Below are 72,089 nucleotides of genomic sequence, written 5' to 3'. Positions count from 1 at the left end.
ATGACACAAAAAACATTTCCCAATAAGAAGTTTCTGTGACTGTCGAATCTATTTACCTGTTGATTGTAGTTTCTATTGATATTCATCTTTGGAGAAAATTGAGTATGATTTGCCTGAGTTTGGTTGTGGCTTCTATTGATGTTCATCCTTGGAGCAAATTGAGTATTTACTTGGTGATCAGCTTTATGCCTTTGCTAGCGATTGTCATACCATTCACTGGTCTTTGCTGCATCAACGTAGCTTTTGGTGGAATTTGACGACTTCTGTGATTGAGATGCTTCTTCAGTATATCCAAGACCTATCTTTATCAGAGGAGAATGCTAAAATTTGATAATTTCATTTAAAGTTTCTGATCCTTTAGCAAATCTAAGATTTTGATTTCTCAAGATCTTTTCTTAGACCCACAATTTCACATTCTAGTTTTTCATTATATTTTTCTTTTTCAACAAGTTGGTATGTCAAGGTATCTATGATCATATTCTTTTCTTCTAAATAGATTTTGAGTTTAGAGATTTCTTCATGAAATTTTTCCTCTTCTAAAGCATCCCAAAAATCATCATTGTCATAAGCCATGAGAATTCTATAATCATCATTATTAGATAAACCATCATTTTCCCAAAAATCATCGCTATCATAAGCCATGAGAAGTCTGCAATCTTGTCTAGTTTCATCTTCATGAGTATAGTAACTCCTTCTATTCACAACTTGTTTCTTATTCCATTCCTTTCCTTTTTCATATTTATCTTTATGAGGACATCTGGAAGCATAATGACTGACTCTACCACAAGCAAAGCATTTGAAAGTTAGCTTACCTCTGAACCTTCCAAAACCCCGTTGAAGCTTTTGGAAAAAATTTACCTCATCTTCTTCTTCTTAAATGTGTCCTAATTCATTGTGTTCTTCCTTTTATTTTCCTTTTGCTGAAGCTTTAAATGTGGCTTCTCTCATATCTGATGGACCTCCTTTTGTCATCTCAAAAGTAGTTAGGATTCCTTGAAGCTGTGTCATAGTGATATTCTGTAGATCCTGTTTTTCTGCCATATTTTCTTCTATGGCAGACACTTTTGATTCAAATTTAGGAGACAAGGATCTCAAAATTTTCTCAACTAAGGTAACTTCCTTTATTTCTTCACCCAGATTCTTCATACAATTAACAACCTCATCTATACGTAAGAAGTAACTAGCTATACTCTCATCACTGTGCATCTTAAGAGTTTCATACATAATTCTGAGAGTTTGAAGCTTAGCATGTTTTACCTGAGAGTCTCCTTCGTAGCTCTGAACAATTTTGTCCCATATCTCTTTGGCTGATTTGAGCTACATGAATTTGAAAAAATTTGATTGTGAAAAACTTCTGAATAGAGTATTGACAGCTTTGGCATTGGTTTCATATTGCTTTTTAGTTGTCGTGTCTGTAGGAATTGCTGTTGGAAAATTATATCCTCCTTCCACAATTTCCCAGACATTTGTTCTAAGAGATTTTAGATAGGTTGTGGTTCTTATTTTCTAATAAACAAAGTTGCTCCCATAGAAGATTGGCAGTCTGATGGATCCCATGCTTTTGTGATCATTCATCTTGATGGATCTTCCTTCAAGCGATCAAGCTTCTTCTGAAGGACCTGGCTCTGATTCCAATTGTTGGAAATAATACTGAGGGGGGGGTGAATCAGTATTATCAAATCTATAACTTTTTCATTTCCATAGTCAGATTTATATACGCTATTTCATTGAAGGTAACTCACATGTACACACAACTATATTTAAGGCAACTAGCGTATATCTAGTAGACTTATGATTCAGTTAATTCATCATATGTTTATCTTTAATCAATGCATGAGTACTTCATTAACCATATAAACAGTAACTATGTGCAGTAATAACAAAAGTAAACCATAACACATAAGAAACACACATGAACACCGAGATTTAAGGTGGAAACCCAATGTGGGTGAAACCCACCTGCTGCTGTAGTCTTTGTCTTCTTTTAATAATAAGAAAATGTGTTTACAATCTTGTACTAGTGCAGACTCATACCAGTACATAGGCTTCTACCTGCAATAGGTTACAACCTTCTCTCGTTCTCTAGCTTCTACAGGAAGGGAGCTAGAACCCCCTAGCTCTTGTACTAGCCAATATGTTTAATAGTACGTAGGTGCCAGCATATAGAAAAGTCCACTCTTTCACCAGGGACTATGTTTCATGAATTTTCAGACTGGACGCTCCTGGCACATATCAAAACATATGAAGACCTTGAATCATTAATAACCCATCATAAATTTAGAAACTCAAACTTCATCAATCAACATGAAATTAATCTGAAACAATTAGATCACTGTCATCATAACACTGTGCTGAACCCAGAAACTTGCACCAACTTTCAGAACCAACTGAAAAACCTCAAAAATTCATGTGTTAGACTATATACGCTACTTCAATGATGAAAACCTACATGTATACGTAACTTCCTTTAGCCCAACCTGCGTATACCTTTAAAGATTCTGAATCATAAAATCTCTGAATCACAAACCGTACCAACCAACAGCATACTGAACATCTATTGTCAGATTACAGAAATTTACACAGGCAGGCAACAGAAAACACTTCTTCTCACTTATACAATAAATCGAATATCAACGTCCTTATGCATTCAGATTTATATTCAGATCTAAGAAGATTTCATTTACAGACAAAAATAAAACAACATCAGCAATAAATCGGTAATATTAATCTGATAGACCAATCATCTATGAACATCAATACTTTCTTTTGTATATGCTACTTGAAAGAGCAGAACCTGTGTGTATATGTGCTTTGGCCAAGATGAATCTATGTACAGATCTGCAAATATTGACTCAGAACTTTTCTGCAATTCTAGACTTCAGAAAAACTAGATCATGATAGATAATGAATAAAATAGACACAAAACATCAAATCTAGTGTCAACCAATATCAGATCATTCAAGAATAATTCATTTCAGGTCTCATGATCTTGATATAATATTGAACTTTAGAATGCACATAAATATTTCAGATCTAGTCCCAAACATAACCTTGAAACATAAAATATACTTCAGATAGAAGTACTCTTTAGAATCTTATTCACTTGCACTTCTTGGCCTAATGATCTTCTCCTCCTTATATAGTTTTAGGCCTTTCTCAATAGCTTGGACCAAAACCATTTAGGATCAATACCTTGGACCAAATACGTAGGGTCAATACCTTAGACCAAATACCTTGGATCAATACCTTGGACCAAAATACCTTGTTTTTCAACATGCACGTGCTTTTTCTTCTCTAAAAATGCATGTATATGTATACACGCTTTTTGTTCTATGGACTAGCGTGTATACATTGTTTTGACTAAGTGAACCTGTGTATACTTCTTAAACTTCTTTACATCAACCTTTTCCTTTACCTTCTTTATTTTGATCAGTTGACCTTAGTTCCATCTTCCTATTCTTCTATACTAGTGCCCTGTTACCTCTGAATAGACCTATTACACTCTAATTTTCTATATTACTTCTGAAATGATTCCTTTGAACTACCCTGCATTTTGTCACATCTGTAAACACAACTGTCATGCATCCTATTACATCTTGATATCTCTCCTGTAGATTCATTTAGTTGCCATATACAAGTGATTTGTTCTGCTACAAGTGGGTTGCCATCAAGTACAGCACATACATCATAATGCCAACAACATGGTGCATTTTTGTTAGATGAGGTGACGTGGCACCTCCTAGGACTACCACAAGGCATGTCCAAATGGTGGTTTGAAGTTGGTAAATGATTAAAATGGGTGATACATGGAACCCCTCATGGGATGCCATGTGACATGATCACATCATGTTGACATTATCATGCGGATGACGTTGGATCCCCAGGATAAAGTCACATGGTTTTGTCGTATTTTCTAAAGGATTGAGAGCTAAAGTCGTAAGGCATGATCATATTGAGTTTGATCACATCATTGATGTTAAAACCCTAGGTTTCACAAGAAACATTGAATGGAGTTTTCACTATTAATTGGTTTTCCTCGAGGTTAGCTCTCAAAGCCTCAAGTCCACATTTATGTATATAAATATATTTTCTTGTGATACCTATAAGATATGTAATTTAACAACATTATCTCAATGAATAATTTGTGGTGAGATCTATGGAATGATGGTTTCAAATGGTTGTGGTTGATGACCAATCCTAAGGGTGAGTTTTCACAGTGGCATAATTATTTTGTTATGATATTATTAGTCCAAGGGTGAGTTGTATTAGTGGCATACTTGTTTTGTTATGATTAGCTCAAGGGCGATCTCTGTCACAGTGCCATGTTTTTCTCATTGTTGGTTCGAGCCTTCATACATCGGCTTTTGTGATCAATCCTAAGGGCGAGCTCTATAGGAGTGGCATGTGTTGTTTCATTGTTGGTTGGTGATCAATCCAAAGGGTGATCTATGTAGCAGACACATGTTTGTTTCATTGTGTTATGATCAATGATGGTTTGGGTCTTTGGACAATGTGTTTCATGATCAAGCTTGAATACAAGATCTATAGCAATGACATGTTTGTATACTGAGAGGGGTTGAAACCCATTTTTGTTTCGGTTCTAGGATTTTGATTATGTAGATATGCATCCCTCATAGGTCACGACACATTGATTTGATTAGCTAGTTCTATGGTATAATTTGTTTAGAGATAGTCGTAGGTTCAAGTCCAGTCAAACTTGGTCAAATGTTTTTGTATAATGGTTATTGACATGCCTGATCTATCCATTTTTTTAGATAGTTAAGCCTTTTTGTAGCGCCTGTATAGTGTTGTATTGTAGAATTCCCCCTAAAAATGTCATTCTATAGAATGGTTAATTTTTGTATAAGCTTTATAAATTTCTATATGGTTTTCGGAGGTTTTTGGGCTTACTTTTATGCCAAATTGGATTTCAGAAGAAGCATGGTGATTAGGATTCAATGATGAATAGTTATAAAGATATGAAATTCCTTGATAATTATTAGAAACTTCTGAAAGAAAATGATATCTAAGTATTAGCTTGTGCAATGTTTTAGGTGGAAACTCCACCCATCATGAGGGACTAGAAAGCTTGATGATGATTAGCAAGTGTTGGGAAGCCTTAAAAATATAAGGACACAAAGTAGTCATTACTAGATAATTAATGGGTCAATGGTCAACAAAGAGAAATTTTAAATAAAAAAATTTAGAAGGTATAAAGGTAGACGTTAGAGGGAATCTAATGGGTCAAAGTTCAAGAAAGGAATTGAAACTCATTGATGATTTTTTATTATATTGAAATTATAGAAAATGAATACCAAAATGATAACATATTAGAAACCATGAATGAGAAAATATTAGGTCAAGATAGAAGTAAAATATTAAAAATTAAAAATAAATATGAAACTAAGGGTATATATATATAGATATATATATATATATATATATATATATATATATATATATATATATATATATATATATATATATATATATATATATATATATAGTATTTGTGAGGAATGAAATATGAAAAGAAAATAAATTGAAAAAGACGAAACAGAAAGGTTGAGGGGGAGGCTAAAAGCAAATGAAGAATAATGACCTAATTATGGGGGCAGAATTTAAATAATGATTTATAAAAACATTAAAAAAGAAGATAAAAAATAATTTGGATTAAGGAGTTAGACTTGAGATCAAGAAAAGATAAAAGGAAGAGGAAGGGCGGAGAACCAAGGAGAAGAGCAACGGATAGCATAAAGGAATAAGGAGGGAAGAGGGGGTACAAACTTAATGTGTGATTTCTTGGATGACATGTTTCCAGAATTGGCTTAGCCTATAGCCATCTAAAGTTTTTGGGGCACTTCTCAATTTTGAGAGCTTCTTAGATGATCCTAGAATTATAGAGAGAAACAAAATATAATATTTTTATTGGTCAAAATAGATGAGATATTTGAATTCATAAGAGTTCTCAGCTAAGGCATATTTTGACAACTGATGTTGGTTAATATCATCAATGTGCTCTTTAAGACATGTTTTGAAGGCTTGACATGTCTTACCAAGGTAGTACTTCCCTCATGAATAAGGAATTTGATAGACCCCCACACCTAACATACAATCAAATTTGTCCTTAGCTTACCAGAATAATTGCTTTAGATTTTTGAGAGGTTTGAAAACAGTTTCATTATTCCTTTCAAATATAATATTAGAAATGAGATCAATGATCCCTCTTATATAAGGGAGAGAAACCATCCTAATGGGATGAGATGATTCAGGATGGTCAGAATAGACCTATTGGCAGATTGAAATGCTTTATTAATTTGAGAGGTATAGTAACCATTGGATTTAAAGGCTTGGAGTAGATGGGAATTTTCATTGGAAAGGAATTGATCCTATGTTAGGTGTGGGGGTCTATCAAATTATTTATTCATGCAAGAAATATTAAATTGGTCAAAGAGCTTGACCCTTCAAAACCTATCTTAAGAGCACATTGCTGATACTAACCACCATCAATTGTCAAAATATACCTTAGATTAGAAATCTTACAAATCCAAACATCTCATCTATTTTTAACAAGTGAAAATATTAAGTTATGTTACTCTCTATAACTCTTAGATCATTTGCGAAACTCTCAAAATCGATAAGCACCACAACAACTTCAACTGGGAAGATGACTATAGGCTAAGCCAATCCTAGCAACCTATCATCCATTAACTCAATCATTATGTTTGTTCCCCCTCTTCCTTCATTTCTCCTTTTACTACCACCTGTTCTTGTCCTTGGTTCTTTTCCCTTCCTCTTTGTTTTATCCTTTCCTGACCTCAGGACTACCCCCTTAATCTAAATTATTTTTAACATCTTTTTTTATTTACTTATCCAATATTTACTCCCATAATTAGGTAAGTATTATTCACTTGGTTCCCACAAAATCGGTATATCGCTCCCCCCCCCCCCCCCCCCCGCCCCTTCCACCTTCATGTTTCTCAATTTACCTTCTTTTAATATTTCATTCCTAGTGTGTCTGTATACACACACTGATGCAGGAGCATCTAGGCCTAGCTAGCAATTTGATGGTGTGGTCACATGTTGTGGCTAACGAGAGTTTGGAGGAAGAATTGGTTATTTAATTTTATTTAATTTCAAATTATGTAAGTAGTTATATTGTTGCAAATACTAGGGAAAAGAGAGAATAAATCGCAAGTGATCCTTCCTGCATGGAGATCAAGCGTGGTAGTTTAGTTTGTTTAGATTAGGATAGGATTTGATTTCTAAATGTATAGTCTATCCCTTCAATTGTGAAGGAGATGGTTAGATATAGCATATATGTATTTTCCCTTCTTTTTTGACAAAAGGAGAGGATTCGAGAGAATTCAAGATGGGATTGTAAGCTTATGGGCAGATTAGGAAATAGAGGCTCCAATTAGAAGAATCAGGCCAGAGAGGAATGGAGAGCCTCAAGATGTAATTATGTGTTTATATGCTTATATACAAAGAGTTGATTCTGAGTGTGGAACTATGGATGTATGCATTTTTTAGTTGTGTTGTATATAGGCTTGATTGTTTAAATCCTGTTTGAAGGTATGTTTATTGACCATCGATCACTTAAGGATCGATGGTGATCCATTGATAATAAAAATATTGTTATATGTAGAGTTATATGTGCTTAAAAAAAGTATTACAGGAACCCTGGATGAGGCGTAAAACCATCAAATGAAAATGAAACCAAGTTAATTAGGAATTGATTGGAGTATGCATAGGAGCCATTAGATCTCATAGACCTATGGTCAGCATTGGTGATCTATGGTGTAGGCGCAAGGAGTAAGAGTTGTTTGATCTGGACAATCAATGGACCAGATCAAATCATGGAGTAAATAGATGTTTATCGTGCGATCAATAGATCGAAGATCATAGCGAGAATGAGATGCACAGGAATTAAGTAACGAAGGCAATTTTCAATGGTGGTAAACAGATTATTGGGTGGCCTCAAAAGTCGTAAGAAAATTCCAGAAAACGGACTCGATGATGTTATGAGCTGGGATTTAATCTAGTTGAAATATGGAGGTGATCGGACAGTCTGTTAAAATACAGAACGGACAGATATCGGGTGAGAACATGCATGAAGGTTAGTTTGAATTTTGGACCCGATGGGGTTTTATATAGCTAGATGAAGTCTATTTGAGATCTGGCGATCTTGGTCATTCATCACGGGATCGATCAAAAGATGACCGTGCAGAGAAGTGCGTGTTGGTTAATGGCCCGAGTAGAACCGATGGAGTTTTGAATGTGGGTGTATAAGTTTTGAAGTCTGGCTAAGCGTAGCAGAGCGGGGTTTCCCATGTATATCCATGGTGTCATGCATTTTCAATATAATGTTGTGGTCCCAGGTATTAATGGAAAAACACCAAAGCACGCTTCCGATAGCATTATTGACCTCAAGGATTACGATGTGCGATAAGGGATGCCTCGAGAATCGTGTAAAGGCTAAAGGAAAGCGTGGAAGAGGTAAGATTTCCTATGTTGTAGAGTAGTTCTATTATAAAAAGTTTATAATAGAGAAAGCACCGATGTATGGAATTGTGGGTTAAGTTTGGGTATAGCCCAAAGTAATAAAATTTTATGAGGATTAAAATTCCCAATAAGGTATTTTGATTGTGGTAGCCATATGGTTGCATCATTTTGGTATCAGAGCAAGGATGCCTTGCTTGTGAAGATTATTACTAAAAAGGTACAAAACTTTGCAGCATGTTGAATGAATGCAATGCTTGGCACAGGACTACAACAGTAAGACTGTAGGAAGAACTCTTGGAAGTTCTTAGAGATTGTAACAGAACCTCATTCCAGCTGAGGCTTGGAATAGATAGGGATAGAGGAGTCCTTAAGAGAAGTGAGTGGAGCAACCAGAGAGAGAGAGCAAGATTGCTCAGTGCAATTTCTATAGAAAGAGGACTTGGAGACCAGGTCTAGGAGAAGCTTGGTGAGAAGATCAACTTAGAAGGAAGTTGATTGGTTGCAGGTGTAGAGCTCACATAGACGAGAAGATGGCTATGGAAAGTCATATGGAAGGTTCAGAAGAAGGCTACAAGATGAAGGAGAAGGTTTCTCAAAAAATTCGTAGGGAATGAATGAGTCAAGCAGAGCTTGACAAGGAAATAGTTGAGATAAGGGAAGAACACGATGCGTTAGTAATGCTGCTAGAGGAGAACCAAAGACAAGGTTGGGTCATGAAGAAGAAGCTAGTAAAGTGGCCTAAGTTGCAGAGAAGGCTGCAACAAGAACAGGTAAAGTGGTTTATGGAAAACCTCAGAGAAGAAGCAGCACAAATGGAAGTTTCCATTTGTAGACTAAAACAGGGAGAAATTTTGGGTGAAGAGGATAATGAGAGGTCATCTGAAGATCTCATGAACTATTGGAATAGTTCAGAACAATTAGAAGATATGTTGACAAGGGAAGCAAATGAGGCAATGAAGCCTTGTGATTTTAATTCTCATAGTTTGTGTATGTTTGTAGGATATGCAGAGGATGATGGACAGCCTGGTGAAACTGTCACAAACAAGAATGAAACTCTTGAGGTGAAGTATGATGGAGAATGCCTTTTATAGGAAAAATGTGCTAATTTATTGCAGTAGAAAGAGTTCATGGATGAATTTTTGTTTGGTGTAAGACAGTAAGATGAAGTTGATATGGACCAGAAGTCTAATGAAATTTCCATAATGGTATTCCAAGAAGGTAAGAAAATGAATTTGTCTAATGAAATTGATGGAAGAACTCTGCAATATGATAGTGCAGAAAACAGGATAACTCAGAAGGATTTCCAGAAAAATAATGAAACTGAGAGTCGAAGTTGTGATGAAATGATGGAAAGGTTTCACATGGAAGTAGAATTCTTGGAAAGATTGCTCAAGGAACCTGAAAGAGAAACAAAGTTTTCAGAACCTGATAAAGAAGAGATTGTGGTTACCATGCATGATAAGGATGAAATGTCTCAAACATTTATAGAGTTAAGTAAATGTTTAGACTCTTCAGTTAATGATGTGACTGTAGGTATGGAAGACAACATTAATAAATATGATGTTGAAATTAGAGAAATTGAGCAAACATTATTTGAAGGTGAAATGAAAGATCAGGAACAACAAGGAAGTTATGTCCTTGGAGACATGAAGGAGATAGAAGTATTAATCCAGTAGGATAAAGATGGAAGGAACCAACAATTTAAAAGAGATGATTAGCGACATGAGAATGAATTTGAGGAAGGCATTCAATTGTAGAAGTATAGAAACTAGCAATAGAATCAAGAATAAGAGATTAGTCTGGAACTACAAAGAAAAGAAGACCGAAGACACACATGGAGAATGAAGAAACATGTCAAGTGGAAGCTATTGCAACAGAGGTGGTGTTATCATTGAAAATTCTGTTTCCAAAAATTTGCTCAGATTAGCTTAAAGACAAAGTGTTTTTGCAGCGCATGAATTCTTTAGCAATTTCGCAGCGCAACCTGTTTTAGTGATTTCGTAGCGTGCTACGAAATGGGGGATTTGTTCGAATCCATAGTAGCTGTCATGCAAAATAGTTCTGGGGCGGATACATTTTACAGGTGGCATGTTCTCAAGAAGTCATCATTAATGCTTGTCATTAAGTTTGGTCAGTGTGAGTTTCTTAGAAAGGGTGCAATAATTGGTTCATTGATGGATGCATGACCAATGCCTATCATACAGCCATTTAGGCAGCAATCTTTGTTCAATAGATATGTGGACAGCTATTACAATGATGCTAATGGATCTGTTGGTTATTCATATCATACAAAGACACTTAAATTCACCCCAGCATGCAGAGGCATAATTTTGTACCTATGGAACCATCATGGACAAAGAATATTAATCTCGATGTACTTATTTTCTGTGTCTTGGTTTATAATGATGCGCATACATGATACAAATCATCTGTGTGAAGTTGAATAATGCTTCTTATTCTATGGAGCAGTGACGGAAGTACATTAGCAAACGGCCAGAAGTTATTGTAATGGCTATGGAAAATATTTCTGGCGTCACTACTAAAGAGTTAAAGTTAGAAAGATCCAGAAAAGACCAAAAAGTTCTTGGGAGCTTTGATGATAGTGTGCCAAAAAATTACATCTTTGCAAGGTGTGAAAAAATCATCAATGGAAGCATCAACAACTTCTAAACAAAATTCTAATAGTCAACAAATAATCGATCATTTATCTCCGTCAGTGCCTTCTATAACATTGTCTGACACATCAAAAGTTTCAAATGCGAAATCTGCTGTTGGAGTTTCTCAGGTTCCCACTGAAACATTGAATGTAGACTTGTCAGTTATATCTCCAACTAAGAAGCGTGGCAAAGGGAAACAACATGAGACTCTGAAGTTGATTGAAATGCGTGGGAATATGGAAAATAGGTTTAAAACAGAGAAGGAAAAGGTAATCTGGGAATAGATTTCAGCATCTTTGTTCGAGTATGGAATTGATCGTGGTCCAGACCAGTGTAAATCTCTATGGGCATCACTGGTTACAAAGTATGAGAGTCTTCTCCGAGGAGAAAAAAACATCATCAGATCTTTGTATTGAGGAGCGGATGAAAATAGCCCATGATGGCATTATAATTGCAAGTATGGATCTATGCCCACATGATGAAGATTGAACTTGATCAAAACATTATCCCCAATCTTGTGATTATGTATGCCATGTGCAGTAGCATGGAGAATGCACGTAAACTGTTTGACAACATTAGCATTAGAATTTTCTCTTACGGAATGCAACGATTAAATGCCATGTGTCAAATGGTCTTTATGAGGACCCCCCTTGCCATATTACCAAATGTATGGAATGAGTGAAGAGGCCAAATGATGGTAAGGATTTGATTGCCACAAGGCCGCCGTTATTAGTGACACCGGGATAGAGATGTGGCACTTCTGATGGCCACCTGCGTTAGTGAAATCACCAGAATCACAACACCAGAGGCTCCTTACAATGATGATGTGTTGAGCGATGTCTTTCATTTGATTGTTACAGCTTTCCGCGGTTTAGATAATATAAATAGTCTCCTTGCAAACTGCTTACCATGCGACTATTTATGATATATATCAGTGTCCACCCCGGATGCTGCAGGGTGTTATTCCAAATATGACACATGAGCTCCTGACAGATCAATTAGATGTGAGGTTTAAGTCAGTGAAGTTACTTGGTCTCCTTTTTGTGATACCTGGGCACCCTCTGCCAGAAGTGTTTCGGCCGCTTTTCTTGGAATTCCTAAAGAGACTTACAGATAAGGATGTTGAAGTTCGACTATCAGTTGGCGAACATGCAAAAGAATGTCTTTTATCAAATCCATTTAGGCATGAGGCAGCTGACATCATTTCTGCAATGAGCGATAGATTGTTAGACTATGATGAAAATGTGCATAAGCAAGTTGTGGCAGAAATTTGTGATATTGCCAGTTATGCCCTGAAATCTATACCGATGGAGATAATTAAGTTTGTAGCTGATCGCCTTCGTGACAAAATGGTTTTTGTTCGTATGTATACTCTGGAAAGGCTGGCAGATATATACATAAAGTTTATTGTTTGAAGTGTTCAGATGGTTCATTTATTGATTATGAGTTTGAATGGATCCCACGCAAAATCATAATGTGTTGTTATGACAAAGATTTCAGACCTCAAGCAATTGAAATAGTATTCTCTGAATCACTCTTCCCATCAGATCTTTCAGTTGTGGAAAGGGTGAAGCATTGGACTATGATGTATTCTGAACTTGGAAAATTTGAAATCAAGACTTTTGAAATAGTACTGGCTCAGAAGCAAAGGTTACAGCAAGAAATGCAGAGCTATTTGTTATTACGGCAGAAATTGAAAGATGACAATGAACTTTGTTTTGGCCTCTTATGTCAAGCAGCTATTCAATTTTGTGAGGAGTTTAGAGGAAGACTGTGTTTTTTAAATCACACAGCAGTTTCGTAGCGCGCTACGAAACTACTGTAGGTGATGTTTTCAATGCAGAATAAACAGTTTGATCGGGAATGTTAGAAGAGAGACACCTGTACATCAATACAGCCTACAGCTCATCTGGAGACATGGTGTTAGGTAGCAACGTTCCATACTTTGAGCTATTAAAGATTTTGGAACATGCTGCTACATTTTCGGAGGATGGTAGGAGACAGGGACCTTAAAAATAGGTGTTTTGATCCTGATGATAAATGATCCATCAGCGCTTACAGGTATCCAAAGTCAGCGTTCCTTGCATCTGTAGCTCAATCATCTTGAGCCTAACCAACAAAAGACAGCTGTCAAAGATCAAGAAAGGAATCAGGCAGACGAGGAGATGAAGTTAGAGTTTTAGTGTGATTAGGACTCTTTGTAATTACAGCTCAATACTTTATGTATTTAATGAGTTTGTTTAAAAATAGATAAGGGTAGTTAATGATAGGTCATCGAGCTCCCCTCATGCTTGAGGAGGAGACTCGAAGTAGTTAAGTATGTTTTCCTATATATAGCGAAAACTCTGATGTAATTGGGGTTGGAGATTTATAAAAGAAACAGAGTTTTTATATTGGCTAATGTAAAAGACTTTTGACAGTAATAGAAAGATTACTTTTTCTTCCCAAGATTCATCTTGTGTTCAAAGGCTCAGAATATATGTGGTTTTGTCTTTAGCCTTTCTGTTTTACAGCTCAATAGACATGCAATCACTCTGAATTCACCTAGTGCTCAGACTTCCTGTGTATGTTTATGAGTTGAGGTTCTTTTTGAGAAATGTTCTGAGTGTTTAAACATTATATGCCTTGGCTTCCATGATTGAGTAGTTAATAGTTTACTGCAGAGGTGTTTGACTCCATGAGCCCAATGGAAGAAGTGTTATTTTGTTGTTCCAACCAGCTTATTTTCATGTACTGTTTGAAGAGTTAGCCATCTTTTCTTGTTATTAATCCATATCAAAAATCTGTGAGAGAGCCCTCTCTGACTAAGGAGGCTAAGCCTTAGTCTAAAGCCTGGTTTGAAATAGTTGCATGAGATCTTGCTAAGTAGCAGCCCTTAGTACACGATTTTGTGATAACATTTTGGTGCGTCTGCCGGGAGCCTGATGATTACTCATTCCCGAAGTTTTAAGATTAAATTTCTGAAGGTAGCAGGAGTTCAAAGTGGTTTTCGAGGCTGCAAACCTACCTTGGCGACTCCATTGTTGAAGAATTCAAAGTTCATACATTCATGGTGATTCCACTGGAGTTATGAAGGACCCAGAAGCTGCCTTTCTTAGTTCAAGGTATGCATGCATAGATTTCTCAGGAATTCATGGTTTCCCAAATCATTTTCCCAAGGATGCATATTTTCTAAGGAATGGTCCCAAATTTAATGGAGAAGATTTGAGTTTAACCTTGAAGCATATAACAGATTTTTGTCATTTTACTGAGCTTCTTAGAGTTAAACATGAAGATGTTTGCATTATGTTATTTTATGATTCACTTCAAGGGAAATGCAAACAATGGATTGAAAGTTTTCCTATCAAATCCGTTAAGTCATTTCAAGACTTATGGCTTATGTTTTTTGAGGAATGGATAGATAGGTTAGAGGTGGTGGCAGACTCTCCCTCAGTTGAAGGTTTTAAACAATGGAATAATGATCATAGTAGAGAAGAAACAAATGAATCTTTTTCTTTGTCCTTGTCCTCATATATAAAATCCCTTGACTGCAAGGCAGAGGATAGGATGAGATTTTTGGTCGAATTTGCTGAGGATCTTGGAAAAGAAATTGAAGGTTTAGAAGGACAAATTCAGGCATATAATTTTCATGATCATGATCATTATTTTTAGCAGCTTTCTATGGCAGAACATAAGGAGAGAGTATTGTTTCCTTTCTCTTTTACACTTGAGGAAATGCACACTGCTGTTGAAGGTCAGCTTGCACAGCCGGAAAGTTACAAGAGAAATCAAGCTGATCATGTATTCTGGGATCCTGTAGCTGATTACATGGAAGAGTTTTACTCTCAAGTTTTTCAGTTTTCCTATAAAGATCAGAGGCAAATTCAGTGGCAGCGGTCATCAGACTATCATATTGGCTCTGAACTCCGATGCAGTCAAAGAAAACAAATATCAGATAAAACAGAGGATTGGCTACATTGGAAATTTCATATTGATTGAGCAGAAAAAAAGTTGAAATTGTTAGGGTAGGTAGGTAGAGGTAAATGCAAAATAAGCTCAAGGTCAACTGAGCATCTTTCAGTAGAAATAGCTTTCTTCCTCCTACAGTCATGCTGGTCAAGCAAATTTCTGTTTGTCAAATAAATGTTATAAGGCACTGGAACTGCAGGTTCTTAGTGAACCACAAGGGCACACTATCCCAAGTGGAGCCACTGTTATCATTGAAAATTCTGTTTCCAAACATTTGCTCAGATTAGCTTAAAGACAAAGTGTTTTTGCAGCGCATGAATTCTTTAGCAGTTTCGCAGCGCAACCTGTTTTAGTGATTTCGTAGCATGCTACGAAATGGGGGATTTGTTCGAATCCATAGTAGCTGTCATGCAAAATAGTTCTGGGGCGGATACATTTTACAGGTGGCATGTTCTCAAGAAGTCATCATTAATGCTTGTCATTAAGTTTGGTCAGTGTGAGTTTCTTAGAAAGGGTGCAATAATTGGTTCATTGATGGATGCATGACCAATGCCTATCATACAGCCATTTGGGCAGCAATCTTTGTTCAATAGATATGTGGATAGCTATTACAATGATGCTAATGGATCTGTTGGTTATTCATATCATACAAAGACACTTAAATTCACCCCAGCATGCAGAGGCATAATTTTGTACCTATGGAACCATCATGGACAAAGAATATTAATCTCGATGTACTTATTTTCTGTGTCTTGGTTTATAATGATGCGCATACATGATACAAATCATCTGTGTGAAGTTGAATAATGCTTCTTATTCTATGGAGCAGTGACGGAAGTACATTAGCAAACGGCCAGAAGTTATTGTAATGGCTATGGAAAATATTTCTGGCGTCACTACTAAAGAGTTAAAGTTAGAAAGATCCAGAAAAGACCACAAAGTTCTTGGGAGCTTTGATGATAGTGTGCCAAAAAATTACATCTTTGCAAGGTGTGAAAAAATCATCAATGGAAGCATCAACAACTTCTAAACAAAATTCTAATAGTCAACAAATAATCGATCATTTATCTCCGTCAGTGCCTTCTATAACATTGTCTGGCACATCAAAAGTTTCAAATGCGAAATCTGCTGTTGGAGTTTCTCAGGTTCCCACTGAAACATTGAATGTAGACTTGTCAGTTATATCTCCAACTAAGAAGCGTGGCAAAGGGAAACAACATGAGACTCTGAAGTTGATTGAAATGCGTGGGAATATGGAAAATAGGTTTAAAATAGAGAAGGAAAAAGTAATCTGGGAAGAGATTTCGGCATCTTTGTTCGAGTATGGAATTGATCGTGGTCCAGACCAGTGTAAATCTCTATGGGCATCACTGGTTACAAAGTATGAGAGTCTTCTCCGAGGAGAGAAAAACATCATCAGATCTTTGTATTAAGGAGCGGATGAAAATAGCCCATGATGGCATTATAATTGCAAGTATGGATCTATGCCCACATGATGAAGATTGAACTTGATCAAAACATTATCCCCAATCTTGTGATTATGTATGCCATGTACAGTAGCATGGGGAATGCACGTAAACTGTTTGACGACATTAGCATTATAATTTTCTCTTACGGAATGCAATGATTAAATGCCATGTGTCAAATGGTCTTTATGAGGACCCCCCTTGCCATATTACCAAATGTATGGAATGAGTGAAGAGGCCAAATGATGGTAAGGATTTGATTGCCACAAGGCCGCCGTTATTAGTGACACCGGGATAGAGATGTGGCACTTCTGATGGCCACCTGCGTTAGTGAAATCACCAGAATCACAACACCAGAGGCTCCTTACAATGATGATGTGTTGAGCGATGTCTTTCATTTGATTGTTACAGCTTTCCGCGGTTTGGATAATATAAATAGTCTCCTTGCAAACTGCTTACCATGTGACTATTTATGATATATATCAGTGTGCACCCCGGATGCTGCAGGGTGTTATTCCAAATATGACACATGAGCTCCTGACAGATCAATTAGATGTGAGGTTGAAGTCAGTGAAGTTACTTGGTCTCCTTTTTGTGATACCTGGGCACCCTCTGCCAGAAGTGTTTCGGCCGCTTTTCTTGGAATTCCTAAAGAGACTTATAGATAAGGATGTTGAAGTTCGACTATCAGTTGGCGAACATGCAAAAGAATGTCTTTTATCAAATCCATTTAGGCATGAGGCAGTTGACATCATTTCTGCAATGAGCGATAGATTGTTAGACTATGATGAAAATGTGCATAAGCAAGTTGTGGTAGAAATTTGTGATATTGCCAGTTATGCCCTAAAATCTATACCGATGGAGATAATTAAGTTTGTAGCTGATCGCCTTCGTGACAAAATGGTTTCTGTTCGTATGTATACTCTGGAAAGGCTGGCAGATATATACATAAAGTTTATTGTTTGAAGTGTTCAGATGGTTCATTTATTGATTATGAGTTTGAATGGATCCCACGCAAAATCATAATGTGTTGTTATGACAAAGATTTCAGACCTCAAGCAATTGAAATAGTATTCTCTGAATCACTCTTCCCATCAGATCTTTCAGTTGTGGAAAGGGTGAAGCATTGGACTATGATGTATTCTGAACTTGGAAAATTTGAAATCAAGACTTTTGAAATAGTACTGGCTCAGAAGCAAAGGTTACAGCAAGAAATGCAGAGCTATTTGTTATTACGGCAGAAATTGAAAGATGACAATGAACTTTGTTTTGGCCTCTTATGTCAAGCAGCTATTCAATTTTGTGAGGAGTTTAGAGGAAGACTGTGTTTTTTAAATCACACAGCAGTTTCGTAGCGTGCTACGAAACTGCTGTAGGTGATGTTTTCAATGCAGAATAAACAGTTTGATCGGGAATGTTAGAAGAGAGACACCTGTACATCAATACAGCCTACAGCTCATCTGGAGACATGGTGTTAGGTAGCAGCGTTCCATACTTTGAGCTATTAAAGATTTGGGAACATGCTGCTACATTTTCGGAGGATGGTAGGAGACAGGGACATTAAAAATAGGTGTTTTGATCCTGATGATAAATGATCCATCAGCGCTTACAGGTATCCAAAGTCAGCGTTCCTTGCATCTGTAGCTCAATCATCTTGAGCCTAACCAACAAAAGACAGTTGTCAAAGATCAAGAAAGGAATCAGGCATACGAGGAGATGAAGTTAGAGTTTTAGTGTGATTAGGACTCTTTGTAATTACAGCTCAATACTTTATGTATTTAATGAGTTTGTTTAAAAATAGATAAGGGTAGTTAATGATAGGTCATCGAGCTCCCCTCATGCTTGAGGAGGAGACTCGAAGTAGTTAAGTATGTTTTCCTATATATAGCGAAAACTCTGATGTAATTGGGGTTGGAGATTTATAAAAAAAACAGAGTTTTTATATTGGCTAATGTAAAAGACTTTTGACAGTAATAGAAAGATTACTTTTTCTTCCCAAGATTCATCTTGTGTTCAAAGGCTCAGAATATATGTGGTTTTGTCTTTATCCTTTCTGTTTTACAGCTCAATAGACATGCAATCACTCTGAATTCACCTAGTGCTCAGACTTCCTGTGTATGTTTATGAGTTGAGGTTCTTTTTGAGAAATGTTCTGAGTGTTTAAACATTATATGCCTTGGCTTCCATGATTGAGTAGTTAATAGTTTACTGCAGAGGTGTTTGACTCCATGAGCCCAATGGAAGAAGTGTTATCTTGTTGTTCCAACCAGCTTATTTTCATGTACTGTTTGAAGAGTTAGCCATCTTTTCTTGTTATTAATCCATATCAAAAATCTGTGAGAGAGCCCTCTCTGACTAAGGAGGCTAAGCCTTAGTCTAAAGCCTGGTTTGAAATAGTTGCATGAGATCTTGCTAAGTAGCAGCCCTTAGTACACGATTTTGTGATAACATTTTGGTGCGTCTGCCGGGAGCCTGATGATTACTCATTCCCGAAGTTTTAAGATTGAATTTCTGAAGGTAGCAGGAGTTCAAAGTGGTTTTCGAGGCTGCAAACCTACATTGGCGACTCCATTGTTGAAGAATTCAAAGTTCATACATTCATGGTGATTCCACTGGAGTTATGAAGGACCCAGAAGCTGCATTTCTTAGTTCAAGGTATGCATGCATAGATTTCTCAGGAATTCATGGTTTCCCAAATCATTTTCCCAAGGATGCATATTTTCTAAGGAATGGTCCCAAATTTAATGGAGAAGATTTGAGTTTAACCTTGAAGCATATAACAGATTTTTTTCATTTTGCTGAGCTTCTTAGAGTTAAACATGAAGATGTTTGCATTATGTTATTTTATGATTCACTTCAAGGGAAATGCAAACAATGGATTGAAAGTTTTCCTATCAAATCCGTTAAGTCATTTCAAGACTTATGGCTTATGTTTTTTGAGGAATGGATAGATAGGTCAGAGGTGGTGGCAGACTCTCCCTCAGTTGAAGGTTTTAAACAATGGAATAATGATCATAGTAGAGAAGAAACAAATGAATCTTTTTCTTTGTCCTTGTCCTCATATATAAAATCCCTTGACTGCAAGGCAGAGGATAGGATGAGATTTTTGGTCGAATTTGTTGAGGATCTTGAAAAAGAAATTGAAGGTTTAGAAGGACAAATTCAGGCATATAATTTTCATGATCATGATCATTATTTTCAGCAGCTTTCTATGGCAGAACATAAGGAGAGAGTATTGCTTCCTTTCTCTTTTACACTTGAGGAAATGCACACTGTTGTTGAAGGTCAGCTTGCACAGCCGGAAAGTTACAAGAGAAATCAAGCTGATCATGTATTCTGGGATCCTGTAGCTGATTACATGGAAGAGTTTTACTCTCAAGTTTTTCAGTTTTCCTATAAAGATCAGAGGCAAATTCAGTGGCAGCGGTCATCAGACTATCATATTGGCTCTGAACTCCGATGCAGTCAAAGAAAACAAATATCAGATAAAACAGAGGATTGGCTACATTGGAAATTTCATATTGATTGAGCAGAAAAAAAGTTGAAATTGTTAGGGTAGGTAGGTAGAGGTAAATGCAAAATAAGCTCAAGGTCAACTGAGCATCTTTCAGTAGAAATAGCTTTCTTTCTCCTACAGTCATGCTGGTCAAGCAAATTTCTGTTTGTCAAATAAATGTTATAAGGCACTGGAACTGCAGGTTCTTAGTGCACCACAAGGGCACACTATCCCAAGTGGAGCCACTGTTATCATTGAAAATTCTGTTTCCAAAAATTTGCTCAGATTAGCTTAAAGACAAAGTGTTTTTGCAGCGCATGAATTCTTTAGCAGTTTCGCAGCGCAACCTGTTTTAGTGATTTCGTAGCGTGCTACGAAATGGGGGATTTGTTCGAATCCATAGTAGCTGTCATGCAAAATAGTTCTGGGGCGGATACATTTTACAGGTGGCATGTTCTCAAGAAGTCATCATTAATGCTTTTCATTAAGTTTGGTCAGTGTGAGTTTCTTAGAAAGGGTGCAATAATTGGTTCATTGATGGATGCATGACCAATGCCTATCATACAGCCATTTGGGCAGCAATCTTTGTTCAATAGATATGTGGACAGCTATTACAATGATGCTAATGGATCTGTTGGTTATTCATATCATACAAAGACACTTAAATTCACCCCAGCATGCAGAGGCATAATTTTGTACCTATGGAACCATCATGGACAAAGAATATTAATCTCGATGTACTTATTTTCTGTGTCTTGGTTTATAATGATGCGCATACATGATACAAATCATCTGTGTGAAGTTGAATAATGCTTCTTATTCTATGGAGCAGTGACGGAAGTACATTAGCAAACGGCCAGAAGTTATTGTAATGGCTATGGAAAATATTTCTGGCGTCACTACTAAAGAGTTAAAGTTAGAAAGATCCAGAAAAGACCACAAAGTTCTTCGGAGCTTTGATGATAGTGTGCCAAAAAATTACATCTTTGCAAGGTGTGAAAAAATCATCAATGGAAGCATCAACAACTTCTAAACAAAATTCTAATAGTCAACAAATAATCGATCATTTATCTCCGTCAGTGCCTTCTATAACATTGTCTGACACATCAAAAGTTTCAAATGCGAAATCTGCTGTTGGAGTTTCTCAGGTTCCCACTGAAACATTGAATGTAGACTTGTCAGTTATATCTCCAACTAAGAAGCGTGGCAAAGGGAAACAACATGAGACTCTGAAGTTGATTGAAATGCGTGGGAATATGGAAAATAGGTTTAAAACAGAGAAGGAAAAGGTAATCTGGGAAGAGATTTCGGCATCTTTGTTCGAGCATGGAATTGATCGTGGTCCAGACCAGTGTAAATCTCTATGGGCATCACTGGTTACAAAGTATGAGAGTCTTCTCCGAGGAGAGAAAAACATCATCAGATCTTTGTATTGAGGAGCGGATGAAAATAGCCCATGATGGCATTATAATTGCAAGTATGGATCTATGCCCACATGATGAAGATTGAACTTGATCAAAACATTATCCCCAATCTTGTGATTATGTATGCCATGTGCAGTAGCATGGGGAATGCACGTAAACTGTTTGACGACATTAGCATTAGAATTTTCTCTTACGGAATGCAATGATTAAATGCCATGTGTCAAATGGTCTTTATGAGGACCCCCCTTGCCATATTACCAAATGTATGGAATGAGTGAAGAGGCCAAATGATGGTAAGGATTTGATTGCCACAAGGCCGCCGTTATTAGTGACACCGGGATAGAGATGTGGCACTTCTGATGGCCACCTGCATTAGTGAAATCACCAGAATCACAACACCAGAGGCTCCTTACAATGATGATGTGTTGAGCGATGTCTTTCATTTGATTGTTACAGCTTTCCGCGGTTTAGATAATATAAATAGTCTCCTTGCAAACTGCTTACCATGCGACTATTTATGATATATATCAGTGTGCACCCCGGATGCTGCAGGGTGTTATTCCAAATATGACACATGAGCTCCTGACAGATCAATTAGATGTGAGGTTGAAGTCAGTGAAGTTACTTGGTCTCCTTTTTGTGATACCTGGGCACCCTCTGCCAGAAGTGTTTCGGCCGCTTTTCTTGGAATTCCTAAAGAGACTTACAGATAAGGATGTTGAAGTTCGACTATCAGTTGGCGAACATGCAAAAGAATGTCTTTTATCAAATCCATTTAGGCATGAGGCAGCTGACATCATTTCTGCAATGAGCGATAGATTGTTAGACTATGATGAAAATGTGCATAAGCAAGTTGTGGCAGAAATTTGTGATATTGCCAGTTATGCCCTGAAATCTATACCGATGGAGATAATTAAGTTTGTAGCTAATCGCCTTCGTGACAAAATGGTTTCTGTTCGTATGTATACTCTGGAAAGGCTGGCAGATATATACATAAAGTTTATTGTTTGAAGTGTTCAGATGGTTCATTTATTGATTATGAGTTTGAATGGATCCCACGCAAAATCATAATGTGTTGTTATGACAAAGATTTCAGACCTCGAGCAATTGAAATAGTATTCTCTGAATCACTCTTCCCATCAGATCTTTCAGTTGTGGAAAGGGTGAAGCATTGGACTATGATGTATTCTGAACTTGGAAAATTTGAAATCAAGACTTTTGAAATAGTACTGGCTCAGAAGCAAAGGTTACAGCAAGAAATGCAGAGCTATTTGTTATTACGGCAGAAATTGAAAGATGACAATGAACTTTGTTTTGGCCTCTTATGTCAAGCAGCTATTCAATTTTGTGAGGAGTTTAGAGGAAGACTGTGTTTTTTAAATCACACAGCAGTTTCGTAGCTCGCTACGAAACTGCTGTAGGTGATGTTTTCAATGCAGAATAAACAGTTTGATCGGGAATGTTAGAAGAGAGACACCTGTACATCAATACAACCTACAGCTCATCTGGAGACATGGTGTTAGGTAGCAGCGTTCCATACTTTGAGCTATTAAAGATTTGGGAACATGCTGCTACATTTTCGGAGGATGGTAGGAGACAGGGACCTTAAAAATAGGTGTTTTGATCCTGATGATAAATGATCCATCAGCGCTTACAGGTATCCAAAGTCAGCGTTCCTTGCATCTGTAGCTCAATCATCTTGAGCCTAACCAACAAAAGACGGCTGTCAAAGATCAAGAAAGGAATCAGGCATACGAGGAGATGAAGTTAGAGTTTTAGTGTGATTGGACTCTTTGTAATTACAGCTCAATACTTTATGTATTTAATGAGTTTGTTTAAAAATAGATAAGGGTAGTTAATGATAGGTCATCGAGCTCCCCTCATGCTTGAGGAGGAGACTCGAAGTAGTTAAGTATGTTTTCCTATATATAGCGAAAACTCTGATGTAATTGGGGTTGGAGATTTATAAAAGAAACAGAGTTTTTATATTGGCTAATGTAAAAGACTTTTGACAGTAATAGAAAGATTACTTTTTCTTCCCAAGATTCATCTTGTGTTCAAAGGCTCAGAATATATGTGGTTTTGTCTTTAGCCTTTCTGTTTTACAGCTCAATAGACATGCAATCAATCTGAATTCACCTAGTGCTCAGACTTCCTGTGTATGTTTATGAGTTGAGGTTCTTTTTGAGAAATGTTCTGAGTGTTTAAACATTATATGCCTTGGCTTCCATGATTGAGTAGTTAATAGTTTACTGCAGAGGTGTTTGACTCCATGAGCCCAATGGAAGAAGTGTTATTTTGTTGTTCCAACCAGCTTATTTTCATGTACTGTTTGAAGAGTTAGCCATCTTTTCTTGTTATTAATCCATATCAAAAATCTGTGAGAGAGCCCTCTCTGACTAAGGAGGCTAAGCCTTAGTCTAAAGCCTGGTTTGAAATAGTTGCATGAGATCTTGCTAAGTAGCAGCCCTTAGTACACGATTTTGTGATAACAGGTGGAATGGAAAGCTGATAAGAGAGTCCAAGGAACTTGAACAAATTTATATTGATTTGTTAGAGAAGGAGAGAATTAAAGAAATGGAGTCACTGCAAGAAGGATCTGCTGAAATCCGAAAGATCTATGATGGAAGATTGGTGCTTGAAGAATCAAAAGAGGATGAAAGGTATTGTATTTTTAAAACTGATGATTGTTGTGTGCTTGCAGGTCATGTCAGCATAGGGGAAAAAAGCATTTATTGGAAATTGTCATACCAACAGGTGAAAATATGACTACCCATAGTCATATGAAGAATAAAGAGAAAAGTTACAGTCAAGTGCAGGAATATATCCAATCAGATGACATACAAATGATAAGCCAAAAGGAGGATGGCAAAGGAATTATTGATATCAAAGAAATGTTTGGAAAGGAAGAGATCCATTCATATGAATATGGAACAAAGAGTTTTCTCAAGAAAACTGATGAAGATAATACAAACCAAATGGATAATTTTATGGTGTATTTAGAAAGTAGGAGTCAACTGGAAGAATTGATGATGAAATTATTTAAGGAGACATTGGTGTCTCATAGTTTTGAAACTAATATTTTGTGTGTAAATGTAGGATACATTGAAGAAAGGCAACTGTTTAATGATTTCATAAGGGAAAGGAAAAGTAATGATAAGATTTTTCAGAAGTTAGAAGAAGGAAATTCACATAATCTTGTGATGCAAAGGAAAGAGCAGTTGTTAAACATAGCTGTAGTGAATTATGAAGATATTAGACAACTATTGAGGACTTAAGCCAAAGGAAAATAGCTACTAAAGATTGATACAAAAGACTTGGTAGATGTTAAATAGTTATTGAAGATTATTGACCTTGAAGAAAGCCAGAGTAGAGAAGGACTAAAGACAAATGTTGCAAGCAATGAAGTTAGTCAATATCGTGCAGAGCTCTAGGGAGAAATTCCAATTGAGATGACATATTTGTTGCATAAGTCAAGTATTTTGGAGAAGAGGCAAGAAAACCAAAGAATAAGTCGTCAAACTACACAACCAGAACTGAATAAGAATGAAGAAGTTGTCAGAAATGTTGGCATAATGAGGAAACAAGGTAAAGCATTTGTGTTTAATGGATTGAATAATTCTGGTGAAGATTTATATGCAGAAACAAGGCAATGTGAAGTCAATTCGAAACAAGGAATTGATTCTAAAGATCAGATTGAAGTAAGGAAGGGTGAGATTAGAATGTCTCAGAAAGATGGAATGATGTTGAATCTACAGTATGGAACTGTTGAAATAGAGATGAGTTCAAGAGAAAATAATAACAGGATTACTATTGTACTACATGGAGCTATTGATGAAGAAGAGGCTGAAAATGAAATTTCAGAAGAAGAAAAATATGATGCCATAATCCTTAAGGGTGTAGAAATTAAGTTACTAGAAGAAGATGTATTCAAAGTACCTAAGCAAGCAGGAATAATTCTTAGTTTTCAAGAAATTTGTGGAATTGTAGGCACACTAGGAATTGAAGTAAGAAGTGATGAAGCCATGAATGAGAAACTAGAAGAAGGAACTGGAAATATTGCAGGGGATAAATGGAGAAAGAATTTGTACATTTTAGAAATATATATGGGAAAATATTGGCACATGGATTATGATGTTCATATGCAAGAACACATCCAGTTGCATAAGAATAGTATTCATCATCTGAGTAGTGAAGTGGACAAAGAAATTGATGAATTGTGGAGATTCATACAAAAACATTTCAAGAGAATATATAAAGGACAAAAGAAGAAAGGAAGATTGGCTGGAAAGAATGGTACATGTGAAGGTAATTGTAAATTGCAAATTAAGGTGTGGAAGTCTGCCATAAATTGTGATGATGACCAAAAAGCAGTAAGTTATATTAAAAAGACAGCAGCAGACAGTGAGAGCATAGCTAATGGGACAATGCAACATAAAGTATTGAGACCTGAAGGACAACCAACAACAGTAGTAACCAAGGACAGACTACTGAACAAAGTATGGGATCCAGGAGGACACAGATCAAAAGCACATGATCAGGAGATTATGATTATTTTTAACCTTGGGACTCTGATGCAGGAGCATCTAGGCCTAGCCAGCAATGTGATGGTGTGGTCACATCTTGTGGCCAACGAGATTTTGGAGGAAGAATTGGTTATTTAATTTTATTTAATTTCAAATTATGTAAGTATTATATTGTTGCAGATACTAAGGAAAAGAGAGAATAAATGGCAAGTGATCCTCCCTGCATGGAGATCAAGCCAAGTAGTTTAGTTTGTTCAGATTAGAAGAGGATTTGATTTCTAAGTTTATAGTCTATCCCTTCAATTTTGAAGGAGATGGTTAGATAGAGAATATATGTATTTTCCCTTGTTTTCTGACAAAAATAGAGGATTCGAGAGAATTCAAGATGGGGATGTAAGCCTACGGGAAGATTAGGAAACAGAGGCTCCAATTAGAAGAATCAGGCCAGAGAGGAATGGAGAGCCTCAAGATGTAATTATGTGTTTATATGTTTATATACAAAGAGTTGATTCTGAGTGTGGAACTGTGTATGTATGCATTTTTGAGTTGTGTTGTATATATATGCTTGATTGTTTAAATCCTCTTTGTAGGCATGTTGATTGACCATCAATCACTTAAGGATCAATGGTGATCCATTGATAATCGAAATATTATTATATGTAGAGTTTTGTGTGCTTAAACAAGGTATGGCAGGAACCTTGGATAAGGCGTAAAACCATCAAATGCAAATGAAACCAAGTTAATGAGGAATTGATCGGAGTATGCACAGGAGTCGTTAGATCTCATAGACTGACAATTAGCATTGGTGATCTGTGGTGTAGGCACAAGGAGTAAGAGCCACTGGATATGGACAATCAACGCAGCAGATCAAATCGTGGAGTAAATAGATGTCGATTGTCGGATCGATAGATCAACGAATCGACGATCATTGCGGGAGTGAGATGCATAGGCATTAAGTAGTGAAGGTGGTTTTCAACAGTGGTAAACAAATTATCGGGTGGCGTCAAAAGCCGTAAGTGGATTCTAGAAAATGGACCCAATGAAATTATGAGCCGGGATTTAATCTAGTTGAAATCTGGAGGTGATCAGATCATCCGTTAAAATACAGATCGGATGGATATCGGGTGTGAACATGCGTGAAGTTTAGTTTGGATTTCGGACCTGATGGGGTTTTATACAGCGGGGTGAAGTCTATTTGAGATCCAATGATCTTGGTCGTTCGTCACGAGATCAATCAAACGGTGATCACGCAGAGAAATGTGTATTGGTTAATGGCCCGAGCAGAACTAATGGAGTTCTAAATGTAGGTGTATAAGTTTTAAGTCTGGCTAAGCGTAGCAGAGGGAGGTTTCCCATTTATATCCATGGTTTCATGCATTTCAATATAATGTTGTGGTCTTGGGTTTTAATGAAAAAACACCAAAGCACACTTCCGATAGCATTATTGACCTCAAGGATTGTGATTTGCGATAAGGGATGCCTTGAGAACCGTGTAAAGGCTAAAGGAAAGTGCGGAAGAGGTAATATTTCCTATGTTGTAGAGTAGTTCTATTATAAAAAGTTTATAATAAAAAAAGCATCAATATATGGAATTGTGGGTTAAGTCTGGGTATAGCCCACAGTAATAAAAGTTTATGAGGGTTAAGAGTCCCGATAAGGTATTTTGACTGTAGCAGCCATATGGTTGCATCACACACACACACACACACACACCCTTATTTTCATATTTATTTTTAATATTTTACTTTTAGTTTAACAACTAATATTTGCTCATTTGTGGTTTCTAATCCATTAACATTTTTAAATTCATTTTCTATAATTTCAATGTAATAAAAAATTATTAATGAGTTTCAAGTCCTTTTTTGAACTTTGTCCCATTAGATTCCCTCTAACATCTACCTTTGTACCTTTTAAAAAAATTATTTAAAATTTTCGGTTTGATGACCATTACCGATTAATTATCTTGTAATGGAAATTTTTGTCCTTATCTATTTAAGGCTTCTCAACACTCACTAATCATAATCAATATTATATTTCTTGATGATGGATGTATTGTCCACCTAAAATGTTGGACAAGCTAATCTTCAGACACAATTTTCTTCCAAAAGTTTCTAATAATATGAGTCGCTGTGAAAGCCTACATTCTCTTAGCCTTGATAATGTTTTCTTTGTATACAAAATTAGTGGTATTTATTTTGGGAGAATATGAGGAGGTTGCAGTTGATGTTGGTTATATGTCAAGAATAGGTTTCGACTTGAGTTTTATTTGACAAGATTAATGAACATGTTGTAACAAAGTATGGACAGGGCATGACAGGGCGTTGACAGTAGTATGACAACAATAGTTTGTTAAGTTTGAAGATTATATTGATTGAAGAGTAGGTGCTTTTAGTTTGAAATATTTTGAAAAGTTGTTGAGAATAAGTTGAATAAGGAGGTGAGTGCCTCTAGTGGGGTTGGTTCTTCAACTAGGTTTTAGCCTATTGTAAGTAGTTTCTTGCATATCTTGAGGGTAGGAGCCTCTAGTAGGCCATTCCTGTAAATCTATTTAATGAATTGAAGAATAAGAAGAAGAATTTGTGGTTTTATCCCATTTGGGTTTCCATGTAAAAACTTTTGTCCTCTTGTGTTGATGTATTGTTGATGTGATGATGGATTGGTCTATTTATTGATATGATGTAAATAGTTATGATACATTGCTATTGTTCATAGATAAAGAGTTTTGAAATGATAAAATTATTTCCACGCTGATTCAACACCCGCTCCCCCCACCTCTCAGTATGATCTTTGGTTTAACAAGTGGTATCAAAGCAGGTCCCCTTCATGAACAACTGAATACTAGAAGCTTGATTTCAAGGAAATATGGCCTCGATCAGAGTGAAAAATAATATTCCTATGTTTGATGGATCTAACTATTTTTTTGGAAGACAAGGATGGAGACTTATATCATCTCCTTCAGAGCCGATATTTGTGAAATTGTAGAGACTGGTTATAAACTCCCCAATTCTATATCGATAGATGTAGTTTATAAGGCAATATATACATCTAATGCACAAGCTAAGTGTGTTCTTCTAAGTGGTTATCAAATTCATAATTTTCCAAAGTAATCCATTTTAAGTCAACTCATGAGGTACGGAATAAGATCAAAACTTATTATGACTGGGTAAATGAAGGTAAAATAAGACATGCTACAATCTATCAAGGTCCAATTCAAAATTTTAAATATGGAAGAAGATGAGGATATTGCTTCATACTTTATTTGAGTGAAAAATATTGTCAACTCCATTATAGGTCTCAGTGAAGAATTCAAGGATGGAATTTTTGTTTGAAAGGTTTGAGATCTCTTCCATAAAGATTCAATCCCAAAGTATCAACCCCTTAAGAAATGTCAGATGTACAAAAAATGATTGTGGATGTACTAGATGGAACAATATCAGCATATAAACTAAGAATAAAGGAGGATGAATCGATAATTAAAGAAGGATCATTCCAAGCAAGAGAAGAAGAGAAAAAGCATGAAAATCAAATAGAATCTAATTCTATTGAAGAAGAAGCCAAGTTTGTCTGGAAGATGAAAAGAGGAACTGACAAGTTTAAAGGTTATGCTTGTGTGTTGATTTTCGTAACCTAAATTGGACATCCGATAAGGATAATTACCTAGTTTCGTCTATTGAACAAATAATCCAAACAATATCTGGGTCAAATATGTTCTCGCTACTAGATGGGTTCTCCAGATATAATCAAGTGCTAGTAGCGAAATTGGATCGTCTTAAGACCACTTTCAGGACAAAGTGGAAAACTTTTTCATTTAAGCACATGCCATTCAGACTTATTAATGTCGGTGCCCCTTTTTAGAGGGCTATGGACATCATTTTCGTAGGCTTAATTGGACAAAGTGTAGTAATCAATCTGGATGATGTAACTATATTTTCAAAGAAAAGATCAGACCATGTGCATAATCTGAAGAAGATATTCAAGCGATGTCATAAGTATGGTATTTATTTGAATCTGAAAAAGACCATCTTTTAGTGTGTCATACGGTACTCTCTTAGGACACATCATTGCAAAAAGTGGAATCAAGGTTGATTCAAAAAGGGCCAAAACTATAACTTAGATCTCTTGCCGTATAAACAATAAAGCTATGAATTGTTTCCTGGGAAAGATTATTTTCCTGTGTAAGTTCATCTTTGATTATGCTCAGATTGTTAAGCGACTGCAATAGATGATTAAGAAATATGCAATTTAGAAATGGGATAAAAGGAAGAAGGATGTTTTTGCCCATATTAAGAAAGCTATCATCGATGCTCCTACAATTTGTATTCTGAATTATGGTAAATATTTATTTTTATATACTTTCACTTCTTATGCAACTGTTGTAGCCATATTAACACAAAAGGATAATGAAGGAATTTAATGGCCTATATCTTTTGTGAGTGCTAGTTTACAGGGGTCAGATTTGAACTACCCTGTTACTGATAAATATGCCTATGTAGTATATAAAGAATTCAAGCATTTTAGGCCCTATCTCCTCAAAGCTCGCATGATTATTTATGCGCCTCATCAAGCGATTAGAATTCTCTTTGTAAAACAAGAGTTGGATGAGAAGAGAGTGAACTAGATGATCTATTTAAGTAAGTTCCTCCAACAAGCTCAACCACGCCCTGGTGTTCAAACATATGAAAATATATAGATAAAGGCACCTTTCCCACACATTTATCAAATAAGAAGAAAAGGGAAATACACCTTAAAGCTATATCTTATCAACTCATACATGGAGTGCTTTTCTAAAAGCACCATAATGGTGTCCTACTGAGGTGCCTATATCCTCAAGATATAGAAAGGGTTTTAAAATTTCTACATGATGGACCAACAGGTGGACACTTTGCAGGTGATGCAACTGCGCATAAAGTAATGACGGTTAGTTATTCGTGGTACACTTTATTTAAGGATGCCCATGCTTATTCCCATAAGTTCCCAACATGTTAGAGATGTGTTGGTCAAGGTCAGAAATCAACCATCCCACTGCTACCAATAACAGTTGAGGAACCTTTCCAACAATGGGGACTAGATTTTATTGATGGGTGTTAGGTCGCTATAATACTAGTGATTCCCCCATTACTATTGTTGTTGTATCCCTTATTATTATTGTTGTGCCCCTATTGTCCCCATATTGTCATTATTGTGCCCCATAGAATCCCTATATTGTTATTTTGTGCCTTTATATTATTATTGTTAGGTCGGCTTGGTTATATTGTGACCCCTTAGACTCCTATACATAGATAGGAGGTTTTGTCATTTGAATCATCCTAGAATTGTTCATTTGTGTAATTTAAAGGAGGTTTCCCCCTCAAAGAGGCTTAATTCTAAGGCGTTCATCTATCTTTTCTATCTTTTTGTGAGTTGGTTTCATAAGATTTGGTATCAGAGATTTGGATTCTAGGGTTTCGTTGCTCCAAACAGGTCATTGTAGAATTTTCGCTATAACTTTTTCTCTGCGACGTTTTAGAAGCTAAAAAAAAACCCCATTTGAGAAACAATTGTTTTGAATCTTGAATCCAAATTTCAAATCCTATCTCTCTATATTTTCAGAGATATAATCTGAGGAAGTTAGGGTTTTTGCAGACCCTTGAATTACATTCCAAACAGGTCAGCTTGGAAAACTTGTCATAAATTTCGCTTTCAACATCAGATTGAATTTTCATAAGAAGTTACAGAAATAGGACGGATTTTATATTTTTTTTGGTATAATTTTTAGAACCTAAGGTTGAAATAATGACCCACGACACATCGTACAAATTCGCTCTACTGAACCAGTCTATACTCAGGTCATCGTGGGAGATTTGGAATAACTCTTCATTGGAGAATCCAATGTTGATCAGACTTGCGGGGTTCGAAATATTGCTTAGGGGATTAACAAAAGAAGAAATTTTAGATTTGGGAGATCCAAAATTACAGAGATACATCAGATTCAATATCGAGCTCCTAGAAAGTGAAAAAAGGTGTGTAGTTTTTTTTAAATTTTTGCATAAGATTGGTTTGAAAAATTATTTTTAAGGAATTCAAAGGGAATAGTGAAGCATTATTATTAGTAATTGATTCCCTAAAGAAAGAAAATGGAAACACCTAGTAAGCAACCTGAAAGCTCTAGCATGACTCATGAAGAAGAGTAAGAAATGCAACATGATATATCAAAATTACGAGACCAAGTGCAACAAATTTAACTCGCACAAAAACTAACAGAAAATAAGATGGATGGTTTAAAGAAAGACGTAGAAGCTAAGATGGATGGTTTGAAGAAAGGCATAGAATCTAATATGGATGGTTTAAAGAAAGGCGTAGAAGCTAAGATGCATGACGTGGAAGCTAAGATGGACGACATGGAAGCTAAGATGGACAACATGGAAGCTAAGATGGACGGCATGGAAGCTAAGATGGATGGCATGGAAGCTAATATGGATGGCGTTGAAGCTAAGATGGATGATTTAAAGAAAGGAATGGAATATTTGCAGAGAAATTTGAAGACAGATTTGACAAAGTTTCTACAAAAAATGCTTACTAATGGCGAAAGGGTTGTAAAGGAAACTCATGATGAGAACAAAATAAATGTTAATTATGATTTCATAGACTCTAACGTTGGATCAAAGAACCACCATTTTCCGAATATTGATATGAGGAAGTTTGATGGCAAGGATCCCAAAACATGGATACTACAAATGGAGCAATTTTTCGATCTCCATAATGTGCAAAACACACAAAAGGTACGCATTGCAACTTTATATTTGGAAAAAATCAGTTTGTATGGTAACAATGGATTTTCTCTCATAAAAAAATTGTTACTTGGGCTATTTTTATGGATGAAATGATAGCACATTATGAGGATACAAAAAGCAACACTTTTTTTAGCCAATTGATAAATCTCAAACAAAAGGGTTCAATGATAGAGCACATTGAGGACTTCCAAAAATTGAATATAAGGGTAAAAGATATTCCAGAGGAGCATAGGATTGATGTTTTCATAGGGACTTTAAAAGATAACATCCAACATGAGGTTCGCCTTTGGGAACCAGATTCACTGGAGAGGGCATTTAGGTTGGCAAGAAAAATGGAAAGAAAAATTATGGCAACAAGGAAGCTTACCACTCACAATCATAAATATGGAAGTGTTACGACCCCTAGCCATCCACAACCTACAAGGTTGACACCACAACAATTGGCAGGAAAAAGAGAAAAAGGGCTTTGTTACAGTTGTGATAGAAAATACACTAAAGGTCATGAGTGTGCAGAGAAGAAATTATTTTACATAAATTGTGATGAGGAGGAAGAAAAGGATCAAAAAACGTCAAAAGAAGAATATATACACCAGGAAAAAACTCTAGAAAAAGAAGGAATGAATCCAACCATATCTTGTAATGCATTGGCTAGAATTACCACTCCTCAAACTATCAAGATAGAAGGGAATATCAAGAAGAAAAAGGTAATAGTGTTGATTGATTCGGGAAGTACCCATAATTTTATTCATTGTAATATAGCCAAGGAATTGAATTGCTTCCTATATCCAAAACCAGAGTGTCAAGTGATGGTTGCAAGTGGAGGAACCATAAATTGCTCAGGAAAGTGCCATAATATCAAGCTATCCATGGGAGAATATGTATTGAATAGCCCAATGCTTTCCATTCCAATGGGTGGTGTTGATGTTGTACTAGGAGTCCAATGGCTACAATCCTTGGGTACAACAACTTTTAATTTTCAAGAACTTTTCATGAAATTATCTTCAGAAGGAAAGGAAGTTGAATTAAGGGGTATCACAGGGAAAGCGATAAATATAATCAGCTCTAACAGAATTACAAAGCTTCTAAAGAAAGAACAATGAGGCATAATTGCACAATTATGTTCACTAGAAGTTCCCACATCGAAATAATCCATTTCTCCAGATCTCCAAAAAGTCTTGGACAATCATTCCAAGGTATTTGAGACTCCCAAAGGTCTCCCACCTATTTGTGATCATGATCATGCTATTAATTTGATTCCAGGAAGTTTTCCTCCAAACATCAGGCCTTACATATATCCCTATGTCCAAAAGAGTGAAATTGAACGTATCATTGCAGAAATGCTAAAGGCTCGTATAATTAAACCTAGTCAAAGTTCCTTCTCTGCTCTAGTAGTATTGGTTCACAAGAAGGATGAATCATGGTGCATGTGTCTAGATTATAGGAAGCTCAACAAGCTCACTATTAAAGATAAATTTCCCATTCATGTCATTGATGAGTTATTGGATGAATTGCATGGATCAATTTACTTCACCAAGTTGGATCTTCATTCAGGATATCGTCAAATCAGAATGAAGAGTTAAGACATTCCAAAAACAACATTTAGAACTCATGAGGGTCATTATGAATTTTTGGTCATGCCTTTTGGCCTTACTAATGCACCTTCTACATTTCAAGGTTTGATGAATTCCATTTTCAAAAGCTTCCTTAGAAAATTTGTGCTAGTATTTTTCGATGTTATACTAATCTACAACAAGTCTTGGAAGGATCATGTCCAACATCTTGAGATGGTGCTCAAACTATTGGAGGAGAAACAATATTGCAAAAATCTCCAAATGTTTCTTTGGAGTACAAGAGGTGGAATATCTGGGTCATATTTTATCTCATGAAGGTGTTAAGGTACACCCTAGCAAAATTAAAACCATTAAGGAATGGAAAATCCCCACATCCATAAAGCATCTACGATGATTTCTTGGGTTGACAGGGTATTAATGAAAGTTTCTTAAGAATTATGGGAGAATAGCAGCACCTCTAACAACATTATTGAAGAAAGATGCATTTTCATGGACTCCAGAAGCAACGAAGGCCATTGAACATCTTAAAGAGGCAATGTGTCAAGCATCAGTCTTAGCTACACCAGACGTCACAAATACCTTTATAGTGGAATGTGATGCCTCAGGAAATGGAATTGGTGCCATTTTAATGCAAGAAGAAAGATCCATTGCTTTTGAAAGTCGTCCAATCAAAGGAAATTATTTACACAAAGCTATTTATGAGAAGGAAATGTTGGAAATACTACATGCACTTAAGAAATGGTGACCCTACCTAATGGGAAGACACTTCAAGGTAAAAACAGATCATGATAGTCTTAAATAATTTTTAGAATAAAGATTATTTTCAGAAGAGTAGCAAAAATGGGTCACAAAGATGTGGGGTTATGACTTTGAAATCATCTACAAAAAATGGAAGCAAAATGTTGTGGTAGATGCACTCTCAATAAAGGATGAGGATGTGGAAGCATTTATTTCCGCCATTTCTATTATCCAACCATATTGGATAAACGAAGCAAGGGATGAATGGAAAAATGATGAGGAAGTGTGGGCACTCATTCAAAATATACAACAAGATCCTAGTACATTTGATACATTTAGCTGCAAAAATGATTCGTCATGGTACAAGGATCAGTTATACCTATGTAAGAATTCCCAACTCAAACAAAAGATTCTTAGGGAATTGCACACCTCTCCCTTAGGAGGGCACTCAAGATTTCTAAGAACCTACCACGGGGTTAAGAAGGATTTTTTTTGGGATGGCCTTAAATCGGACATTCAAAATTTTTTGGAGGAATGTTTGGTTTGCCAACAAAATAAAGTTGAAACAATTAACACCCCAGGACTATTAGAACCTTTATCGATTCCAAGCCAACGTTGGAAGGAGATTTCAATGGATTTTATCACAGGTTTACCCAAGCCCAAAGGAAAGAGTGTTATCATGGTGGTAGTTGACAAACTTACCAAGTATGCACACTTTTGTGCATTATCACATCCATTTAAAGCCAGTACAGTTTCTACTGCATTTATGGAAACAATTCAAAAGCTACATGGAAACCCAAAGATTATTGTAACTGAGAGAGATCCCATTTTCACTGGAAATTTTTGGACAAAATTATTTCCTTATCTTGGTACTCAGTTAGCTCATAGCTCATCTTATCATCCTCAATATGATGAGCAAACTGAGATAGTAAACAAATGTTTGGAAGGATATTTTCGTTGCTTTGTATCTGATAAATAGGAAAAATGGTTCAAATGGTTGCCACTGGCTGAATGGTAGTATAACACTTCCTTCCATACTGCAACAAAAATGACACCATTTATGGAACTTTATGGATATCATCCACCATCCATCACATCATATTTAAGAGAAAATTCTAAGCTTCAAGCAGTGGAAGATCACATCGAGCATCAACAACAAGTTCTCCAACTCTTAAAGGATGACCTCACCTTGGCGCAGAATATAATGAAACAGTAGGCAGATCAACATTGCAGTGAAAGAAGTTTTGATGTAGGTGATTGGGTATTCCTACGACTACAACCATATAAAAAAATTTCCCTCAAGCAAGCTAAGAAGGATAATAAATTATCACCAAATTATTATGGTTCGTACAAGGTGTTGCAAAAGATAGGTACTATGGCATACAAATTGGAGCTTCCTACAGCTTCCCGAGTGCACCCTATTTTCCATGTTTCATGCTTAAAGAAGGTTATAGGTGACAAGCTTCCAGTTCAAACAATATTGCCAGAACTTGTTGAGGAATGAAAAATCATATTGGGTCTTGAAGCAGTCAAAGAAACAAGAACTCGATAGCTACGAAACCAATCAATTTTAGAGTATCTCATTAAGTGGAAGAACTTACCCATTGAAGGTTCCACATGGGAGGATGAGAATTTTATACATAAGCATCCATAACTACTCAAGTGTTGAGGACAACACTTTTTTGAAGGAGAGGGGCATGTTATGTCCCTATAATACTAGTGATTCTCCCATTACTATTGTCGTTGTATCCCTTATTATTATTGTTGTGCCCCTATTGTCCCCATATTGTCATTATTGTGCCCCATAGAATCCCTCTATTGTTATTCTTGCACCTTTATATTATTATTATTAGGTCAGTTTGATTATATTGTGACCCCTTAGACTCCTATATATAGATAGGAGGTTTTGTCATTTGAATCATCCAAAAATTGTTCATTTGTGTAATGTAAAGGAGGTTGCCCCTCAAACAGGCTTATTTCTAAGGCGTTCATCTATCTTTTCTATCTTTTTGTGAGCTAGTTTCATAACAGTGGGATCTTCCCACATTCATTTAATCAACAATAGTATATTTTAAAAACAAAATATTATTTCACTTGGTGGGTTGAAGCGATTCCTTTAAGAAAATTCAATGACAAGGAAGCCATCCAATTTCTGAAATAGAACATCATAACCAAGTTCAGTGTTCCAACGTTTCTTATATTTGATAATGTAACTTACTTGTCCTCATTAAATTTTATGAGTTTGCGTTAGAAAATGGTATTCTTTTGAATGGTTTACCATAGTCAACCAATAAAAAAAACTTATTCACATAAACAAGAAAATTGTTTTCTCTTAACAAAGGAAATGGCACAATGCTTTAATGAATGCACTATGGTTTGATCGTGTAACTCTGAAACCCTCTCTCAAAACCTCTCCATTCTTCCTCGTATATGGTAAAGAAGTTATATTGCCACCCAATATGTATCTCCTAGCCTTGTAACTATCCCAAGAGTCCCAAGGAAAACCATGTCTCCTTGTTCAACGTAGGATAAATACCTTGCTTAAACTTGAGGAATAAAGGCTCAAATCTAAAGAAATATTTATCATGCACCAAAACTGCATCAAGCATTGGTTCGACAAGAAATCCACAGGGACAAAGAATTTTGAGGTGGGTGACTTAGTATTCAAGTTCGATAAATCCCAGAAAGAGAAAGGAAAACACATGAAGTTCCAATATTTATGGTTTGGCCCCTTTACCATGGAACAAAATCATGTTCATAATGCTTTCAATTTCAAATATTTGGATGGGAGGACTGACCCTCTTCCTGTTAATGCTCAAGACCTCAAACACTACTTTTAGTAGTAGAACAAGCTGCATAACTTGTACATTTTGTTGTTTGTTCTCTGTTGTTTTGTTCGTAGTATCACATTATGTCCTAGATTATTTCCTTTTGTTTGGTCATTATACATAAATAAGACCTTGTGTGAAATTAGTGTGTATGGATTTGAAGGAATATGTGGCTAAATAAATAAGGTATGTGAAAATGGCAACGCTTGGCTACCTGTTAGTTCTCCTTCTTTTTTTAGGAAAATGCCTTAGGTTGTTGGGTTTTGTTATATTCTTTCCAGGACTAGCCCACGTTGTTAATCGGGGGGTTAGAGGGGGGGTGGAGCACCCCCTTCATTGCGCTGATTGTGTAGCGAGGGGGGGTCATAGGGGGTTTGAGGTGTACCCGTAACCCCACTTTATGGGGTCCGGGGCAGCGCCCTGGAAAATTTTGGTTTTGGAACCTATGTTAGATTGGGTAGACCCACCTATTGTTTTGTGCATGATTTTCGCACATGTTTTTTGGACGCGATGGTTTTCGGTCCATGGTATTGGATGCTTCAGATGTATAAATATGTATTATAACATTGAAAGGAACATAATGAAAAATCAAGCTGGTAGTCGCGGTTTTGGGATCCAGGAGAAAATCTCTGTGTATATGTGTTTTATGTTGAAAATGCAACAAGATGATGGAGCTTAGTGGAAAGGAGTCGCCTTCACTAAGTGGGCCCGCAATCTATTTTTGGCACAAAGTCTATTTTTAGACAATGTCTATTTTTAGACATATGGATCATGGTCTATGAGTTGTAGGATGCTATTTGTGGATGATTGGTCATGTTGGTAAAAATAGATGGACTTCTATTTTTAGACATATGGGTGGAGTCTATTTTTAGACTGCCAGGCTAAAAATAGAATAGTCGAATATTATTAGCTCATAATAATATTTCGACTATAAACATTATCTTATCCTCTTGGAGGACTTCAGTTCGAGCTACGGATGTGGCACATGAAACTGTCAGAAGGAAATATGTTTTTCTTATGAGTCAGTTGAGCTATTGCATGATGGACTTCAGTTAGAACTCAAGTGATTGAGTTTGGTGGAGTTGATTGAGGAGTTGATGGAGTTGTGTTCAGTTTGACTTGGTTGAACTAGTTGTATTTAGTCTAATTGTAGAATACACTAGTGATGACTGATGTGAATTAATTATTAATTAATTCACTAATTATTAACTCATAAAGCAACTAAAGAATACATCAGTTAACTCAATGCATGGACAGTTCAGTGGAGACAGGTGTTAGAGGTGAGTGAAAGGGCAAGACAGTTGTAAGTTGTGACTATAGTTGTGCATGAGATTTGCACAATCAATGGATTGAGTATTGCCAATGAGGATTGCATGGTTCAGCCAAGGGAAATACGAGTTTGGATTAGCCATTCTCATTTATTCTCATGCAGGATTGCGTAGTGGAGGCAGGCAAGCAGCGGAGGAGATTTGAACCTGTGATAGATTCAGATCTGAGCTAGTTTGTGTGTAGCAGGTGGAGATAGTACTCAGTACTTGTGAGGAGAATTGTACTATGTATTGTTACATGTTCTCAATCAATATATTATACAGATAGTTGGGGGTTTTCAGCTGTATTCTTTCCCCATGATATACTGTGTTGATATGTGTGATTGATGCTTCAATGTGCGCATGCGATTATTTCTGAATACTGCAAATTAATGATCAATAGTAGAGAAGGTTATGTATTATGCATGCATTCCGCAAAGAGTGTATAATCAGGATAATCTCTGTGAATAAGTGTCATATTATTCAAAATTTCTACATGGTATTAGAGCAGAGTTGATCATCAGATCTATTATTTAGAAAGTGGTTACATTTTTTTTCTTTAGGCAGAGTCTGTAATCGAGCCAAGTAGCCTCTGGATTCATCCTTCCTTTGGAAGGTGAGATATCCAGTAAAAGCCCATACAGTCAATCTCTGTACGAGAAATACTTTGTTCTCAGGAATTTTAGATCAGAAGTGGTTGAGTTTTGAGCTGGTGGAATTCGAATTTGCAGTAGTGTTTTCTTGGTGTCAAAGTTGAAATGTCTTTCAATGGATTGCGATTGGAGTATGCTCTTGAGGGCAGCCTGAATTATATTGCATGGAAAGATAGGATGGAGGTAGTGTTAGATGACAATGGGCTGAAGGAGTTCATAGAGGCTGAGGTCCCAAAGCCTATTGATACTGCTCAAGTTGAGGCTTAGCAAAAGAAGACAGCAAAGCGTCGAAGGATTCTGTTGGAGGGCGTGAAGGATCACGTTGTATCCAGCCTGCATGGAAAGGCTTCTCCATACTTGATGTGGAAAGCATTGATAGATCTATTCCAAAGAAAGAGTGACCAGAGGAAGTTGGCGCTCAAGGATAAACTCATAAACATTAAGTGTGAGAATGGAGATAGTATGTCCAGGTATCTCATGAAGTTCACCCAGTGTCGGGATGAGCTGGGAAGTGTGGGGGTGACTGTTGATGATGAGGACTTGGTGAGCTTGGCTCTCCTTGGTCTTCTGAAGAGTTGGCATTCCTATCAGGACTCTTTCAATGGTCAGGAGAAATTGCCAGGATGGGAGAGACTTTGGTCAGATCTTGTGCAAGAGGAGATCAGGCGGAATACCAGGGACGGATCTTCTGTTGGAAATAATACTGAGAGGGGGGGTGAATCAGTATTATCAGATCAATCAAACTTTTTCAATGCTCAGAAACATATACGCTACTTCAGTTAGGTGAACCAGCGTGTACACGCTACTATGACTAAATAAAACAGCGTATAAGAAGAAAACTCATAATTTAGTTAGCTTATTCTTCAGTTAAGTTCATCAGGACATTATTCACCACATTAATAGTAAACAGGTGCAGTATAACAGAACAGATCAAAAACCACACACATGAACACCAAGATGTAAGGTGGAAACCCAATGTGGGTGAAAACCACCTGCTGCAAGTTGTCTCTATCTTTCTTTAATATGAAACTTCAGTTTACAATCTTTTGTACTGGTGCAGCCTTATACCAGTACGCAGGCTACAACCTGCAGAAGGCTACAACCTTCTCTCGTTCTCCAAACTTCCTTGGAAGGGAGCTTCAACCCCCTTTGCTCTTGTACTAGCCAAGATACTAGTACGTAGGTGCTGACCTACAATCTTCTTTCCTTCAGGTACCACCTTTCATACATTTTCAGACTGGATATTCCTGAAGCACAACATTACAATCTGTAGACCCCAATTCATTCAATTTTCACAACAGATCATTGAAGCATAAAACAACCAAACTTTGAATCACTGAACCACTGAACCCTGTCAATCACCAGTTACCAGAACACAGAGCAGACTACAGAACTCTGCAATAACAGTCAGACCCCCACTGTAAACCCAAAATCAAGCTTCAAAAGATATACGCTACTTCAATGAGAAAAACCCGCGTATACACGCGCCTTTACCGAAGCCAACCTGCGTACAGATCTAAAAATAAACTTTCTCAATTTGCAGCTGTACCAGACATCAGTTAGACTCAGAACATAACATTGCGACAATATGCAGATCTAGAAATACGCATAATCAACCATATCATGATAGTGCATTTCAAACCATTAGATCCCGATCTATCCTTAGATCTAGTCTTCCATCAACCGATGTGATCTCTCCTTGGCTTAGATCAAGCAACCCAGAACCTGCATATCAGATCTCTTTCTCTCTTAGATATTCAAGCCTTGTCGAAAGATGATCTTGCCTAATGATCTTCTTCTCCTTATATAGCCTTAGGCCTTGCTCAATACCAAGAGCCAAAACCATAGTAACACAATACCATCAACTTCAAAACTAGAGATCGACACGCCCGTCGAGACACAATGGTCCGAAACCATAGGCACAACTTCCAAGGACTAACCACCATGGACCAAAGGTACTTTTCCACATACACGCGCTTTTTCTGAATCCAACTTGCGTGTACACGCGACTTGGGCTTAACGAACCTGCGTATATGAACTTCCTTGCTGTCTTCTGATTAAGTTGCCATCACCTGTACCACACCTGTACCAACCTCTGAGCACCTGTACCAACTTCTGAGTGAGTTTCCATCAAGGACAACACTTGAATCATAATGCCAACAATCTCCCCCTTTGGACTTGATGGCAACCACCACACCAAGTCACTCTCCCCCTTTGACATCAAGGGCAAAGGGCTGTGCTCCCCCTGAGGACATGCTGATACCTCTGCTTGGCTGTGCTGACTCATGCTCCCCCTGACAGTAGGCCAGATCTGCAAAAGATGTTCTTCAACAAGAACCAAGACTTATACACCATAAGGGACCTTCCTATCACCAAAAGACTCAATACATACATCCATACTCCCTACCAAGAGGGGACATATCAGAAACAACCAATTATATTACAGCATTCATCCCAGGCATAGTGGGGAAACCAACATAGGCCGTTACATGACCTTGACACCATAAAAGAGACATCGCAAGAGAGATACATGACATAGAGACAACAGATCTAGACCAAGACTTATGAAAGTCACCAGCAGCATATGATAAACATCTTTTTAGATCAGCAACCAGAATTTCTTTCTGAGCTCCTTTTCCTGAAATCAACAACCAAAACATCTGAATGCCAACAATGCTTTATGAGACTTTTAAGCTGCTCCCCCTGAACCTGTGCCTGCTGCACCCCCTGAAACCGTGCCTGAAGAATTCTGACATACCCATTGCTGTTCAGAACTCCAGAGTTTGCCCTTGCTGTTCATAACTTCATATACGCGATTTCTCCTGCATGAAACTGCGTATGTACGCGGATATAATCTCTGCAACAAGCGTACACCTTACATGCGACTTTCCCAGCATAAATCCGTGTGTATATGCGTATATACCTTTCGTAACTTGCGTATACCAACTTTTCTGTAGAACAGACAAGCTTCAACAGCAGGATGAAGCATCAACTACTCCCAGCTTTTGTCTGAGATGTTCAAAAGTTTCCCTGGGCAGTGGTTTTGTGAGAATATCAGCAACTTGTTCCTTAGAAGGAACATACTCCAACTTGACCTTCTGCTCAAGCACTTGTTCCCGGAGAAAATGGTACTTGATTGGTATGTGCTTGGTCTTTGAGTGCATGACTGGATTCTTTGAAATGCTGATTGCACTAGTATTATCACATAAGATAGAAACTGGTGGAGTGCAAGTGATTTGAAAGTCCTGCAAGGTCTGCATCATCCAAAGAAGTTGTGTGCAACAAGATGCCGCAGCCACATATTCTGCTTCAGCTGTAGATAAGGCAATCGAACTCTGTTTCTTGCTGAACCAAGATACTAATCTGGAACCCATGAAGAAAGCACCACCACTTGTGCTTTTCCTATCATCCACACTTCCAGCCCAATCTGCATCTGTGTAAGCATGAAGAGTGAGATCTGTATTTCTAGGATACCATAAGCCATAGTTTTGGGTCCCTTGAAGATATTTGAAGATTCTTTTGACTGCCTGAAGATGAGTTTCCTTTGGGTTGGCTTGAAATCTTCCAACCATTCCTACTGCATGTGTAATATCTGGTCGAGTACCTGTCAAATAAAGCAAACTCCCAATCATGGATCTATAAGTGGGTTGGTGAACTGCTGCTGATTCATCATTAGCACTGAGGCTGCATCCTGTAACCATGGGTGTACAAACTGGCTTTGACTCTTCCATGCCATACTTCTTCAAGATCTGCTTGAGGTATTTGGTTTGAGACAAGAAGATACCTCCTTCATTTTGTTGGATTTGCAATCCAAGAAAATATGTCAATTCTCCAAGAAGTGACATTTCGAATTCTTTCTGCATAACCAAGGCAAAGTTTTGACTCATAGTCTCTTCATTGCTGCCAAAAATAATATCATCTACATAAACAACAAGAATTAGCAATTTGTTATTTTCAACTTTTATATAGAGATTGCTATCTGCTGATCCTTTTGAAAAGCCTTGTTGGTGAAGATATTTGTCCAACCGATAGTACCAAGCCCTTGGAGCTTGTTTGAGTCCATAGAGTGCCTTTTTCAATCTGCATACAAGGTTTGGATCATTCCCAAGAATGAAGCCATCTGGCTGCTCAATATATACTTCTTCTTCTAAGTCTCCATTCAGGAAGGCTGATTTCACGTCCATTTGAAATACCTTGAAGTTTTGAAAGCTTGAGAGAGCAAGGAACATTCGGATGGCCTCTAGTCTTGCCACAGGAGCAAAGGTCTCTTCAAAATCTATTCCTTCTTGCTGTGCATACCCTTTACAAACAAGTCTGGCCTTGTTTCTAATTACTTCTCCATTTTCATTTAATTTATTCTTGAAGACCCATTTTGTTCCTATTACATTCTTATCTTTTGGTCTAGGAACTAATTCCCAAGTGTTGTTCTTTTCGATTTGCTCAAGTTCTTCATCCATTGCTTTGACCCAACATTCATCTTTGCATGCCTCTTTCACATTTTGTGGTTCAGTGGAGGAGAGTAGTGCCAAGTAGCTTGAAGCTTCTGCAAGTGTCCTTCTTGTTTGTACTCCTGCTTCTTTCTGCCCCACAATCTGAGTTTCTGGATGATTCTTTTGGACATATCTGGATGGAGTCTTCTCTTCTATTCTTGTCTGCTCCTCTGGTTCTTCTTGAGATTCTTCTTCTTCTTGAGGTTCTTCTTCTTCATCATTTCGCCTTTGAGAGTAACCTTCATCTTCTTCAATGTCTTCATGATGAACTTGCCTAGGAATATATCCCTTCTCATCAACCACTATATCAATACTGTCAACAATTCTGCCAAGTCTTTTATTGTAGCACTTGTATGCTTTGCTATGTGGAGAATAACCAAGAAGAATGCCCTCATCTGCTCTAGGTTCAAGTTTGCCAAGTTGCTCATCAGTATTCTTAATATAACATTTGCTCCCAAAGATTTTGAAATGCTTCACGGAAGGAGTTTTACCACTCCAAAACTCATGAGGTGTTTGAGTGCTGTTTACTCGGACATTTGTTTTGTTAAGAATAATAACAGCAGCATGTGCAGCTTCACCCCAGAAGGTTGCAGGAGTACCTGATTCATCGAGCATAGCACGAGCCATTTGTTGGATAGTTCTGTTCATTCTTTCCACAACCCCATTTTGCTGAGGAGTTCTAGCTGTAGAGAATTCTCTTCTTATCCCATGTTCATCGCAGAAATCGAAAAATTCATTTGATGTGAACTCCCCACCTCCGTCAGATCTGAGGCACTTAATTTTGTGTCCTGATTCATTTTCAGCCAATGCTTTGAAGGATTTGAATTTTTCGAATGCTTCATCTTTGTGCTTCATAAGCCCTAACCAAACAAACCTTGAGAAATCATCAATGAATAATATCAGATATTCTTCTCCTCGAGGTGTCCTTTTCCTAAATGGACCACATACATCTGTATGGACTAGCTCAAGAGGCAAGCTAGCTGATCCTTCCTTCTCTGGAAAGTTAGTTCTGGTTTGCTTTCCAAACTGACAAGATTTGCATATGGTGTTGTCTGGAATTTTGATATCTGGAAGATCGCGAACTGCCTGATATTTGCATGCTTTCCTTATTTGTGAGAAGCTTAGATGTCCCAACCTTCGATGCCATAACCAGTGCTCTTCATCCTTGCTAAGATAGCATTGTTGTTGTCCTTCTTCAAATATGTACAGATTATTTGGAGTTCTTTTGCCTTTGAGAACTGTTTTACCTGTATCAAGATCACGAACAAGACATCCATTCGATCTGAAAATAACCTCGGTTTTTTGATCACACATCTGGCTGACACTTAGTAGATTATGCTTCAATCCATCAACATACAAAACATTTCCAGCCTTGACCTTTTCTTTCAAAGGAGCAATACCTTTTCCTTTTATAGATGCAGGAGTATCATTTCCAAAAGAAACTTTCTTTCCCTTTTCTAAAGTAGAATAAGATTCAAGTTTTTCTTTATCACCTGTCATATGTTTCGAACATCCACTGTCAATGTACCATAGATTTTCTTGTCCTTCTGCATAAAAAGCTATCCCACATCTTTCTGTCTGAGGTTCCTTTATTCTCCATTTTTTGGTGCTCGTGGCTTGTTCCTTTTTCTCCTGAAACCTGCTCCTGCATTCAGAGTCTTTATGACCAAAATTATTGCAAATAGAACATTCAACTTCATTTTCAAGAACCGAAAAGTTGTTATAGGTCCTCTTTGTAATCCCTGTCATACTTCTTTGTTTTTGAGCTTCCCTAGTCATGATTGTTTTATATGCAACACACTGAGCTGCTTTGTGACCAAAGTTATGGCAAGAAAAGCATTGTCCATTGAAGAAGCTTCTGCGGTTATTGAATCTACCAGCCAACTGATTGTAATTTCTATTTTCATCTATTCTTGAGCCAAACTGAGAGGATTTTACCTGTGGTTGGTTGTAGCTTTTGTTCACCCTTAAGAAGGATTGTCCCTGATAGTTTCTGTTTGTAATTCATCCCTGCTTTACCTGATTATCTTCATTTTTCTTCTGCTCATTTCTTCTTGCTGCATCAAGATAACTTTTTGAGGTGGATGCTTGAGAGGTTTCTCCATTATAGCCCAAACCTGTCTTGTTTAGAGGAGACCGCTGCACATTGATAATCTCATCCAAAGTTTCAGATCCTTTGACAAACTTAAGATTAATAGCTTTTGTTTTCTCAATTTCTTTTCTGAGACCAACAATTTCACCTTCTAGTTTTTCAAGATGTTTTTCCTTTTCATCAATTTGAAATTGCAAAGTATCAATGATCACACTCTTTTCTTCTATGCATCTCTTGAGTCTAGTAATTTCATTATAGAGATTATCCACATCTACAGCATCCTCATAATCATCATCTTCAAATGCCATTAACAGCTTATATTTATTACCTTGTTCATCTTCATCACTGTTTGATAAGCCATCACTATCTTCATGGGTGTAGTAGCTTTTCTTATTTGCACTTTGTTTCTTGTTCCATCTAGCAGGTTCTTTTCCTTTATCCTTATAAGGACATTTTGCAGCATAATGACCTACTCTTCCACAAGCAAAGCATTTGAAAGGTAGCTTACCTCTGAACCTTCCAGAACCCCTTTGAAGATTTCTGACAAAATTTGATTCTTCTTCCTCTTCTTCTGGAACATGGCTTGCTTCATAGTAATCTTCTTTTCCTGATGCCTTAAAAGCAGCTTCCCTTCTGTCAGATGGACCTCCCTTTCTCATTTCATAAGCAGTTAGAATTCCATGTAGCTGAGACATAGTGAGAACACGGAGATTTTCTTTTTCTTCTATTGCAGATACTTTAGATTCAAACTTGGGGGATAATGATCTTAGAATCTTTTGAACTACTATAGTCTCTTTTATTTCTTCACCCAAATTTTTCATGCAATTAACAATCTCATCTACCCGAAGAAAATAATTAGCCACACTTTCATCATTATACATCTTGAGAGTCTCATATTGAATCCTGAGAGTTTGAAGTTTAGCTTGCTTTACCTGTTCATCTCCTTCATAGCTAGTGATCATTTTGTCCCATATCTCTTTTGCTGATTTGAAGTGCATGACCTTCATGAATTCTGTTTGGGATATACTTCCTAATAGAGTACTGACTGCTTTTGCATTTGTTTCATACTGCTTTTTCTCAGCTGGATCTGTAGGAGTAGCTGAAGGAAAAGCATAGCCTGTTTCTACAATGTTCCAAACTTCTGTACCAAGAGATTGAAGATATGCAGTAACTCTTACCTTCCAATAATTGAAATTTGTCCCATCAAAAATCGGTGGCCTGATTGATGCTTCTTTCTCGTAGTTGCTCATGATGAATGATCTACCTTCAAGCGATCAAGCTTCTCTGAAGGACCTGCTCTGATACCAATTGTTGGAAATAATACTGAGAGGGGGGGTGAATCAGTATTATCAGATCAATCAAACTTTTTCAATGCTCAGAAACATATACGCTACTTCAGTTAGGTGAACCAGCATGTACACGCTACTATGACTAAATAAAACAGCGTATAAGAAGAAAACTCATAATTTAGTTAGCTTATTCTTCAGTTAAGTTCATCAGGACATTATTCACCACATTAATAGTAAACAGGTGCAGTATAATAGAACAGATCAAAAACCACACACATGAACACCAAGATGTAAGGTGGAAACCCAATGTGGGTGAAAACCACCTGCTGCAAGTTGTCTCTATCTTTCTTTAATATGAAACTTCAGTTTACAATCTTTTGTACTGGTGCAGCCTTATACCAGTACGCAGGCTACAACCTGCAGAAGGCTACAACCTTCTCTCGTTCTCCAAACTTCCTTGGAAGGGAGCTTCAACCCCCTTTGCTCTTGTACTAGCCAAGATACTAGTACGTAGGTGCTGACCTACAATCTTCTTTCCTTCAGGTACCACCTTTCATACATTTTTAGACTGGATATTCCTGAAGCACAACATTACAATCTGTAGACCCCAATTCATTCAATTTTCACAACAGATCATTGAAGCATAAAACAACCAAACTTTGAATCACTGAACCACTGAACCCTGTCAATCACCAGTTACCAGAACACAGAGCAGACTACAGAACTCTGCAATAACAGTCAGACCCCCACTGTAAACCCAAAATCAAGCTTCAAAAGATATACGCTACTTCAATGAGCAAAACCCACGTATACACGCGCCTTTACCGAAGCCAACCTGCGTACAGATCTAAAAATAAACTTTCTCAATTTGCAGCTGTACCAGACATCAGTTAGACTCAGAACATAACATTGCGACAATATGCAGATCTAGAAATATGCATAATCAACCATATCATGATAGTGCATTTCAAACCATTAGATCCCGATCTATCCTTAGATCTAGTCTTCCATCAACCGATGTGATCTCTCCTTGGCTTAGATCAAGCAACCCAGAACCTGCATATCAGATCTCTTTCTCTCTTAGATATTCAAGCCTTGTCGAAAGATGATCTTGCCTAATGATCTTCTTCTCCTTATATAGCCTTAGGCCTTGCTCAATACCAAGAGCCAAAACCATAGTAACACAATACCATCAACTTCAAAACTAGAGATCGACACGCCCGTCGAGACACAATGGTCCGAAACCATAGGCACAACTTCCAAGGACTAACCACCATGGACCAAAGGTACTTTTCCAAATACACGCGCTTTTTCTGAATCCAACTTGCGTGTACACGCGACTTGGGCTTAACGAACCTGCGTATATGAACTTCCTTGCTGTCTTCTGATTAAGTTGCCATCACCTGTACCACACCTGTACCAACCTCTGAGCACCTGTACCAACTTCTGAGTGAGTTGCCATCAAGGACAACACTTGAATCATAATGCCAACATCTTCATCAAAGGCATCTGATGAAGAAAATTGTGCTTTGGCTGCCAAACCAAAGAAGGGGAAGGAGAAGGTTTCTCTTTTCGAATCCAGTTCTTCCAATGATGGGAAGAAGGTTGACAAATCGAAAGTGCGATGCTTTCGTTGTCATGAGGTGGGCCATTATGTTGCGAATTATCCATGGAGGAAATCCAAGAAGGGATCCGAGGAAGGATCTGAAGATGAGGTACTTGCTTCACAGTTTGAGTTGGATTTCACACTCTTCGCATGCATGGTTTCATCCATGGTGGGAAGTGGTTGGTTTCTTGACAGTGGAGCTTCTTTCCACATGACCGGTGACAAGATCTTGTTTAGTACTTTCGAGGAGAAAGATCTCCAGATACTCATAGCGATGGGTAATGATGAGAAGTATAATGTCTCAGGTGTAGGCACAGTTATTTTTCAGAGGGAGCATGGAGCTCGCCTTACCTTGACCGATGTCAAGTATGTACCAGGACTGAAGAGAAACTTGGTGTTGGTCGCGATGCTGGAAGACAGAGGCTGTGATGTAGTCTTCAGTAAGGGGAAGGTTTTCCTTAGACACATCATCACTAGACAGGTGAAGCAGATTGGTTCACGGGTCAAGAACCTGTATGCTCTTGAAGTTAAAGATGCATGCAAAGCCTTGAGCAACAAGGCAACTGATGGAGACTTGGTGGTTGAGAGGGAGCATATACTACCTCTCAACATGCAGAGCCAGAAGAAGTCTCAGACGATTATGGAGGAGCCACGATTGGTGCATCAACTTCAGGAGGTTGTGGAGCAGCCACAATGAAGGAAGTTGAGAGGAGATCAAGTAGAGACATCTACTCATGCAGAGACCTCCAGTAGGGGGAAACTTCGAGCCAGGTGGGCTGAGGGATCACATGCAGCCATACCTCCAGGTAGGAGGTGGGGCGATATAGAGTGATTGTCCCAAGGAGGAGGGGTAGGATCCTTGAGGTACCCAACCTCTTGGATGAGACCTTGCTACGGGAGCCTCGATGTGGAGTAGCAGGAACTGACTGATTGGGTAGAGACAAATGTGGATGGAGCGGCAGAGAGAGTGACAGTGTAGGGAATCCCAGGAGAGCACATAGCTAGCAAGCTGCAACAATACGAGAGGCACAAGTGTTTTGCACAGTGCTAGGTGGAAAAGAGAAGTGTGCAATGGTGTGAGATGCATGGAGATGTTGCAGTAGTGTAGATGTTAGAGAGGTAGCACTTGTCAGCAGCAGGTAGAGCTTCAGCATCAGAGTATGTTCCTAGCCCAACAGAGTGGTCAGTTGGGAGTGTTTTTGTTCCAAGTGTTGTTGGAGAAAGTGGACCGGGAAAATGTGTTTCCTGCAGAACATTCCAGAGTTGCAGGATGGGGGTTGCAGATAATCCATATCTTGTTGAGAGGGAGTGTTGAAAATTCAACAAGATGATGGAGCTTAGTGGAAAGGAGTCGCCTTCACTAAGTGGGCCCGTAGGCTATTTTTGGCGCAAAGTCTATTTTTAGACAATGTCTATTTTTTGACATATGGATCATGGTCTATGAGTTGCAGGATTCTATTTGTGGATGATTGGTCATGTTGGTAAAAATAGATGGACTTCTATTTTTAGACATATGGGCGGAGTCTATTTTTAGACTGCTAGACTAAAAATAGAACAGTTGAATATTATTAATTCATAATAATATTTGGACTATAAACATTATCTTATCCTCTTGGAGCACTTCAGTTCGAGCTACGGATGTGACACATGCAACTGTCAGAAGGAAATATGCTTTTCTTATGAGTCAGTTGAGCTATTGCATGATGGACTTCGGTTAGAACTCAAGTGATTGAGTTTGGTGGAGTTGATTGAGTTTATGGAGTTGTGTTCAGTTTGACTTGGTTGAACTAGTTGTATTTAGTCTAACTGCAGAATACACTAGTGGGAGTGATGTGAATTAATTATTAATTAATTCACTAATTATTAACTCATAAAGCAACTAAAGAAGACATCAGTTAACTTAGTGCATGGACAGTTCAGTTGAGACAGGTGTTAGAGGTGAGTGAAAGGGAAAGATAGCTGTCAGTTGTGACTATAGTTGTGCATGAAATTTGCACAATCAATGGATTGAGTATTGCCAATGAGGATTGTGTGGTTCAGCCAAGGGAAATACGAGTTTGGATCAGCAATTCTCATCTATTCTCATGCAGGATTGTGCAGTGGAGGTAGGCAAGCAACGGAGGAGATTTGAACCTGTGATTGATTCAGATCTGAGCTAGTTTGTGTGTAGCAGGTGGAGATAGTACTAAGTACTTGTGAGGAGTATTGTACTATGTATTGTTGCATGTTCTCAATCAATATAATATATAGATAGTTGGGGGTTTTTAGCTGTATGCTTTCCCCGTGATATACTGTGTTGATATGTGTGATTGATGCTTCAATGTGCGCATGCGATTGTTTCTGAATACTGCAAATTGATGATCATTAGAAGAGGAGGTGATGTATTATGCATGCATTTTGCAAATAGTGTATAATCAGGATAATATCTGTGAATAAGTGTCATATTATTCAAAATTTCTACATTTTATGTGTTCCGCTCTCGCATTATTTATTTTCTGTGTTTTAGAATTCATATGCAGGTAATTTCTGTACGGGGTTAAAACCTACATTTGGTATCAGAGAAGATTTGGCTTCAAGGGGACACCTTTGTTGCTGAGGGGTGTCGCTTGGGCCTGTGGTAGACCCTGTTCAGTGGGAGATCTATGAGATCAATTCTGGTGGTGAAAGAAGATGGCGAGCAGTGGAAAGATAGAGATCAAGAAATTTAATGGTCATAGTTTTGAGTTGTGGAAACTCAAGATGGAGGATCTGTTGGTGGATAAAGATCAGTGGATCACAGTAGATCTAGCTACTAAACCAACAGGAGTGTCCGATGAAGAATGGAAGAAGTTGGATTGGAAGGAAAAGAGCGCAATATGATTGTGTGTCTCAGATTCAGTTTTGCTAAATGTATCAGGGGAAGTTACAACAAAGGCTTTGTGGGACAAGTTAGGGACTTTGTACCAATCTAAGTCTCTGGTGAATAAAGTGTTCCTGCGGAAAATGCTGTATAACTTGAGGATGAAAGATGGAGACTCAGTGACAGAGCATCTTAATGCATTTAATACTGTGATAAGTCAGTTAGCGTCTATTGATATTAAAATTTCAGATGAATATAAGTGCATCAGTTTGTTGTGTTCTCTACCAGAATCGTGGGATAGTCTAGTTGTTACAATAGGTAGCAATGCAATTGCCTTGCAGTTTGATGAAATAGTCTCAGCCTTGCTGACGGAGGAGACGAGACAGAAAAATATGGAGAGCCAGAATGGTGATGCCTTGTCTGTACGAGGATTGTCCCAGAATAGAAACAAAAATAAGTCATCGAGTGGGAGATCTAAATCTAGAGGGAGATCTAAATCTCCAGGAAAACCTGTAAAGGTGGTGTGCTAGAAATGTGGAAAGGAAGGACACTTTAAAAGGGACTTGAAATCTAAAGCTCCTGACAAAGGAAAGGGATCTGATGAGGCTCCTTCTGCAGAGGTGAAAACCACCTCAGATGAAGGTGTGGATGTGTACTTGGCTTCTTCAAGTACACATGTATATCATGAGGCATGGTTGATTGACTCAGGTGCATCCTTTCACATCACTCCCCATAGGGAGTGGTTCTGTGAATATGAGAAATATGATGGTGGTGATGTCTTCTTGGGTGATGACAGGAAGGCTAGAATCATTGGTCGCGGAAAAGTAAAGTTGAAGTTGCAAGATGGAAGGGTTAGAATGCTTCCAGGTGTTCTACATATTCCTGCATTAGCCAGAAATCTAATTTCTATGAGCAAGCTGGATGATGCAGGTGTAAAAACAGTGTTCGAGAAGGATACCTGCAAAATGGTTCAGGGAGCACTGGGATTGATGCGGGGAGTTCAGATTGGAACTCTGTACAAGCTGCAAGGTAGCAGTATTATTGATGGGTGTAATAGTTCTATGGTTCCTGAAAGTGGAGCAGAAAATATAGTGGTCTCTGGAGAGAAGACCATGCTATGGCATCAAAGGCTTGGACATATTGGAGAGAAGGGCCTTTGAATACTTCATGGTAAAGGTATGGTAGAAGGTATGAGTAATAGCTCTCTGGATTTTGATTTCTGTGAAAATTGTATATATGGGAAGCAGAATCGGGTGAGTTTCCCCTCTGGCGGTAAGAGGGTCAAATAGATATTAGAGCTTGTGCACAGTGATGTGTTTGGACCTGTGAAGGTTCCATCACTGGGTAAGTCTGTGTACTATGTATCATTTATAGATGACTTCTCAAGGAATACATGGATATATTTCCTTAAGAAGAAATCTGAAGTCTTTGATATGTTTAAATAATTTAAGGCTCTAGTTGAAAACTAGACAGAGAAGAAGATAAAGGTGCTAAGGACAGATAATGGTGGAGAGTTTTGCAGAAAGGAATTTGAAGAATTCTGCAAGAAGTGTGGTATAGCACGACAGAAGACTACTCCATATACACCTCAGCAAAATGGAGTTGCAGAAAGAATGAAGAAGACATTGATGGAAAGGGCAAGAAGCATGCTTAGTGGTGCTGGGTTAGGACAGGAATTCTGGGCATAGGCAGTGGATACTACATGTTACCTGGTCAACAGGTCACCTTCATCAGCGTTGGAGGATAAGACTCCACATGAGGTATGGACTGGTAAGAAACCCTCTCTTTCACATCTAAGGGAATTTGAATGTGATGCATATGTACATGTTCCAAAGAAGAAACGAACCAAGTTGGATAGTAAATCTGAAAAGTGCATCTTTATTGGGTATAAGGATGGTTTAAAGGGTTATAAACTTTGGAACCCAGTAGCAAGGAAGGTTGTGTACAGTTGAGATGTGGTGTTCAGAGAGGTGAAAGATGTTATTAAACATGAAGTCCAACCAAAGGAAACTGAGAAGATAGAGTTTGAGCTAAAGGAGGAAGAATCAAACTCTACAATAGAGGAGGAATCAGAAGATGAAGAGCCACAAACTTCGGCTGTGAGAAGATCAGTTCGAGAAAGAAGGCAGCCAGAAATGTATAGTCCATCTGCTTTCTGTTCAAATTTTTCTTTGTCTGTTACTAATGATGATCCCAAAACTGTGAAGGAAGCAGTGGATTCAGAGGATGGAAAACTCTAGAAAGAGGCCTTGGTTGATGAAATGGCATCTTTGCACAGAAATTAGGCTTGGGATCTGGTGGAGTTGCCAGCTGGAAGGAAACCCATTGGCAGCAAATGGGTGTTCAAGAAGAAGACAAATGCAGAAGGAAAAGTGGAGAAATACAAAGCTAGGTTGGTAGAAAAAGGTTATTCCCAGGTGCCAGGAACTGATTTTGGTGATATTTTTTCTCCTGTTGCCAAGGTAACTTCTATTAGATTACTTTTATCTATTGCTACTACTTTTTATTTTGAGGTATAATAGATGGATGTGAAGACAACATTTCTTCACGAGGATCTGGAAGAGGAGATCTACATGAAGCAACCTGAAGGCTTTGCGGTGAAGAGTAAGAAAGAACTAGTATGCAAGTTAAAGAAGTCTCTATATGGGTTAAAACAATCACCAAGGATGTGGTATCAGAAATTTGATACATTTACACAGGGATTGGGCTTCACCAGAAGCAAAGCAGATCACTGTGTGTATTTTAAATTAATTGGTGACCGTTTTATTTATCTGGTCTTGTATGTGGATGATATGTTGCTGGTTGGAAATGACAAAGAAATTATCCAGGATTTGAAGACCCAATTGTCCTCCAAATTTGGCATGAAAGATCTTGGTGCTGCAAACTATATTTTGGGCATGGAAATTAAAAGAGATCATACAAAGAGGAAGCTCTGGTTAAACCAAAGGAAGTATGTCAAGACAATACTGCAGAGGTTTAATATGCATGATAGTAAACCGGTGAAGGTTCCTATTCCTGTAGGTTATCTGTTGAATAGTGTCCCAAGACACAAGAAGAGGAAGAGGACATGTCCCGTGTTCCATATGAAAGTGCAGTCGGTAGCCTGATGTATGCAATGGTCTATACTAGACTAGAAATTGCACATGCAGTGGGAGTATTGAGCAGGTTTATGTCAAAACCAGGGAAGGAGCACCGGATAACAGTGAAGCGGGTTTTCAGGTATTTGCGTGGTACTAGTGATTATGGTTTGTGCTACCAAGGAAGACCAAGATTGGACAGAGTGTTGGATATTCATGGCTTTGTTGATGCAGACTGGGTTGGAGATCTGGATCAGAGAAGATCTACAAGTGGGTATGTGTTTAACCTATTTGGAGGTGTAGTCAGTTGGATGAGTAAGAAACAAACTGTAGTGGCACTATCAACTACAAAGGCAGAATACATGGTAGCCACTCATGCAAGCAAGGTAGTAGTTTGGTTGCAGAGATTGTGTTCAAGTATGGGGTTAGTACATGAAGCTATAAGGATAGACTGTGACATCCAAAGTGCAATTTTCTTGGAAAAGAACCTTGCATATCATTCAAAGACAAAGCACATTGATGTTCAGTATCACTTTGTGAGGGATATGATAGAAGACAAAAAGGTGTTGTTGGTAAAGGTGGACACTTTGAAGAATACTGCAGATGCATTGGAAAAATTTGTGAGCTCTGAGAAGTTATCATGGTGTAGAGAAACAATGGGCGTTTTAGGGCTGGAAAAATGACTAAGCTCTCTTATGGCCCCTTGTGGAAAGAAAACAACAAGTGGGAGAATGTTGGGTTGCATTATATTCTTTCCAGGACTAGCCCACGTAATTAACCAGGGGACTAAGCTCTCTTGTGACCCCCTGTGGAAAGAAAACAACAAGTGGGAGAATGTTGGGTTATGTTATATTCTTTCCACGACTAGCCCACGTAGTTAACCGAGAGGTTAGAGGGGGGTGGAGCACCCCCTTCATTGCGCCGATTGTGTAGCGAGGGGGGGTCACAGGGGGTTTGAGGTGTACCCATAACCCCACTTTATGGGGTCCGGGGCAGCGCCCTGGAAAATTTTGGTTTTGGACCCTATGTTAGGTTTGGCAGACCCACCTATGGTTTTTTGCATGATTTTCACACATGTTTTTTGGACGCGATGGTTTTTGGTCCATGGTATTGGATGCTTCGGCATGTATAAATATTCATTATAACATTGAAAGGAACATAATGAAAAATCAAGCTGGTAGTCCCAGTTTTGGGATCCAGGAGAAAATCTCAGTGTATATGTGTTTTATGTGTTCTTCTCTCGCATTATTTATTTTCTGTGTTTTAGAATTCATATGCAGGTAATTTCTATACGGGGTTAAAACCTACATAGGTAAAGAAAGGTCTAGATGGAAAATACGATACATTCAATAAAAAAACCTTAATTGAACTTATGATACATGTATTCATTTTAGAATCTCCACTCAAACTCGTATTGAATCTATTTGGTGTTCTACATGCTTATCCAATCTAGTAGAGAAAGGATAAAGGGAAAATTTGTAGTGAGAAAACCTATATTAGTGGTTATATATATACTTCTTTGAAGGAGAAACCTCTTCTACTCTCAATAAGTTGGGATCCTTGTTCTGCCCGATTGAAATAATAAGTACCAAAGCACATTTCTACTAAATAAAATAACAAAGGGTGGAATAAGGGAAATGCTTCATGTGCAAAGAGATGAAGCATGTAACTTCATCGAGGTGTTGTTCAGGCTCACTAGCAGGGAGCAATGCTTGTGCTCCTATAGTGAGTTTTTCGGGGTACTGTCTATGCCTAGTAGTAGTGGAGAAATACCGTAGATGAAACTTATACTTTGAATTTCTTAAACTCATGATTAGATATAACCCTTTCCTCATGATAAGCCATAATCTCTTTTGTGTTGAATCAAGGTAAGGAATGGTGGATATTAAATATATAACTAGGTTAAGTGGGAAAGTCAAGGCAATATAATTAATGAATCAATACTTCCTAAAGAAATGAACCTTTACTGAAAGACTATTCCTAAGCAAAGAAGTTGGAGTTCACCCAATGTGTCACCAACTGTTGTTGTTGCTACAACACCCTCCAAAATTTTGTTACATTCAAATTTTGGAGCCTCCCTACTATCATATCAAGTGTCTCTTTTGGTTATCTAGTGTCATTTCATGTTATTTTATATTTTTCAAGTGTCCTTTTTATTTCCTATGTATCGTTGCATCATTAGAAACAACTATAATGCACTTAACAAGTCTTAGTACACTTTCTAGTCACAAAACGAAACTTTTGGTCGTAACTGCACATACTTTATGTATTATACTTTAAGAGTGTTTATAAAATGGTGTTTTCATGTATACTTCTCAATATTGGGTCCTGTATAATTTTTACATGATGATTTGGTATGTGTCGCACTTGTTTTTACTCTAAAATCATTGTTTTTTCCCACACCTTACCTTCTAGACTTGGAAAAACTTCAGTTTTCACAAAGCCTTCCCACTAAGCCTAGGAGAGCACACTACGCACTCTCAAGGCTCAATTTTACCCTTCCTATTTCTTAATACTGCACCCTGTACCCAATCTAAGCACACAACACACCCTCAAGCATAAAACCCTCTTTGTTCTCTTGAACTATGTGCTCTTCCAAGCCTCTCTCTTAGTTGAGTGCACAATGCACTAATGGATAGTAAAGTATACTTGATTCTTAACATTGCACCCTGCACCCTTCTTTGTGACTAGTTAAGTTCATGGAACACCAAAAAGCATCATTGAACCCCCCCTGTCCCTTAATACTATTCCTCGCACCCTCCATCAATCCCTCTCTTTGAAGTGGAGTACACAATGCATCCACAGTCCTCAACAGATAACCCTTGTCTCTTAACAATGTGCCCCACCCCTAGAAACCCCCACTTCTCTTCTTGAGCGCACTAATGATTCACAATTGGAAATTTTGCATGAACATGATAGGATATGATATTTTTAAGATGATATTTTCTTTACATGAGTTATTCTACTTGCAGGTGTTACTAGAACAACATGGCAAGAAGGTGAGAATATCTATCAGAGGGAGCAGAGCAAAGAAGCATTCAAAGACAAAACAACACATGATTGTGAAAAATGAAATGACATCATATTCCAAGGACCAAAGTGATCCATAAATACTCCATATGATCTCAAGACCCTTTTGAGGGAAAATGGAAACAACAATAAGAAATTTGCATGAAGTATTGAAGACATAGGTGGTAGCATTGTCATCTCTCGAGAAAGTCCATGTCACAAGTCACTATGGGTCCAAGTCATTAATATTTGTTGCTTATCTTGTTATCATCGCATCATGATGTGGAAATAATAATGTAATTATGTAGTTATTGTAAATACAAGTATGTGGAAGTTTGAGAGTCATGTATGGAAAAAAGAGCCACAGGTAGAAGTCTAAAGGTCACATGTAGAAGTCTAAAAGACACAAATAAGTCCAAAAGTCATGTTGAAGTTCAAAAGTCATTTGGAAGACCAAAGGTTATTTAGAAGTCCAAAGGTCACTAGAAGTTGAAAAGTCATATGGGAAGTTCAAAAGTCATGAGGATATGAAGAGTCATGTCTCTAGTTATAAAAGAGACCTCATTACTCAATGAAGGGACTTTTTAGCTTGGATTCTCCCATAAGGCATTAGATAGATAGAGATAGTTCTTTTGGAGAGTAAGTGGTTGCTCTAACGCTCCACTATTTGGAGCAAGTGGTGTTCATTGTACTCATGTATCTTGGAACATTTTCTTAATACTTGCATCCCATTCGTCCAACACATTTTCATGCCTAGATCATGGATATTTTAAGGCTATTCTTCAAATGTTTTTGGTTTATGTTTGCATTCTTATGTACTAAAGAAATTGAACTATTTCAGAGGATTTTGTGCTTATCTTATTGAAAGTGTGTTTTGGTGGTTATACTTTTCATTGCATTTATGTGAACTATTTCACTTAATGTATAATGAATCTTTCATACATATACTCATGTGTCTTCACCAAATCAGTACTAATACTTGTTTCTTGAAGGTACACTTTTGTTCGTTTTAGTGAAAGAACCTTGATACATTCTACAATTGGAAATTTCACAAGATGTACTTTCTTTCTCATTCAAAAATACCTGCACACTACTATCTCATGATAATTTCTCAAGCCAAGGGAAATCTTTAACTAAATGGTGACCTGGCCATATTTTGGATGGGATGCTTGCACCAAATAATGTGAATTCTAATTGGGACTTGATATCGAGGAGATCCTTTGTATGTTGGTGGGATCCAACACCATCAACAAGTTCATAATAAGATCAGGAGAAGATGATGAATATTGGCAAAAATAATGGTGTCAGGGGGGACACTTTGTCAAGTCCACAAGAATGTACAATAACACTTGGATTGGAAACATGGTCTTAAGGGGAGACTCTATTAGGTCCACAACAAAGCTCAAACATTGATAGAAATGGAAGGTATTTATAGATGAGTAAATATGATCTAAGGAAGAATCTCCTTATAATAGGATCAGGTTCACACATAGCTATGGAATCATTATATGAAAACCATGTCCCTTTGCCATTGATGTCAAAAGGGGAGAGAGTGCAGACATCAATAAAAATACTAACATACATTGAGCAGGTAGATTGGTGGAGATAAATAAAGAAGGAATCATCTTTGTAGCAATACAAGGTGAGTTCCCAATACTATGTCAGGGGGAGTTTGATGCATGCCAAGGAGTACTTGGCCTTGAAATCAATGATCATCAATGTCTAGTAGTGTTTCCGACAATGACAAAGGGGGAGATTATTGCACATAGTGTTGTCATCGATGAAAACAATTTTCATTGATGTCAAAGGGGATTTCCAAGATAACGTTAGTGTCATTCATGAATCAAAGAAAGTAGTATGACGTTTAGATCTCTTACATGCCCTCATCAGGTGAAGTCAAAAGAGTTATAAAGTTTATTAATTTTTTCAAAAGGTTAACATTCCATAATAAACCTATGAACAACATTTTTGGGTAGTACTCATAGATACCTTTCCAATGGTGTATCCCACTCCGAAAAACTTCTCACAGATGAGAATTTATGGCCATTTGAAAATCAATGCTTGTAGAGGCCCAAAACTACAGGGAAAAATCCCACCAGCATCAATCTATTAAATGGTGTGAAACTTTTGGGCTACTCCATGGCTCCTTAATTAAATTCACACTTGATGGTGAAAATATATGCATGAAGTTTAACAAAATAAAATATCATGCACCTTGCTCAAATCTGAGGAAAGATGTATGACAACATGTGCACTAGTTAACCATGAGCGACCCCACCACATTGGCCAATATTGTGATGATACGTAACACATTTTGGTTGGTTGAGATGACATGGTACCTCTAGGTATTGTCACGTGGCAGGTACACATGACAATTTTTTGTTAGTCAAATGATTAAAATTGGTGACACATGGTACCCCTCATGGGCTACCACGCGGCATGATGATGTCATCATGTGAGTGACCATGGGCCCCTATAATAGGGTCACATGGCTTGGTCATATTGTCTAAATTATTGAGAACTAAAGTCACAAGGAATAATTACATTGAGTTCATTCATATTTTCAGCATTGAAGCCCTAGGTTTCATGGGAAACATTGTATTGAATAGAGTTTACATTGTGCATTGGTCAGCCCCAAGGTTAGCTCTCGAAGCCTTGGGTCCAAATTTATGTATATAAATATATTGTGCCATGATTCCATGAATATATACAAATGAACAATGGTCTATTAGTAAATGATATGTGGTGAGCCCTATGGAATGATGGTTTCAGATGGTTGTGGTTGATGAATAGTCTCGAGGCCGAGCTATAACAGTGGTATAATTTTGTCTTTATGATATGATTAGCCTGAGGGCAAGCTATAATAGTGGCATATTGTTTTCTTTATGATATGATTTGATTGATGGAAAGGTATAACAGTGACATACTTGTTTCATTATGATATGATTGGCTCAAGGACGAGTTGTAGTAATGGCATACTTTTCTTTTTATTATTAGCCCAGGGGAAATCTTTATCCCAGTGGCAAGTATGTTTCATTGTCAGTTTGAGTCTTTGAACATTGCATTTGGTGATCAGGCCCAAGGAAAAGCTTGTAGTAGTGGCATGTTTGTTTTTTCTTTGGTTGGTGATTAGGCTTGAGGATGAGCTTTGTATTAGTGGCATGTTTGTTTCATTGTTGATTGGTGATTAAGCCAGAGGGCAAGATTTGTAGCATTGGAATGTTTATTTCATTGTTGGCTAGTCATCAAGCCCGAGGGTGAGCTTTATAAAAATGGCATGTTTTTTTTGTTGTTGATTAGGCCCGAGGGCGAACTCTATAATAGTGGCATGTTTATTTTGTTTTTGAGTGGTGATCAGGCTTGAGAGCGAGCTCTATAGTAGTTACTTGTTTGTTTCATTGTATTATCGTTGACGATGGTTTGAGTCTTTGTTCATTGCATTTGATGATGAGGCATGAGTACGAGCTTTGTAGCAGTGACACTTTTTTATATACTTAGATGGGTTGAAACCCAATTTCATTTTAGGTTTGCAATTTTGATTATGTAAGTACACATCCCTCATACATCATGACTCAATGCTTTAGTTGGTTGGTTATATGGCATAATTTATTTAGTGATAATCATGGGTTCGATTCCAATTAGACTCGGTCACTTCACTTTTGTATAAGGCTTATTGGCACCTTATATGTCCATTTTTTCAAACAGTTAAACCCTTTTGTAGCACCTGTAAAGTGGATTTTTGTAGAATGCACCCTAAAACTATCATTTTGTAGAAAGTTTAAGTTTTGTATAAGATTGATATAGTTCTATATGGTTTTTGGATGTTTTTTGGCTTATTTCTAATCCAAATTCAATTCTGAAAGAAGCATGGTGATTAGGGTTCGATGATGAATAGTTTTAAAGGTATGAAAATCCTTGATAATGATTTATTGATGTTCAAAATTAGTGGTATGGGGTTTTGGAGCTTAAGAGAAGGTTGTAATTGATGTTGGTATATGGGAAGAACAAGTCCAAGTTGAGTTTTATGTGACCACATTGATGAATAGGTTGGAACAAAGTATGGATAGGATTTGGCAGGATGTTGAAAGAAGTATGAAAGAGAAAAAAATAAATAATAAAATTGAAGATTATATTACTTGAAGAGAAAGTGGATCCAATTTGAAATTTTTTGAAAAGTGGTCCACAAGAAATTCAAGGAGGAGGTGGGTCCCTCCAATGAGGTATATGCCTCAATCAAGTTGGAGCCTACAAAAAGTCAAGGCTTTCATATCATTGAGGTTGGTTCCTCAATTAGGTAGAAGAATAAAGCAATTCAAAGCTTTCTCATCTCTGAGGTTGGCACCTCAATCAAGTTATAGCCTATAGTGAGTAGTTACTTGTACATTTTCAACGTTGGTGCTTGAATCAAGTTGTAGCCTAGCAAAAGTAGTTGATTTCATAGCTTGAGTGCAGGGGCCTCTAGTAGGATGGTACCTACAAATCTATGTAATGAATTAAAGAAGAATAAAAAAGTGTGGGTTTCTCTTGTATGGGTTTCCACGTAAACACTTGTGTCCTATTGTGTTGATATATTTTTGATATGCTGATGGCTTGTTATATGTATTGATATGATCCAAATACTTATGATACATTACTATTTTTCATTGATAAAAAAAATAAAATTGAAATGATAAAATTGTTGGCACACTAATAAACCCCCCCCACCCCTTAGTGTGACGACCTTTGGTATAAGAAGAGTATATTGAAGAATGGCTTAAAATATATTTAAATCAAATGATTAGTCATGAATAACTAGCCCAATGGTTACATTAAAAGATATATGAAACCCAATATATACTCAACATCTGGTGATGCTAAAATAGAGAATCAATTCCACTGGTTATTCTTTTGCAATTTTCTAATAACTTTATATTGTACTTGAAATAATCTCCAATTCTTTCTTCCCGGTCTTAGATCACCCAATTTTATGAATGGTGCCACTGATCCAAGTGATTCCAGACACATGCAGAAACCCAAGGGGGCTCAGAAAGGGTCAAAATTCAAAGTGGTCAGATTCCTCCCAAACGAGGACCAGATTGAAGTGCTCATCACCCTGATTCCAATGGTGAGAACGACACTCAAATCCAAGCTTGTATGGAGCAGATAGAGGCAGTCAAAGCTGCCATGTGGGCCAGGTTTAATGGTCCTACAAATTGACCAAGACCTGGTGCACAGAATCCGGCCACCGGGCGGGTGAAATTGTTTCCTCTTTAAAACACTGAATGACCCTTAAATTCGGAAAAATCGAAAATGTCCAATATTTTTATTAAAAAATAAAAAATATATAAAAAATTAGGTGGTGGGCCATGACCCCCACCACCTCCATTGGACCATATATTTTAAAACATAATTTTAATTAAATATGGGCCGACAGGCCATGACCCCCGCCGACTCCCAACCACCATGACCCTCATATATAAAATGTGTTGAATGGGGTATGGGCCACCCTCAATAGACCCGCCACCTCGGTGGAACCACCGTATACATCATCCAACCAATACCAATGACGCTCAAACCTACCCAACCCAAGTGGCCGACCCCCACCGGGCAGTCGTACCAAACAATTCCATATATAACACGACGATTACAACAAAACCAAACCACCATACTAATCGTTCCACACATAACCGTTCATATTTCGAAAACAAAAGCCTGCTTTTAATGCAATCAAACTATGTGCATATTTTTGGAGGGTTCAAGATTTGATCCCCTGACCTACCACCTTTGGTGCCTCCACCTTAACCAATGTGTCAGTGGCGCTTCCTTTGAAATCTCTGACTGTGTTCTTTTATTAAAAGCCGACCTCATTCGACCATGGGAGGAGGAAACACAGAATCATGCCAAACGGATTTGAGAATTGAGAGCGGAATGAAAAAATGGATGAGAAGTGGAACCATGACATAGTCCACAGAGGCTGAACCATGATGGGATGCTTTTCGAGACAATTTTTGTAGAGAATCTTAAGATGTTAAAAAGATTCCTTGTGAGGTAAAAATTCATTTTGTTAGAATGTAATCAAGTTCATAGTAATTTTTCTCAGATTTTCATAGGGAATGAAATGGCGAGGTCAGATTCACCTTTTGAGCAATGGATTTGCAAATTCCCAATAGAGGAGAATCTTTGAGAATCTTGAGGGAATCTTCCAGATTCCTTGGAGGCTGAAATTTCCCAGATCCAAAATCCAGCGAACTTTATACTCATTCTTCTCATAATTTCACAAGGATCTCAATGGTGAGATTAGTTTTATGATTTGAATTGTAGATGTCCAGTCAACCTAGAGGAGGGAATCTTTGGAGAATCGCAAGGGAATCTAAAAGATTCCTACAAATCCAAATTTTGCTGGTGTCAGAATTTGACAAATGGATAGTCAATTTTACACCTCTCAACGACACAAATTTAGTGGTGCAGTTAGTTTTTCTAGATGAGCCTTCCATTTTTCAGCCATTTTCCAGATTGAAGTGATGGTGTAAGATTTCATAGTGTGGACAGTTGATATTATGCCATTCGATGCCATGATTTTGATAGTGCATTCATATCCAGCAGCTCAGCATTCCATTCTTCATTCAGCATCATAGTTGAGGTATATGGAGTGTTGTCGTCATGTACTTCTTTGATCATTTGCAATGAGATGTACTATGTTGTTTCGATTCCTGCTTGATGTATGATGGAGAATCTTTGTGTCTATTTCATGTGAGATGTATTCATCATGGATTCTTATGTATGTTTTGATTGAGATCCCTTTGTTTCCATGATGGCGAGATACTCATTGTCATCATGGGTGTTTTTTTTGAGATCCCTTTGATGCCATGATGGTGGGATACTCATTGTCACCATGTGTAAGATTATGTCATGTTGATAGGAGGTCTATTGTGAGTGATAGTTCCTATAGCGGAACATCTCGTGGAGAGACTTTGCCACTCATGTAGAGGACACATGTCCTTGTATGAAAAAAATCATAGTCCATCTACATCTTCACCATTTCTATCATTGAATGAAGCGACCAACACCATCTTGACATTGGGCCCAGAGACATAGTCCACACTGGACAAACACCGTTATCAATGTCTGTTATAGACATATTTGGGCACTTCAACCCCAATCTTATATGTCAATAAACTAGGGCTCTTTAACCCTTAAAAGTGTTGTTTTATACCCTAAAATATCATGGTCAACTGATTATATCATTCCCCAAACGTTCCACTTGAAAAACCATCTAGAACTAGCCAAAACAGGACCATACTGACTGCTCCACTATCATGTGCGATGAATACTGACTTTTACACTAGCCAGGTGCGATGCATACTAAAGAGGCCTTCTATGGGGTGCGATGAGCGAGAATGGAAAAATTTCTGAGATAGTTTGCTAAGTGGATGCTCATGGAATCTTCTAGAAACTTCTCCTATGACACTTGCCTCTCTAAATTCACCCAGGGATGAGTAAGAGATCCAAGAAATCTCCTAGTGGAATGACACTAGTCAAAAACCCAGAGATGACTCACACCCTTGCATACATCTATAAATGGATCTCTCATCTACAATGGCATTTACAAATAACAACATTCACAAATACACAATTGTATGGAAGAAAACTCAAAGAACTTTATTAAAATAGAAGGGAGAATTACAAGCCAGATGTCTGACCCAGCATCATTCTCCTAGCATCAAAGCCCTCTTCACCTCATGAAAAGAAAGATCACCCAACAATACAATGCTCTTTCTCAGATACAAACTATCAGCACTTCCTTACAAATTACAAAATTTCAGCCTCTAGATCTCTCAGATGAGGGATCCATTTATAGATGTATGCAAGGGTGTGAATCATCTCTCGGTTTTTGATTAGTTTCATTCCACTTGTTTTTTTTGGTTCCACTTGGATATTTCTTGGATCTCTTACTCATCCCTAGGCGAATTCAGAGAGGCAAGTGTCATAGGAGCAGTTTCTAGAAGATTCCATGAGCATCCACTTAGCAAATTGTCTTGGACATTTTTCCATTCTCACTCATCGCACCCCACAGAAGACCTCTTCAGTATGCATTGCACTTGGCTAGTGTAAAAGTCAATATGCATCGCACCCTGACAGTGGAGCAATCAGTATGGTCCTGTTTTGGCCATTTCTGGATGGTTTTTCAGGTGGGACTTTTGGGGAATGATATAATCAGTTGACCATGATCTTTTAGGGTGTGAAACAAAACGTTTAGGGGTTAAAGAGCCCTAGTTTATCGACATATAATATTGGGGTTGAAGTGCCCAAATATGTCTATAACAGTTGCCCCCTAAAGCATGAATTTGTAAATCTTTGATGTCGAGTGAAATGCTTTAACATGAGGATCCGACGTTTTCGAAACTGGAAGGTGACCTGTATAAGATACAATACAATACATAATCATATATAATTTTCATGATCTAACTGAGGCAGGCATTCCCATGCTTAGCTTTATAAATCCATTTCATGTACATAGAACAGATAATCATCTGCAATTGCATACTGGTGATTCTTCATATGTAGAGTCATCTTCCCTGGCTTAGATGACAATCTGTGCAGCTTCTATGTACATTTGATGTCTTTATATCCCTGAATATATCACAGCCTGGATGGATGAAACTAGATCCAGGGTCTTCAAACTCGTTCAATCTTCACCTGATGTACAAGTCGATCCATGTGAAAAGATGTTCTAAAGTCGAACATGGAAAGACATCGCCTGATTACCAGCCAATAATGTAAGTTGTTAACAGATGCGAAAGGAATCACCGATAATGATAATGACCCTCAAGGTAATACAGTACAATTCACGTGGTCTAAATATATGATCCAATGTCAAACACCGCAAAAAATCTTTCGATCGAAGGCCATTGATGTCAACCTGTCGCCGGAAGTGAGAAACTTGCCATTGAGGCATGCAAACTTCAAAGTCTTGAAAGGGTTGTTTCTAAGTTAACTTCTTGGATAATGAGCTAATGTCGACAAGAAGTGACCTGTCGCAGGAGGGCCTTAATGTATCCCACATCTATGACACGAAACGAAGCAAATGATTTTCTGGAGGTGAAAACGATTGATGATACAATGTTCAGGAATGGCGGTCATGAAAAATGGAGGTTGAAGGTATTGCAGTGGATGACACATTAACTGGATGGTGAATTCTTAACTGAATGACTTCTCTTGAACATATCGGCAACACTAAGATGGATTGGTAGCATTAACCCCAAGAATGGATGGTTTTAAAGACCAATGGTGAAGTGACCAGTGAACAGAATAACCCAACCCGACTCAATCATGGTGATGGAGTGAAAGTGTCATGTTCAAGAGCGACCTGCTACCATAAAATTCTTCAATTTTTCTTCCCTTTTTCCCTAGTCATTGCTGACCAATACCTCTTTATTTTTGTCAAGCTTGAGGAGGATAACATATTCTTATTCTATAATTTTCCCTTCAGGCAAACCTGTCGCTATTTTTTAGCGAGTCTAGCGACAGTGAAACTTGTTCTTGTCTGGGTGGACAAGTTTTTCGCTATTGTTTTAATGAGTTTAACGACAAAGATAACTCAGTCCTTTTCATGTTTAGAGAGTTTGAAAAGGGACGAAAAGGAAACTCCAGAAGTTCTTTTTCATAGCATAATCCCTTAGGTCCGAAAAATATTAAAATAATACAAAAGGGAAGACTTTTCGATCACTTTGTGAGCCAAAAAAGACAACCGCTCGAAATTTTTTGTGAGATAATCCCTCAGGTCCGAAAAATATTAAAATCTACAGGAGGGATGGCACTTTCAATTACTTTAGCGAGTTAGAAAGGCCAATAGATCGATAATCTTTTCATATTTAATGAGTCTGAAAAGGGTTTAAAGAGGACTCGTTTTTTAGGAACGAGTGGTGTCTAGGGTTGCAACTGGTTCCGAGTAGGTTTGGAACTTCTCAAAACATGGTGATGTGAAGAGGTTGACTAGTAAAACCACTCATCATAGATGTTCCTCAAAAGGGTAAACAATCAAGTGGAAGCGTATGATCAACCAAAAGGATGGAGGTGATGGAAGGAACATAACCAAGGCTCAAAAGGCTGATAGCATGGAAATCACAGAGGTTATTTACTGGAGGTGGGTTCATTTTTTAACGATCTTGAACCTTGCGAAACTATGCTCAGAGGAGGCAGGTTCATTTTTTAGCGAGGTTGAACCTTGTGGAAACTATGCTCGGAGGGAGGTTTGTTTTTTAATGAGCTTGAACCATGCGACAACATATGCTCAGGGGTAGGTGCGGGTTTATTTTTTAGTGAGCTTTAACCTTGCAGAAACATATGCTCAGAGGGTGTGAGTTCATTTTTTAACAAGCTTGAACCTTGCGGAAACTATGCTTAGGGTTGGTGTGGGTTCATTTTTTAATGAGCTTGAACCTTGAGGAAACTATGCTTAGGGGTAGGTTTATCCTTTTACGCAAGATAGAAATGAAAAAACAAAAAATATAGAAAAGACAAAACTAAAAAGCTAAAAAAACTAAAAAGCTAAGGAACTACTGAGGTTAGGTAGGATAAATTTTTGTCAACATTTAGACAAAAGACTTCCTTTTCCTTGTCCGCAGCATAGAAAAAGGTGAATGGTGTGTTGGACCAATCACCTAACCTAAGGAGTTAAAAATATAATAAGCTAACAAAACTAGGAAATCAAATTGGTCGTTTTTAGCTTGCATGAAAAGGTTTGCATGCCCCCAACATGATGAAAAGAGAATCTCCAGTAACCATATGGAAATCACTGTGGTTAATCAGGATGGTTTTTGTCAGAGGTTATACAAAACACTTCCTGGGCTTCGTTCGCCAGTTAGACAAAGGTGAATGGTGTCTCAAACCACTCACATAACCTATAGGGAGACCTACGTTTTCAGTTGGGTTCGTCCTCCAAATAGACAAGGGTGCATGCCCCTTAAGCTTCATTACATTCACCAGATTACTCGCGGTAATTAGGTGGATGGAATGAAGGTTGAAGAGACACTGCTGATGTACAAGGACCATTTAGGGATGATGATCGACTTGGAGCTATGCTTGAATCCGGAAATGAAAGCTGGTCAATGGTGATAATTTTGCCTTCAAGCAGGAAACACACCTTTTGGAAGAGTGTTGAAAAAATAGCTTCCATGTTATAAACATAGTCACGTCCAAGGAGTAGATTGTAATCTAATGGTCTTTGGACTACCATCACGCTTAGGTGAATGGTTTTCTGTCCCAAAGTTAACGGTAACATAGGAAGGATCCCTAACGGTTGACTGGTTCCTTTGTTAAAGCCTGACAAATTCTGCGTAACAAGCATAAGCAATGGCGAACCAAGTGCTTTCCAAGAAGTTGAAGAAAGGATACTCACTGACACACCCTCATCTATGATAGTGCCTGACATGATCATTTTGTAAACTTCTACTATGATCTAGATGGGTACATAAGAAGGAAGGCAAGATCTTTCTAGCCAATTCCAATCAAAGGAAGTGACTAGACTGCTTGGATGGGGTACCGAATAAACGGGTGAATTAACCCCTTGAGTTTGAAGAACTGGAGGGTTTTCCTCTTGTTGTGAAGGAATGGGTGGATTGCCCCCAAGTTCGTCGGACTTTGAAGTAACAAAAAGAATTTGAACGGTATCGTTCTTACTCTCTTTGGGAAGGGAATGATCTTTTGAAGGTAACAGTGTGTCGACTTCCATCTCGACCTGTTGACTTTGGTCCGGTATGGACTCAGAAGATTCACTTTCAGTGATAGGTGTTTTGACTGGCGGTTGAGTTATGTCAGTCGGATTTTCAACTAGTAAAGGACTTGGGGAGAGTTTCTTGTATCCAGATGGAAGTCGTTGCGGTGAAGCAATATGGTTATGCAAGACTCTTTTGGCCTCACCCAAAAAGGACAACGGGGAAGGGTATGGTTCCCATGAACTTCATTATCACTAGTTGATGGGTGCTGTCAACATGATCACCAGAGGTTGATGACACCGCTTGGTGCGAACGGGGGGACCATTCTCTCAAGATTCGAGGAATGCATGGACATTATCGATGAAAATGGTCTCCTCTACAAATTATGCATGGAGATCTGGGTTTAGGAGTTTTAATGTGCGGATTTTCACCAGCTGATGCATCCAAATATATGGTTGCTTTATTGCCCCCTTGCTAAATTGGCTTCTTCTTCTTCTCCTTACCTTTATTCTTCTTCTTAGCCACTTGGTTATTAGCATCACTATTTTCACCAAGCGAAGAGGAAGTAGGGGAAGGAGAAACGAATGAAGAAGAAGGCGAAGGGTCAACTTTGGTATCAACTGGATGCTGATTCGATTGCTGAGGAACCACGTTATTTTGAAGCACAGAGGTTGAGAACAACCATACTGGCAAGCCAATGGTAAGTCCCGGAAGGGACAATGTGGCCATATGAGGAGCACCAATATTTCCCCAAGATGTAAAAGGACTAGGATTCCCCTGAAAAGGGATTCCATGATTGGTGGACTCCAATATCTCAACCTAAGATCAACGAAGGAACAAGGATGTTATTTCGAATTTAATAAATTTTAATGACGCTTTGACACAACTTTTCTTTTTAAATTTTTAAGAGTCGAGAAAAAGCTAAAGATGACTCTAGTCCCCTTCGATTTTTAATGAGCCAGAAGTGACAAGTGCTCAGATGGACCTTTTCTTTTAAAGAGTTGAAAAGGAACGAAAGTGATTACTCTGGAAATCTAGATAGAGGGATTACCAAACCAATTGTGTTATGAAACCAGCTCAAGAAAAGATAGAAAAGATAGATCAACGCCTTAGAATTCAGCCTCTTCGAGGGGGCAACCTCCTTTACATTACATAAATGAACAATTATTGGATGATTCAAATGACAAAACCTAATTTCTATATATAGGAGTTTAAGGAGTCACAATATAATCCAGCTGACCTAACAATAATAATATAAAGCCACAAAAATAACAAACAGGAATTCCATGGGGCACAGAAATAACAACATGGGGGTAATAGGGGCACAACAATATAAATAAGGGGTATAACTACAATAGTAATGGGGTAATCACTAGTATTATAGGGACCCAACATGCCCCTCTCCTTCAAAAAAGTGTTGTCCTCAATGCTTGAGTAGTTCTAGATACTTATGCATAAAATTCTCATCCTCCCATGTGGAATCTTCAGCGGATAAGTTCTTCCACTTGATAAGATACTCTGAAATTGATCGATTTCGTAGCTGTCAAGTTCTTGTTTCTGTGACTGCTTCCGGTTCCAATATAATTTTTCCTTCCTCGTCAAGTTCTGGCAATATTGTTTGAACTGGGAGCTTGTCACCTATAACCTTCTTTAAACATGAAACATGGAAAACTGGGTGCAATCGAGAAGCTGCAGGAAGCTCCAATTTCTATGCCATAGTACCAATCTTTTGCAACACCTTGTATGGACCATAATACTTTGGTGATAATTTATTATCCTTCTTAGCTTGCTTTAGGGACATTTGCTTGTATGGTTGTAGCCGTAGGAATACCCAATCACCTACATCAAAACTTCTTTCACTGCGATGTTGATCTGCCTATTGTTTCATTTGATTTTGTGCCAACACGAGGTTATCCTTTAAGAGTTGGAGGACTTGTTGTTGATGTTCGATGTGATGTTCCACTGCCTAAACCTTAGAATTTTCTCTTAAATATTATGTGATGGAGGGTGGTTGATACCCATAAAGTGCCATAAATGGGGTCATTTTTGTTGCTTTATGGAAGGAAGTGTTATACCACCATTCAGCCAGAGGCAACCATTTGACT

The sequence above is a fragment of the Pinus tabuliformis genome, chromosome 7 (assembly GCF_031772625.1).
Source record: "Pinus tabuliformis cultivar Carrire ecotype Pingquan chromosome 7, CPIR1, whole genome shotgun sequence".
Taxonomy (NCBI): Eukaryota; Viridiplantae; Streptophyta; class Pinopsida; order Pinales; family Pinaceae; genus Pinus; species Pinus tabuliformis.
The sequence above is the reverse complement of the archived record's forward strand: the minus strand, read 5'-3'. Positions refer to the sequence as shown.